The following is a 72,089-nucleotide window of genomic DNA, read 5'->3' on the forward strand; positions in this document are numbered from 1 at the left end:
GAGATACCGTCTTCAATGAACAACTGTTTGAATCACACGCCAACTGGCACGTGAATGCCAGCAAGCGCAGATCTTGGCGTGCTCGCTCGCCACTCACGCGGACAGCAGCATGTGCGCAGAGAGATGCGCGTTGGAAGAGCTTGCAAGTTTTTGAATCCACCAGAATGATGGAGGGTTGGCGACGGCGAGGTGGGGCACTCGAGGCCGTCAAGGCTACACCTGCCTCGAAAATACGGCGGACATTCAGAGCATTAATTGTATTGTCTACGCGAACTAAAACGAAATCATGTGGCAATGACGAATACATTCCTCATGAGACATACTACTCCCCCTGTTGAGCAGCTGATTTTAAAGCATGTCACGTTAAGAGAAAATCAAGGAAACGAGAAAAGAAAAAAAGAAAAAAACCTATAAGATTAGGGGCCAACAAGGAAACGAAAATCGAAAAGAACAGAACAGAATATAACAGAGAAAAGAGATGCCCCCCCCCCATCCGCCACTAGAAACGATAAGAATAAGAATATCTCAATGAATGCGTAGAATTGGCGATATGACGTCCTCAAGTCATGCAAGTGCCGCATGTCGCATTCTACCAGCGAAACATGACACTAAGGAATCCTTGCAGTTCATCTCAGTTTTCTGAGGGTGGCCTTATGCGAAGTATTAAGCAGTCAAACAAACAACACTGGCGACTACATGAAGAATCAGACAACACTAGGATAATATGTCAATTTCAAAGTTTCACACGTCTTGTACGACAAACACGTTATCGGTCGAAATCAAATTCGAATTTAGCTCATAATGTCATAGAATCACATTAACCAATGACTATGATCTGCACACAGATCTGGACCTTTTTTTCCCATTTTTCTTCTTTTTCTGACTGAAAATAATGATAGGAAAACATATAGCCTTGTTATAAAATTAGTTGTAATGGCTAGGCAATAATGGAGACTATCAAGGCGAACAGCTAGGGGCACCGTTTAGGCTGGGTTCACAAGTATACGGTATACAGTATACGATATTCGTTATTCGTTATTCGCTATTCGCTATACGCTATACGGGCATGGCGGGTCACAAGTCATAAGGCAGCACGCGTGTCCTAGTACTTGGCGCCGTCAAGTCGATCCAGCTCAGTACACGTCCATCACCCACACCATCAACTCCCTATCCCATGCAGGGAGGATTTCTTCCTCCTATAACACAACCATCCCAGCAATCTTATTAACAGTTTCTGAACTGATAATACATTGGAATGTCCATTTTTGATACAAGAAAGTTATTACTTGAGTACATGAATTAAAAAAAAAACTGGCAACTCCACTGGGGTTCATTTTGGGTAAATCATTTAAAACGGATTATTTTTAAATTGTTTAATAACATTATTTTTCATCATGATACGCAACAATGCATCAGAATATCAGTCTACATGCTTATTTTTGCTAAAGGGCAAATCCAGACCAAAACATTCATCATTTCATAAACGAGAGATGGTATACGCCGTTCGAAAATCGAACAAGCATTTTTCACTATACTATACTATACCCAGCTATTCGGCTTTTTCCGAATAGTGCCCTCTTATGTGAACCGGTATCAGGAAATCCTATCGTTCGATTCAAGCTATTCGCGTGCCCTCGAAAACGCGCACCGTGTACCCGAATAGTATACTCCTATGTGAGCGCAGCCTAAGGCGTTGCTAAGTCACGAAAATAAAGCATCCTTTTATTGTACACGCATAAACTAAAACTTGTATTCCTGTGTCGTGTGTATACTGATTAGAATTTCAGAGGTTGCTTTTTTGTACGATATATCGACGAAAGTCGCAATGGTCTGATGGTCGCTGCATCTATGATTCGAACTACAGGAAGTTGCGAGATTTTTCTTGTCGAGGTTTTTGTTTTAGATGATGGGATTCAGGATTTTCTTTGCTTTGCTTTGTTTCAATTAACCCTCCTCCCCCTCCCCCGCACCAACTTACTCGCGTACCAACGGCGCATTAATAGATTTTCCATACAGATGTAAATATTAATTATATTTATTAAGTTTATTTATTATATATTACTATCATTTTTTATGATTGTTTTTATCATTTTTTTCTATCATTCTATTTATTGAACTTTTAGATATCTAGATTATTATGATAGATTATATAATATTGAAACATTACCAATATGGTCCAGTCAAGGAAATCTCTAAATGTATACTGATATAAATTCTTTCTGTTGAAATGATAAGTTTTCGTTAAATCTTCAAGAAATTAGTTTCGCCATACCTCCCACGGTCGACGGTTATTAAAGCCAAACGGCCCATTACATTCATTCAACCACCAATCACTTTGCTTGTTTATTGTATATGCGCAATTTATATTCTCTGCTTAATGGGTCCTCGTTCATGGAAACGAAACCACCAAAATATCCCCTCAAAAAAACAACACAACAAACAAACCAAACGGCAAGGATGGCATATAAATATCAACAGCTCGAACTGGTAAAGGACAATTGCTTTTTTCCCATTATTTTCATGAGGGGTAGGCAATATTTTTCTACACAAAATGATCAATCTTGGGCTATTTCTTTTATCCTTGCTAAGGACGATGTCCGGGTAAAGCATACCCATCACATCGTTAGGACTCGTCCTTATAATTCTTCACTGTCATCTGCTTATATATTTTGCTAATATTTTGTTGGCTTAACGTTCCTTCCTTGTATACCCTTGATATTCTAATTACCTTTCGTCCTCTCACAGAAAAACAAAACAAGACAAAACAAAACAGCGAGCTGTCAAAGTTCTCTCCGACCCATTTTGGCATGAAGTACTCATCTCCGAAGAGGGATGACGATGCAATCTCAAAGTGAGTGACCTGGGAATATTTTGATTTTCAAGGATGGGATTTCCCCTTCCCGTTACTCATTCATTACCATTCATTATTCATTCACCTTTACTGGTCTACGATGGGACGATGGGACGTACAAATTTTATTTCCAATGACATTTTGTACAATGATCATACATATCTCACATCATAGTTATTTCAATGAAAATTGCAATGAACACAAACAGCACCCTACAATGTATTACACATTCATACACATACAAAAATCAATTTATTTAACCCTATAAAGCCCAAGCTAGTTTGACCCTTCCCAGCCCCCCCCCAAAAAAAAACAAGGCAAGTGCCAAATTGTGTCTCGCCCATTCGCGTACAAGAAATTAATATTTTTCTAACTCCCAGAAGTTCATTGACCCGCCTATGACCTTTAACCTTGTGGTGACCTTCAACTCTCCAACGGACATTTACCATCCAAGTTTGGTCACAAACAGACAACGGGATCAAAAGTTATGAGCCATAATCGAAACGCGCCAGAAAACTTAACAATGGGCCCTAAAAATTTGTTGACCCTTTTCTGTGACCTTTGACCTTGTGATGACCTTTAATTCCCCAAGGGACATCTACCGTCCAAGTTTGGTCACAAACGGACATAGGGAGCAAGAGTTCTGAACCGCAATCAAAACGCGCCCTTAAAAACTTAACATTGGGCCCTAAAAATTTGACCCCTGCCTGTGACCTTTGACCTTGTGATGACCTTCACCTCCCCAAGGGACATCTACCATCCAAGTTTGGTCACAAAGGGACAAAGGGATCAAAAGTTATGAGCCATAATCAAAATGCGCCATAAAAACTTAACATTGGGCCCTAAAAGTTCGTTGACCCCTGTATGTGCCCTTTGACCTTGTGATGACCTTCACCTCCCCAAGGGACATCTACCATCCAAGTTTGGTCACAAACAGACAAAGGGATCAAAAGTTATGAGCCATAATCAAAACGCGCCATAAAAACTTAACATTGGGCCCTAAAAGTTCGTTGACCCCTGTCTGTAAGTAAACTTTAACGTATGACCTTAAATGACCTTTGACCTTATCATGTGACCTCCTACGGCACCATAACATGAAGGTACCCCCAATGCATCCATCACCCAAGTTTGATTGCCATTGTAGCAACATGTGTCGAGTTACGTGTGTGATAAGAGTCTTGCAAGTAAACTTTAACGTATGACCTCAAATGACCTTTCACCTTATCCTGTGACCTCCAACGGCACCATAGCATGAAGGTACCCCCAGTGCATCTATGGCCCAAGTTAGGTTGTAATCCAAGCAACTTATGTGAAGTTATTTGTCAAAAGAGAGTCTTGCAGGTAAATTTTAACATAGAAAAGAGAGTCTTGCACATACTCTTTAATATATGACCTCAAATGACCTTTGACATCATCACATGACCTCCGACAACACCATAACATGAAGATATCCCTAGTGCTTCTATCACCCAAGTGTGGCTGCCATTGCTGTTACAGTTGCCAAGTTATGCATCATAAGAGAGTCTTGCAGATAAACTTTAACATTTGTGACGGACGACGGACGGACGACGGACGGACGCCATTTGGATCCCTTAGTCTCGCCTTCACCTCCGGTGGGCGAGACAAAAAGGGGGGGCACATTGTCCCCCCATATAACTTAAAAAAAAAAAATTATAATCATCTGACGTATCGTCAGATTTGGCGGCTGGGTAGAGCAACCCAAACTCTGTACATGGACTATCAGTTTTTGTTGTTGTTATTGTTGTTTTCATCAGTCCTTCTATCTATCTATCCACCCAAGGTAACTGTTTATCATTAGATCTGCTTTTCTACAGTGTTCTGTCATCATTATAGTTTACTCATTACAACCAATCTTATTTGTGATGCACTGACATTTTATCACACTTCAGCTTAAACTGATATGCTCGAATACACACTCAACAGATTTACATCGCTCGAGAGATTCGTTGTTGTTGTTGTTGTTTTTGTTGTTGTGAAAATAAAATCATTTATATAGGCATTTTTCCAGCAAGGCATCAAAATTCTGCTGCAGCATCAAAGATGCATGCAGTAATTTGTCTATAATAGCTCAGCTGAGATGCAACATGCAATTAATTTTTATTTTCTCTTGATAGCGATTGCCTTCTTTTTGTTTTACTTCACAATTCTCTGTGACAATTACAAACTCTTTTTTTTTTTAATTCCATAATTTATTAGTTTCCCTGTATCTGGTTATAGAATGATTGTTAATTTCTTTGTGTGGATGCATTGTATATCCATATCAATACACATATGCATGAATTTGTCTGGTAAACTACCCCTTTCTCTATCGTTATTAAGTACATTGCATGTATTAGGTGCTTATTTGTTGATTCTGAAAACTGGTCTTTTCGTTGGAATGTTGATGATCGCCATTTTTGTGAATTATACATTTATATAGTAAATATATTAAATGCGGAAATTTGATTGAAAAATTTTTGCTTATTCGTTGAAATGATATCTTGTGAGGGGCAAAAGCAAAACACACAACACACACACACACACACACACAAACAAACACACAAACACACACACACACACACGTACGTAATAGATTACACATCACCCACAAACAGACATGCGCAGGCGAAATGACTATAAACATGCTATTATTGTAATAGTAATGACAATGTCCACATCATAATCATCATCTATAATCACAATCAAAATCGTTATCATATCACAAGCTAATCTCATTACAAAGGGTCGGCTCTTTCGGAACAAATTTCCGTTATCATAATTGCCTTGTAATTCCAGCTATCGTAACTAGATAGGTTACACGTGAGTGAAGGGGAGTACGTGGGTAAAACACATTGCCCAAAGATTTAGGTCTACATCAGGCAAGAATACAACTCTGGCTGCTTGAACTGCACGTCATCACGGAGCACTGTGGTATCCTACTTCTGGATACGACCAAGGATCTGTAAACATAAAGTCTCGGGTTCGAATCCTGTCCAGTACGCTCCATCCTTGGACGAGATGCTTTGCCAACAATGTTCATCTTGAGCCCAGGTGTATAGCTGGCAATGTTAGAATAATTGATAATTGCAGTGCCCTCGGGTAGAACAGTGCTAAAGGGATGGTACTAGGCCGGATTGGTTGAGGTGAGAATTCAGCTCTTCACTTTTTGCTGTTACCGCTTTATGAGAGATTACTGTTTAAGAGAACACTATTCTGGGAGAAATTCAAAGTTTATTTGATGAAAATCGGTTTTGAAATGACCGAGGTATCCTAAACCAAAGTAAAACAAAGCGATCATTAGGATCACTTTAAGTTGGATATCTCAGCCATTTCACAGCCAATTTTCTGCAAATGAACTTTGCATTCCTCTTGGAGTTATATGCTGTTTCATATTATGATTTTTCCCGTTATTTAAAAAAGAATCATCCTCAAGAACCGTTGGAAACCTCCAAGCCCCATCTCAACCGAAACTGTACCATCCCTTTAACATTGAAGAGGCTAATACCCTGGATAAAGAAGACAGTGTTATTACTAATATAAAAAATGATGACAACACCAAAAAAGAAGAAGAAAGAAACAAAATAAAAATAAAACTAAACCTAATATACAATGCTAACATCACTGGCCTCCGCGTGGGGGGGGGGGGGGGGGGGGAGAGAACTGTTTCTAGAAGTCCTGGCGAACCCTAATTAAAATCGGCAGCGTGACAAGGCACGTGGCACCGAGACTATAATCATGTTATGTAACATCCGCAACCTAATTACTATCATGCTTAAGACAGCATGGCGATTAAAGGGCATAAACAGTTTAGCTTCACCCAAAAGAGTATCCTATATACTGGTAAATTATTACGGGCCTGTATCGCAGCAATCAAACGGTGACCCCTTTTTAACAATATGCGATCATTGATTCGCTGATCGATTGATCGAGGTCCTTTCAATACTTTCATCACCTCCATAAAACACATCACGAAATAGGCAAGATTACAAACAAAGAGAAATTCAACAGGATTCGTAAGAAATTATGATAACAAGGTAACCGGAAGTGGATCATGACGTGACCTTGAGCACATCTATGGCTTCCCATGGAATATTCCCTGCTGAGATGCTATGCAAAGTATTGCATGACTACTTGTTTTTTCATCTTCTACAAACTTTGCAATCAAAGTGCGTGAATGTGATGGCACGCATGAGAAATGTGTACTTGACAGTTTATGCTGTGGTAACGACAGAAGCAATAACAAGGTCCTCTAGAGAAACCAAGATGCGATTGAGAGGCTACCTTGGATAAATAATAATCATTCAAATCATTATTATTACGAAACTAGTACAGAGAGAGAGAGGGAGAGAAAAGGAGAAGAAGTAACTAAAGGTCATTTTAGGTCATAGTGAAACGTGAGCATACCGGTATAGGCCTAGTGTGTCATTACACACAGGAGACGATGTTTGTTTACACAACAAAGTTGTCGATAGGTTCATTCATACATTTTCACGATAAAGTACCAAGGTATTTCGCGAATAATTCGTAATATTATGAATGCATATACACCAAGTAACATACCACGAAATTCATCGCGATATACCGTGGTGAGAGCGGTAATTCAAACTTCGTGCGAAAGTACTGTATATAATTATAATACATATATAACGCATTCGAATTTGTAGCTTGAATCCTGTCACAACGGTGTATGTTTTCTATACGTGGCCTGACACTTCTTCTGCTCTTTTCTTTTTTTTTTTTGTATAGGAACTATGGGCATGCGCAGTGCTTTACAGATGTGACATGGGATAAATTTTGTAAATGAGAACGATACAAAGTGAATCACCGTGATATGACATTGTTATGCCGTGGCACTCCCCCCAATGGAAACAGTGCGACCGTAATTCGTCAAACGTGAATGCACCTATAATCTAAAGGACGGGGCCAGCAAAATTTCGTTTGTTTGCTTTGGTGGTCAATGCCATGAAAGAGGAAGACCATGGCAAGGTTTGTCGTTGCAGTGTTTTGGCAAGCTTGTGTTGAGCCTGCCCGTTTGCTTCAAGAAAGTACACCAGGAAGCGACACTGCTGACTATGTATGCGCAAGGTTACGCCAAGGGGCGGCTTTCACACCAGGCCTGCATGCGTAGAGTTGTCTGTGCTGTTTACAAAATATAGATCAACGTCGAAACGTGCCGCGTACTCATTAATTTTTTTTTTTTTTCACCGAAGAAAACGATCGCAAGAATGAGAAAAAGGAAGTGTTTTGGTAAATCTTTGAATTCAGCTATTTCGGCGCAATTGGTCAAAAATCGTGTCGCTTATGTTTCTTCTCACCTAGGAGAGATAAAAAGCTCTTTCAAAATGCTCCTGTGATTTTATGTGATGCCAAGGGACATATAGACAAAAACTGAAATCATTTCGAAGGCGAGATTGTACCACTAAGCCATTGGTGGAGGATTAAGTTCGGCCAACAGGCTCAAAAGTGCATGTCGCCAACGATGATTTTTTATGTTTTCTCAACTTTGTGGGAAAATATGAGCATAAAGAAGAAGCTTACTCACAGTTTCAGAAAAGTAGCCGAACGTTCTATGAAAACCTAACACAACTTATCATTATCATTCTTATCATTCTTATCATTCTTTAACAACAAAATACCTGATGGAAATGTGTCGCCAGATCTGCTGAAACATACGTTACCATCTTTGTACTGCAAACTTGGTAATGCTATTACAGTGAATACTATACAATTGTATTGTTTTTCTGACCAAAAGGGGTCTAAGTTTATGTTAAAAAATATTTCATCACTCAGCTTCAAAAGACATGCGACTGCTAATCTCGCAAATATAGATATTAAAAAGGTAGATTTAAGAGAAGTAACATACGTTACCATCTTTGTAAAAAGTATGAAGGTGTATGGCTCTGAATGATTGTTCTAGAGTTGAGACTTATGGAGTAGATTGTCCTCATACCCATGGGTGGCAAAAGATTCATTATTATGTTGCTAACTTATACGATTTAATCCACAAGTGTAACATACGTGATGTAACTTACGTTACCACCAAATGACAGAAAGCTTAATTACACCATCAATTACTACCTAAATGTATATTTCTCGAATCTGTGCCGTCGATTTGAGGCCATGGGATAGCTCAGCAACCTCTTTTACTGGCATCTTGAGCATTGGCAGCGCGCAAAATACCTTTACATGATGTGTTGAAAAACTGAGTGAGTATTTGATTGTTGGAAATGTGTTGTTGTTTTTCATAGAATCATGCATTACTTCTGTTTATTGTGTGTTTATTAAGTCAGTATATTCCACCGTAAAAATCCAGTAATTACTTTGCTGTACAGGCTTATTCTTATGAAATAAATCACTCAATTTATTAAGTAACGTATGTTTCAAATTTTGGTAACGTAAGTTTCAAGATGTTGTCATGTTGATAACAGACAATCTACGGAAAAGCCCGTTTAATCTGAGACAATTTAATTGTTGCAGTTATGATGTTGATGAATTTCTGCTTCAAAACATATCAAATTCATTTACAGCTGTATGTTCTTGTTTGTTTGGAGGATGCAGTAAAAGGGGACATAATCATAGTATCTTTTAAAAAAATCGTTTGGTGGGCGTTGATGTTCAACTTGGCTTTAATGATGTCATATTTCAAGTATAAGCAATGAATTTAACATTGTTTTAAGAAAATTCAATGAATAGCTAATAAAATTAGAGATTACACAGATCTCTACTTCAAAACTAGTGGACCAGGTCCCTGCATTAATGTTGTAACGTAAGTTTCTAGTTTTGGTAACGTAAGTTTCATCAATTCATGTCATTGAAAAAGGATATTTTAGAGAATGTGCGTGGATAAAAATAACATTTAATTGTTCTAGAACTATTGTTGAAGGAATTCTGTAGGAAAATACGTCTTTTCAATTATATCTATCTTTGGTTATCATAAACCAATATGGTGACTTACTCCCTGATTATTTTAACGGAGAAAATAAACTCAAATTTCTGTCGTAATGTCGTTGATGATCTCAAAGTGAAGAAAAACACATTTTGAATGAAGAAAAGGCAACAAAAATACAGTGCATTAGAGAAATGTAATTTCAACTATTACTGTTACCGTCATAGATCAGGCCTACATGATAATAATAATGATAATGATAATAGTAATTATAGTAATATGTTTCAGTAAGCTATATGTTTAAGATATTAACATTTTTTGTTCTTCCTTCTCGTTGAAGTTAATACAGTTGCAATGGGGAAGAGCAGTGCTAGGATTATAAAACCCCATATATAGGGAACGTGTTAGCTGTAATCAGAATGGCGAAAAAGCATATCTCTAAGCAAAGATTCAAGAAAAAAAAACTTATGCCCGTCTCATAGTTAACAAAGAAAAGAAGCAAAGTTACACATCTTTTTTTTTTTTTACCCTACCACATCAGGGTAATTATAGGGGAGGGGGTTCAGGCTCCCCCGCCCCTTTGCCAGCAGTCAAAATATAAACAAAAGGAAATAAAAAGAAAAAAATGAATCGCGGACTCACCCTCCCCCGTTTGAAATAAAAACAAATACAAACATGAAATTGGGCTTGTACTGGCAGCATCGAATTGAGCTGAAGCCTTTTTTATATATATTTCTTCAATTTTCTTTTCTTTCTTTCTTTTTTTCTTGCTTGTCAGTCGATGAAACCCGGCAAAAGAAATGAAACCAAAAAAAAAAAATAAATAAAAATAAAAATAAAAAAGGAGCTTTGTATTTTTCTGCCCGTCGGGAGATTAAAACTGGAAGTGGTCGACTTTTTCTAACTCCTGACCCCATCCCCCACCCCATAAAAATCCTACTTACGGGCCTGCATGCCTATAATCATTATCAGTACCTTTGTTGTGCATGTATAGCAACTTGTCCTTTCACTTTTCTTTTTAAAGATTCAAAACATTTTTCCTGGAGACAATTTCAAGATACGGCAAGAATTATTAATGCAAGACTTGTTATTCTTGTTATCCTTGTGGATTATACTGTTTTATGCATACATAACAAAGAAAATCGAGTACATCATTTTACTAATGACAATTTCATTCATCCTACCCAGTATTGTGCTAATGAAACTGTGTAATTTGACGTTATTTCATGGACCTCATTTTGCCATAGTCAACTTAGTAAAGTGGTCATTTACCCAGTATTTAGTTAACAAAGAACATTTCTCGGTTCCTTCTTTCCCTATCTCTTGTTTACCGAGTTCAGACATTTTAAATACAAGCAATACGGCGTTATTGTTCATTATGAAGCACTTTAACAGAGTAATCATGTCGTTTCTGCCGTTTCTTGTTTCATACAAGTGTTAAAAATTTTGTGAATACTATTTTATTGCAACTGCTATTTTCAAACTGTTGCGACAGCTGATGAGTCTGCAAAGTTATGGATTCGAAACATATCTTTCAACAGCATGAAGATAACAAGTTACAAGACATCAATATGAAGATAACAAGTCACAAGACATCAAGCATACGAAAACTTTCATTATGATAAAATTAAAGTGAAACCTACGTTACCCACCACTCGTTTTATATTACACGTACATCATGACAATATTTTCAGCCGTTAAGGCACGAAACAGCATGTTCCCAACTCTTATCATTTCAGTGCCATAAATCAATAAGTATGAAGCCAATTGTCTTCAAAATATCAACAGTTGCGGATTACTGTTCTACTGAAGAGTTTAAACGAGGACATGTTATAAAGTCTTGCAGTTTTACAACTATTTTAATTCTTATTTTTGAGAATTGTATCGCCATAATATTGCGACATCGTGTTATAATATTCGTTCACTTAGAGTTGAAGAGAAATTAGTGTAAGAATATATACAAAAACCAAAAAGAAAATGTTCCAAAATTTGCTGCACATGTAGTAGTATTGTCTTTGTAACTTACGTTACATTAACGTGAAACATACGTTACGTGGAATCTAACGACTATATTTTTGCGCACATAGTTTCACATATTTCATCGATGATACTCAAGAATTAGCTGGCAATTTGGGACTGATAAATGTTGAAAATATTTTCTTAAGAAAGTCTGACGTCAAATTATCGAGAAAACAAATTAACATTACCTGTCTAAGGTTTTACACAATAGGACATGCTGTGTTCAGTATAGCATACAGGTCATTTGCCATCCTTCCCATCTGCAGGCAGCATTTACAAACATGGCAGCCGATGGTAACCTTCACATCTGACGCATAATTATCTCAATCATAGAATGTAGTCACCAATCTTAATGCATTTGAAATAGAATGACATGGTAACGTATGTTACATGATGAAATTTACGCCCCATGAAAGAAATTATCACACCTTTAAAATAAAGCAAAACTATGTGTTCATATTTTTCAACTACAAACTTGAATATTTGTCTCGTGGATTGGTATAAAAATGAAACCTATTCTAACAACTTTAATTTTCCCGTTTTGTGATTGTCCAATTGTGCCGAAATAGTGGTTTTGGGCCATAAACATGTTTAATTTTGTAGAGTGGAGTAGGCATTGCGTGGGGTATAGTGAATACATACTGCGCGTCATGCAATAGGGCCACAAGGAGATACCTTAACTCATGAGATATGAGATGACTTGTAGGTTTCTTATTCAGGCCTCGTCCTAAAGACATGTTACTTAGAGATATCGTGTCCATGTGATCGTCACTCAAAATCAACTAACTTGTGAAGAGTTCCGTAGTGTTACCCGCCGACTACGCCGAAATAGACCGCGGACGCCTGAACAGATAGTTGGCGGAAGCAAGCGATCGAAAAAATGAGAGAAAGAAGTTAAGCGTTTGTAGACCCTGCCTCGAGGAATTTTTAGTCGAACTGGAGTTGGGTAGGGTACTACATGTATGGGCTTTCAAAACGGGCTTGCGTATTAAGGTTGCGTACTTTAGTGTTAAGTAGCGACTACGCCGAAATTGGCCGCGTAGGGCTTACTATCGGAGGTCATTATGACAGAAACAAGCTTGTGTCCGCAAGAATGAGGAAAAAAAGGTGTTTTGGTAAGAAAAAAAGAAAGAAAAAAAAAATGGATCGAGCCTCAAAGGATTTATCGTCAGACTGGCGTAGAGTACGTATTATAGCGTAGGCCTACTACTGCGTAGGCATAAAGTAGCGTACCAGGTAGGACCTACTGTTGCACACTTAGTGCGTGGGCATGTCGTACAGTAGCGTATAATTGCGTAGATCTGCGTAATTTTATAAACTGATTATGTTTGCGCGCTGTGACGTACACCAAAAGCGCACGAAAAAAAAGTCTAATTCATTGTGTGTACCCCTTTACGTCACTCGGGGTATTGGCCTGCGGCAGCCACAGCGTAGTACAGGATAGTTTAAACAGGGGTTTTCACACAGTGCTTGCGTTGCATATAGCACGTAGCGTATTGTGGCATAGACTTGCGTATAAACGGTGTAATTTTACGTCATGTGGTCGACGTCAAAAGCGAGAAAAAAAAATCAAACATGTTGAACTTTTCACGTACCCCGCCAATAGGCCTACCTCTTGCTTCGCTTGGCTTATTGTTACGTATGCCAGCGTAACACAGCGTAAGGAAGCGTAAGTTTGACGTAGTGGCTACGCAACACTACACAACTCTGCGCAAGCCCGGTGTGATTAAAGCGTAGTTAGCTGACCCTTTAGTGGTCGTCTGCTATTAAGCTCGGCAAGTCCTACAAAGCAACATTAGGAACGTTCATGCCGAGATTCATCATCGATGCTAACTATCCTAATCCTACAGTATTATGATATGAGGTTATATCTTATAACCTGCACGACGAGCTTTGCATCTGGATATCCCATCTTTGAGATTAAACTTTCCAGCGTTACTGTATTCCTATTCGATGATCGAACCACAGAACCGGAAGAAATACATAGACCCTACAACTGCGCTAGCGATGAACCCGATGGCGACGATACAGCAGTGTACTGCACGCACTGAAGGATGACCCGGACAAAGAAGAAGGGGAATGGGATTCACAGACAGGTCAAGCTAACTTTCGAACTGTAGGTGTGGACTCTCGTTTCTTGTGGATAGAGCGTAAACCACAGCAAGCCATACTATGGTTTGCACAAAAATCATAAATCATAATCAAATTTGCCTAACTTGAAACAGCCACCTGGATAGCAATCTTGAGTCTCATCCTGAGTCACTACACGTTATAAATTCATTATAAGAACTATATCATAGTTCTTATCATCGACTACTTATATAGTCGATGTATAAACTTACGGGTGCGTCTTCATGGGGTTTAACCATAAGCAAAATCATAGAGGTTTGAAAATTACCATTTAAGATTAACAATATAGTTTGGATCTATAACTATGGTTATGGATAACAGTAATGTATATTTTGCTGTTTCTGTTACTCTCTAAAAAAAAATCGAGTGAAAATTTTCACTCTAAAAAGAGTGAATACAAAAAAGAATGAATTTCGAGTGAAATTGGAGTGAATTTTGAGTGAAAATGCTCATTTTCACTCATTTTGGAGTGACGTACAGGTCAGGGATCACTCCAAAATCTTCGAGTGATCCCTGACGTCACTCCAAAATGAGTGAAAATGAGCATTTTCACTCAAAATTCACTCCAATTTCACTCGAAAATCACTCTTTTTTGTATTCACTCTTTTTAGAGTGAAAATTTTCACTCGATTTTTTTTTAGAGAGTACAACGTTTATCATTTGTTGTAAATTCATATTGTGGAATGAGAACTGCTTTTTAACTATAAGTTTACACTGAATTGCACATAAACTTCATATTCCTTGATTAATCTACAGTATTTGTATATATGTATATATATCATGTATGATAATGCAAGATATTTTTTTCAAACCATAATCTACAGCATGAAACAATCATTGACATGATAATATAGGCTACACAGAAATTCAAAACGTGTAGTGGCTCAGGATGAGATTCAAGATTAAGATCCATGGTGCTGTTTCAAGTTAAGCAACTTTGATTATAATTTCTGTTGTTATTTTTTTTTTGTTTTTTGCAGATCTGATCAACATGACATGTTCCATGGAATCCTTCTTAGTGTAGAATATGCAGTAGACTTTAGAGTTGGCAGTGTAATGTGGACGAGATAATGATACTTGCAGGAGCAAAAAAGAAGAAAAAAAAAAGAAGGATATCTTACGACTTCATGTCACATTGACGTCTGTATCCATTGACCCGCATTTCCTCCTTTATAGTATTACAATGGCCAGCTTGTTGTGTAACATCGTTAAAGGGAAACTCCAGACCAGTAAGTCTGAAAACAAAGATTAAAGTTGTACCATCAAAACAGGGAAACTTTGATAAAAATTCGATTAAGATTTTAATTCGTAAAGTTATAAATTTGTGAAGTTTCACATTTTTAAGGAAAGAGTTCTTGAACATTAAGAATGCGACTATATATGCACAAATAGTGAGTTGACGTTGTTATTACCTCACAGTTTGCCGCGGAGTTTGTACATTAAATCTTAGAATTATTTAGTTGGTTGTTTTGTTTGTTTTTTTTTTTTGGGGGGGTGGTTGTTTGTTTGTTTTTAGGGGGTTTTTTTGGGGGGGTTTTGGAGGGGGGTTCAACATTTTGAAGATAGCTGGGAATACACTTTTATGGCAGAATATTTGAATTTTCGTCTCCTGTTTTTACAAAAGAACAATGAAAAATTGTAAGGTGATGACATCTATAAGCTCACTTATTTGCATATATTTATATTCAGATATCAAAATTTAGAAAACTGTTTTGCAAAGATCAGCGAATCTCTGAAATATGACTGTGTTCTACTCTAAGGGAAAATCCAGTCCAAATATAAGTAAATCTGATAAGACAGAGTAAAATAATACGAGTTCAACGGTTAAGTTTTGATCAAAATCGGGTGAAAAATAAGTAAGTTGTGACATTTTGAAATTTCGGTAACTTTTCAGGAATCAGTTCTTGAACGGTCAATATGAATATGCTAATAGCAAAGTGGGCATATCATACCCTCACAAGATGGCATATACTTTGTATATAAATTTTGAAATTTCCAGTTTTTCATTCAAACGGAATTATGCCTGAGGATCGAATCCTAGTATATCCATCTGATCACTATTCTGAAGTTATTAAATCAGAAATAACATCATGTTTCAGACTTCTATGACAGAAACAAGGCATTTTCGTCATCTTTTTGTACAGGCTCAATCGAAAATTGTGAGGCTATGACATAAATATCGCACCCATTTGCATTTTCATTTTCACTGAATATACAAGAACTGTTGTGCAGAAATTAGCAAAACTTTGAAATGTCATAACTTCCTTATCTTTCATCCGATTTCAGCCAGATTTTTCCCGTTGATCTCTTTTTTATCACACCAATTTATACTTGGACAAGATTTCCCCTTTAATCCCATTTTGTTCAAGTTGTCACAGTTATTCCTGTAACATTTTACTCTTTCTTTTTGACTAACTTGTAACTGGACTGGAATTCTCCATTAAGAGTAACTCCATTATTGAAATGTGGTCAGAACTGTAATGTGATTGTCTTTGACAGGTGCAAAATGACAAATTGTTTTGAAGGTACATACATTACGACATCTCATGTTAGCGCATGCTAGCACACGGGTATGACGAACACAGCAAATGAAGACAAGGTAAGCGACACGACTGTTACACTGGAAATTATCAATCATATTATAGGACCCTACCAAACCAAGCTCTTGTTACCTAAAACGGCGGTCTCTTGTATACTTTTTTTTCTCCCTTGTCACCGTAGGATTATAACATTATGAGAGGCAATGTCATAGTTTCCTTGAGTGACATTATTTTTAACATATTGCTTGATGTTTTATTATTGATTTGTATCTTTTAATTGCTGTCTTTTTTTTCTGATGCATACTTTCTATCCATTTGTTTATGCATTTGGAGGAAAAAATGCATAAGATCAAACCACCTTTAAAAGGAAAACAAACCTAGTATTCATCGCGCATTTGTTTTTGTCCTCAGTACCAAGAACCTTGAGCTGACGATCCCGTGCAAGGACCGAGTCATGTCCATAACAACACGGTATCACTGTGATAGAGTACTAGTAATTTTTTGTTAGATAATTCATACAATAGTGAAATTTCAACGAAGGTCACAAAATCGGGGGAGAGGAATGGAAAACTACTTTCTCCCTTACGTTTTGTCTTACCTTTATTATCGTAATAAGAGGATCTCGAACGACCTCAATATCGACAATAATATTTCCCTCGCCCTCATAAAAATGAGGATGATCAACCATTCATTATTGCTCCTTGACTGCGGAAGACTACTGTATATACCAGTACATATCACTACGCTGAAAACCATTCGCACCATCAAGGAGTTATCACCACCTTGACACAATGAAACTTGAAAGTGTTTACTGTTTACTGGTGTTTACGGTCCGATAGTTGTTACAGCATATTTTCCCAGAGTAGCTCACTTCCAGTAAGCGAGAACTTTTCTCTTATGTAAGTCTCTTCTTCTTTTTCTTCTTTCTTTCTTTCTTCCTTCCTTTCTTTCTGCGTTCCTTACATTCCTCTTCCTTCTTCTATGATCCACGTTTGTAGCCTTGATGCAAGACCACTGTTAGCTAGATTCGACACCTCCTGCTCAGTAAACAAGTCAGTGCATTTATGTCTTCTATTGTATCAGTCAGAGTAAGAATCATTAATCAAAATCAAATTAATCAAAATCAAATGGAACTTGCGTGAAAAGACTTCATGTGACTTAGAATTCAATGAATGCTAAATCGTTCCTCTGCCAATGCAAGAAGTTCCTGAGAAGTTCGACCTTGTTAAAGGCATATTAACCATAATAATGTAGATGGAACAAAAAAAAACCAGGTTTAGTGCTTCAAAATAGTTCTGGAATTCGAGTTAGGGATAGAAACAACCAATGTTAAAATGTTAATCAGTATAATCATTGTTAAGTACTTTTAAATATAGACCTACAAAATGTGAACCTTATAGTGATATCTCCCTATATTTTAGGCTATTTTGCAAAACTAGTGTTATATGGTAGGATGTTTTGTGATACAACTGACCTGCACATAATTATGCATCAAATGTGATAACTCGAACATTACACTGCTCCCAATGGAAGACAATACCTCTAAAGTGTTTTTTTTTTTCTGAAACCAAAATTCATCTGCAAACAAGGTTTCGTTGGAACTAACCGTTTGAATACATATGGAAACTTGTGTCGTATTATTGTTGTATTGTGTTCTGCAGCTGGTAAAAAAGTTATATTTTCTGATGAATTGCTCAGTCAATTGATTTTTTTTTCTTTTCTTTTAAGCCCTATGTGCCATCTGATTATTAATTCATTTCCTTTTCTTTCATCATTTTGGATTTGTTCGTTCATCAATATCTCTATCTTGTACACGACATGATCGACAAGGATAACCTACATATCGATGGTAATATACTGTATATGTGAAATGCGAAAAACAAAAGTAGCTACAAACCCCTTGCAAACCCGGGATTTTTCCAGGGGATTTCCCGTCCCCTCAGTCTGTTTTTTTTTTCTCCCCTCAACCCCCCTTCACCTGAAACCCCCCCCCCGATAGTTACCATAGAATACGACGTTTGTCAGAACTCCCTTTCTCTCTCTCTCTCTATCTCTCTCTCTCTCTCTTACGCACATACACATCACGCACGTGCCACACACATAAAGCAAGAGCTACCGAATTCTAGACACTAACGATACACAGCATATTACACCTGATTAATACCAAACTCTATGCAACAAAATCACATTTATCATGAATTATCACATCATACGCTGACAATTATGCTGTCATGGCATTTTTCGATTATTTGCAGAAAATTTCTGTCAGTCGAAACCGCACTAGTGAAAACATCATAGTTTCATATCGTTGCCGGTGAATTCCTTCTCGCCTTAATTCTTCCAGGAATTTAACTTTGCGTGAGAACTTCCGGGAACCTGGGAATAGGAGAGCTAAAAATTCCTGCCTGTCATTTGTGGATAAATTCAGTGCCATGACATTTGAAACGTACGTAAATAGATATTCATTGGATTCAGACTTGAATCTGCTATTGCACTTTGTCATATAGTCGCCCCTGTTGTTTTAAAAAGTGCTTTAAATTTTCGCTTTGACTTTTTTGACAATATTGTTTTCGGAAGAATATTTTGGACTTTATGTGTAAGTAATCCTGATACTTAGGGACAAAATGTGGTCAAATTCTCTTCAACAAAATCACGTATAGAATTAACAGTTTTCCTTCTAAAGGAGATAAGTCATGGACTCATTCATTATGCTACATAAACAAGTAAAAAAAAGTGTGTGGAATTCCCTTTACATATTCTTTATATTGTTTTCCCGTGGTAAACACAAACTTTTTACACTTTTTCTCTGTGTGGTCAGGTATAACAATCGTTCAAGCATTTCGATGAATTACAAGGAGCTGTTTACATTGGAAAGAAGTTGTTCATTGGCCACAATATAAAATGCAATTTGATTCAGGTCTCCTTCGCTACAAGCCATTGGAATAAAGAATGCCACATTCACATCTCAATCGGGATTCTTTTATGCCAGAACAGGGGCAATGACCCGACTCGTCCACGCTATTTTTTCAACCCTTGCGCAGATTAATAAATCGTGGCGATACCGACTGAAATATGGATAGATGACATTTCTATACAGCTGATATATATCTCGCCCACTAAAAAGTACAAAATGATATCATCCAAACGATCAAGGAGGAGGTTTCAAGGGTTCGTGACGAGTCATAGCTCGCCAGTATCAAAGCTAGCTCCATTAAATCACCAAAATGCCATATTTGATATGGATGGAAGACATTTCTACAGTTGATCATGTCGATATGAAGAGGCGTTTGGATAAAAGATCAAGCAGAGTTAGGTCCCAAAGGCACTTAAAGTTAGCTTGAAGACCCGATACATCTCTTTTTCATTTAAAACTGGAATTCGTTTGAGAAAAAACTGGTAGGATGTTTGGTCACCCACATGTTCAACTTATGTGTAAAAGTACAAGACGTTGTTGTTTTGTGACCCATAGGCAAGACCTCCATATATACAGAAGCCTTTCTCCATCGATACTTTTAGTTAGGACTACTGGCTTGCGAGAAGAGCTATTCATTCGTTCATCGCTGGAGTGTTTTTCTTTCTTCCTTTTGCTCTTAAACCTCAGTTTCTAGAAATGGTATTTTACAATAATTTAACGTCTTTATGGTAATATACTGACCACGCATGATTAATCCCAGGGATATTGAAATAACTGATATCTGAAAGAATGACTGAAAAATACGATAATATAAGTATTGATTTTGTTGATTGCCTTGATTGCTCGCTTGCTTACTTGTTCTGCGGAAGGAATTACTTTGATGAGTAAATGGATATATCCGCCTTCAAACCCAGTCCTGTAAAATACCCATTATGCAAATTCCAAAACTATAGGTACTGTGAATGCTACAGAGCAAGTCTAGCAAGTCTAGCAAGGGGGCATCCAAGTCTATTCCAAACGTTATACTCTTACTTTTTTTTCAGTTATGAGGGGGATGACATAATTTATTTGTACATACTTGTATATCATATTTTATCATGATTTTCAATATTTATGTACATTGGACCCCATGGAAGAACGGAATCATTCTAATAATGAATCTGAAATGGGAAATCCATCCATTTTGTAATCTTTGATTATCTATGTATGATTTAAGTTTCCTGTGTATTTTTTAATGTGAAATGGAAAATAAACAAACAAACTCTCATTGGTGAAGAAGGCTTCAGTAAGAGTAGAGTGATTTGAGTTTGGAGCGTGGTAAGATCAATCTTGTTACGTACTTAAACACGCACACACATAAATGCATACATACACACACACACACACACAAACACACAAATGGCAACTGCAGATATAAAATTCACCGACAACTGATCCCGGATGTTGACTAGGCCAATTTTCAAGGCCGATCTAGAACCCTTTTCTTCACCTCTTTTTTTTTTTCATCATCTTTTATTACAGTTAAGTTGGTCAAGTTATTTTACCACAAGACGGTGCAAGGGAACTTCCGTCAACGTGAACTCGGGTAGAAAAAGACCTCACAGGAGCTCCCTTGCGGAGTATAAAATGCGGTTCATTTTCACGATGAATGTCATATTTGTATTATTTCATTTTCATGGTTGTATTTCCTGGTGAGGCGTATGAAGATACGGGGGGGGGGGGGGGGGGGGAGGAGCTCTTTATCGACTGTAGGGTTAAAGAACCCGAGCTGTCAGTGTGATGTTCGAAGACCATTTAGTATCTTGTATGCAAATTACCATGAGTCACAAGAGGATTTGATTTCTCTTCGACTCAGAAAAGCCCTTTGTCAATACATGTACCTCCTAAATAGTCATTTTCAGAAACAATTGCATGTATACCCTGTATAAATTTGATTATCTCTCACTTGTTTTAATTGTCGATATAGAGTGGACTCATGGCACATCACAATGCATTTGGTACCATAAACAAAGGAAGATTTAGAGCTTGCGCTACTAACGTGTGAACACCTAAAAGATCAACCAAGTTGTGGGATGTGATACCTAATATATGCATTATACAATTTCTGGTATAATGCTTAAAGGACAAGTTCACCTTCATAAACATAAGGATTGAGAGAATGCAGCAATATTAGTAGAACACATCAGTGAAAGTTTGAGGAAAATTGGACAATCGATGCAAAAGTTATGAATTTTTCAACTTTTTGTGTTTGAACCGCTGTTTGAAGAGACTACTAAAGCTTATGAGTCATATGCGTACAACAGTATAAAGAAAATGTAAAGAAAATTTAACATATTTTCACTTTTTTTCGCATAACAAAAGAGCACTTGACTTGCCTCTTTCTAAGGGCAGGGGGAATAATATTACCCATAACATATGTCGGTGACGAGTCAAGGGAATGTGTACTTTTTTCAAAAGATGAAATTTTGTGAAAATCTCTTTATATTTTCCTTATATTGTTGTACGCATGTGACATCTAAGTTATTCATACACTGCCGTAGTCTTCTCATCCAGCGGTTACTGCACAAAAACCTCAAAAATTCATAACTTTTGAACGGATTGTCCGATTTTCCTCAAACTTTCAATGATGTGTTCTACTAATATTGCTACATTCTCTCAATCCTTATGTTTATGAAGGTGGACTTGTCCTTTAAGTACATAGAAGTATATAGTGCATGCAAGGACGTCCCAGTCAAGCTTTGAAAATACAGTATGACCATCCACTCCTAAATGTACACATAACCTAATATTCCATGAACACACACACACACTATATAAATATATAATTATATATATATATATATATATATATATATATATATATATATGAGAAGACAGCCCCAGTGTCTTCTTTGTTTATGTGAAGAAATAAACCGTTGGTGAATACAGCATGAACTTTGTTGCAGCTTTGTTACTTATATATATATATATATACATATACATACATAGTATTTAAATTGTGTGTGTGCATGCGTTTAGTGTATGCATTTTTTACATAAATCGGATCAAATCAAATCAAATCAAATAGATGGATAGATGGATGATTGAATTATAGACTGACTCTAAAATGGATTGATTATAGAAGAATGAATATGGGAATTATCAAACAAGTCTCTAAATGAATCACATGTACATTATGAAAGAAGACGATCTAGTCAAACGCGCTTATATAATTTGGAAACTAATTAGATTATTTCGAAGAAAAGACGAACATATGAAATCAAATCTATGAATTCATTCTCCTTCCATGAAAAATATATCTGAAACCCCAGACAAGGAAAAACTAAATGAATCAAAACAAACGAATTTGACAAATCGCAGGATGACAAGAGAGCACGGTATTTCAAATTCCTAATTGACGTCCCAAAAATGGATCGATGGGTTTGAAAATAGGGGCAAGTGAGAAATGGGACTGGACGGAATGCTCTATTACGGCGCTAATCCTTCTGACACGGCTCAGCTGGTAAGGAACCCCTCCCGTTCCTGTTTTTTGTTTCTTTTTTTTTTAATTGTACTGTTTAGGTGTAGTGAATGCTCCCTTTGATATCTGCGTGGTTTCAATGAATGCAGAAAGTCGATTAGAGACACACCTCAGTGAAAGTCATAAGTATGGAGAAAATCGGATAACCCATTCGAAACATGAATCTGAAAGTCAATGGAGCCCACACACTGGGGCTGTCTTCTTCTACTATTATGTGACCCTGCATCACAAAACCAACAAAAAGTCCCCAGATACGGATTTTTAGTTATTCTGAAAGAACAGACTCTAAGCTTTAAAGTGATATACAACTCAAATAAAATGGACTCTGCTAACCTATCTACATATTGGCAAGAAAGCGAACACTCACAAAGTGTGAACTAAGAAAAGAGGCTCTGAAGTACAGGGTCTATATGCAAGCGCATAATCTTAACCAGACCATGCTCTCTGTGCGATGAATGGGATTAAAAAAAACACGATATAAACCAACGGAGTATATAACAACAATGAAAGGATTATCAGATTAAGGTGAAATTAAGAATGCTATATCAACACAATGTCATTCTGTCCATGATTACTGTCACCTTTCAAAACAGTAGCATCATCCTTTCTAAAGTTATCAGGGTTGAAAGTGAAGAGTGTGTACAGAGTTTTTAAGAAATGAAAAGGGGACTCTATTAGACAACTAATTACACTATTCTAAAAAAAAAATTGTGCGAGATAAGCTGCTAAAGAACATACTTTCCTGTTCGTTTTATGAGCCCAAATTTTGACATAATGTGGAAGAAGACCTGCTCTTTGAGAAAATATGAAAGAGTCAACATTGGCTAGAGGTTGACCCATTTCACCTATTTTCAGTCCTCACACAAAATCAGTGCGTGCGACTTTTTGTTCGTTTTGTGATGCACGGTCACTACTCTTCTTCTTTTCTTCTTCTTCTTCTTGTTCTCCTCTTCTGCCTCCTCCTCCTCCTCATCCTTCTTCTTCTTCATCATCATCATCTCCCTTTTGTTTTCTTTTTTTGCTATTCATGCCTGTCCATAAACGTGTTATTATCATTTACATAAACTGTATATGAATATAATAATATGATAATATAACTGATATAAACTGCTTTTTTTTATGCCATGCATGAACATACCTCCTTTGATGTACAAGATTTTTTTTTCATTGTGTATAAATTTTCATTGTTTTGACTTGGCATTGAAGGATAACATAGAATTGTTATAATTATAATAACAATGTCTTATTTATCCAGGGTAGCCTCTTCAGTGTTGCCACTGCTCTACCAGAGGGCCCTGCCATTATTATTACCCCAGCGTTGCCAGGTACCCATTTATACACCTGGGTCGAGAGGGACATTGTGGGTAAAAACATCTTGTCCAAGGACGTAAGCACTGGTCGGGAATCGAACTCGGGTCCTCCGATCGGGAGTCGGGAGTCTTATCCACTATGCCACAGCGCCCCCACGGATGAATGAATATAAGAACGACCGAATGATTGAATGAATGAATGCATGAACGAATGTTTTTGCTTTTGTTTTTGTCAGTACAACATGCCTCCCTCTCTAGAACCCTAAAACTGTGTGTGATCTGTTTTTATTTGCTTTATTTCTGCATTTCACACCAAAAATTATGGACAAAAATATCCCATATAATAATATAAGGATAGCTACTCACTTCTCATTTCTCCCTAAATGGCTAAATTACTTCCGATTTTTCCACACACATTTTTTTTTTTTTTTTTTTTGGTTGGGGGGGGGGGATGGATCCCTGCAAAAACTTCACCCTTCACACTCTACTATTCTAGTGTGTGAACAATTGTTTTAGTAAATTATTGACGTGGTAAAAGGTTACAGTTTGTTAATCAAAAGTTCGTTATTCCGAAAGTTCTTTATCCGAAAATGAGATAGAGTTCCTTATTCCGAAGGTTCTTTATCCGAAAATGAGATAAGGTTTGCTCATAAGGGTTCATTAATCGGAAAATGAAATATCATGTGTTATTCCAAAGACTTGTTAATCCAAAGAGGAAGTAAGGTTCGTAATGCCGGAGGACCATCCCCGTGTCTGTACCTTTAGGCCTATGTTGCGCTTATCTTTTATGAGCAGGGATAACGAAAAGTAATCATAAAGACCATCACACACAAAAAAACAACAACAACAACATGTGACTGGTCATTATGCAATGAGGCATCACCATACATTTTCTTCATATCCAGTTTAAATGTCGCATAGGCCACTGACATATTTTTGAGTGGAGGCATAGAAAACACGGGTTCAAAAGGAAAATATGACCGTTGTGAATCCATCTCTTGAACCTCCTTGATATACCACCATTCATGGAGCTATTAAAGCTGTTGCTACATGATACAACCAAGGAGGTCGGCCTCGATATTGTATAGGCGAGATCGCCTTTACAGTGTGTCCCAGAAAAAAACAACAACCAACGAAACCCGAGTTTCACTGCAACTTTTTGCAATCAAAATCATAAATTTGCTTTATGACATGTACAGGACCAGTGGAAAGATATGTTTTTGTTCTTTCATTTGATGCACAACTCAATGTTCATAATTTATCCATGACTGAGTTAGAAAATGGACAGTGGCGCTATACTTTTTAAAATGCATATCTCAACCCAAATAGATAAAAATCGGAGTGACAAAAAAAAAAATCTTATATGTAGGGAGAACATGTCTCAAGCATATTCTACACATATAGCAAACATAATAGGTTAAGGATTTCACATTTTCAAATTTTGGCAAACGTGCCGTTGTCCATGTTATAAACGCATGGGTTTCTGCATGGGCGAGTGTGTGCGCATCTATATACGTGAGTTTAAACGTGCATGGGTTTGTACACGTGAGTCCGCGAAAGAGTCTCTGTTTGTATGAGGGGATAGGAGGAAGGTGTAGGATGTTTTCAAACAGAAATGGGCGAAGTGTATCTTTGGTTCAATGACACTTCGATCCAAATTCCACCAAACCCTAGTCTTTTCAAAACATTAACAATGATTAATGGAAAAGGTGTGTTAAAGAAGAAACTCCAGTTCATATTCAATTCCATTCAATTCAATCTTTTATTTCATTTTTCGATAAGAACATATAAAAATCACTTTTTTGTAACAAAAGGTGTGTAAAACTATAATGAAGGATGAAAAGAATGTACAAAGATTGTAGCACCTTACGATAATCATTCATTATCATAAAACTCAAGTGATTAGAAGTAAGTAAACAATATGGATAATTCGAAAAATGAAGGGACCCACTAAAAAGAAAAAGCTTGTAGGATCTGGGCCCCTCAGAAGAGAAACATCAGTTGAAAGCAAAGAAAAAGTCACAACTCACAAACAGGACAAAAAAAATCGATAAAGTAAAACTAATATACAAGAGTGGTCCATCTATACATTGATACAGTTTTGAATAATGGCATCGGTCACAATTTCATATTTTCACATGCCACATGAATGTGACAAAAACAAAACGAACATACACAGTTTCGGAGCACAATCGGTAAACGGTTATCCACGGAATCGCGATACACTTGAAACTTGTTACAAAGTGTAATAATATGGGCGGATGTACGTAGCTCTTTGCTAGGGAGGGGAGGAGAGTTTGCTCTCTCGGCAAATCGGCTGACAACCAAACAAATAGAAAAGATGTCTTCTCATGTTTTGCTGCCACTTCTCTCCCATGTAGCATAATATTGGCTGATAAGCAAAAAAAACAAACAAACAATTATAAAATGAATGAATAAATAAATGTCCTACCTTTTGCTCCCTCCCCACAAATCACCTGACAATCAAAGCCCCCCCCCCCCCCCCGCCCTTGGTATAGGCATACCCCCTAACCCTAACCCTCCCTATACTTTAGATCCGCTATAATATAGATTAGACATGTTCTATGATATCGAAGAGGTTCCCCTAATTACAAGCACGCCCTATTCAAGTTGAAAAAACCTTCTACTTCAAATAAGTCCTGTTGTATAATTCCACTGTTATTATGGCTCCACTATGATTGATTTTGTGCTTGTTCATTTTCATTTTCATCGTGTATGATTTCGAGAAGAAATATACGATAATTGTTGTTGTCATGATCCATATTATAGTGATGATATGACTTAGAAAGTAAACAACGGCAGAGCGAGAGAAAACAAAAGTCACAGATGTCCCTTACACCTTTCTTGATATCATTGAGGTGATTGTAAACGTGAATGATACGACTAAGCGAGGCGACACCAGTTTTATAGGATAGACGCGTCCACTTTCAGTCACCAGGGACTGTATTTGTTTCGAAGTAGATAAGACACGTGTAAATGGTAGAATCGCTATAATCTGAGCTGAGTTTAAGCGTTATAATCCTGATCCCCTCACAAATTCCTGCAAATTTCATGACTGAGTGACACAAGTTGATTCATTAGGATAACAAACACGGAGATATAATTCTAGAATATCACGTTTAAGTTAAAGAATTTTTATACTGTTTATAGCTGTGAGACCCAAAGCGCACAATCAAAAAAAGTCAAATCAAAATCTTTGTATTGTTCCCCATATAACAGCCATAGTACGTCTCTTCTTCTTTCACATTCTCTCTTCTATGCGCACGCACATAATACCCCTGAAATGCCAGTGTACTCGGTCTGGACGTAACGCAACTCACCAACCAGTGAGAGTGCAGCTGTAGTTCAGAGTTGCTGGGTGGCTATCGAAACGGACCAATGAGAGCGTCTGTCTATCCTGTATGAGCGACAAGAGTCAAATCCGCATTCCCCAAAACTATCGCAGTGTGAAGGAAAGATCACTTTTTAATCGGGAAGCACCATTGCGTTTCCACCAGTCTGTGAAATGCACTACGCATAACGAGAGCGCTCGTGGAACTCATGTATTGCAAGTGTTCGATATACGATCGGGTTCATCGCTGCAGTTCGGATTCTATCGCTCAGCTTTGATGCGCAACGGGGTACTCAGCTTTGTTCCCGCTGTCCTAACTCACACTTCGGCGCAGGCTGTCAATAACTTGCTTGCTTGGACAGAGAAAGAAGAGTTGTTAGTCGTTTTCCAAAAACTCATCGTTTACTCATACTTAATACTTACATTGATTGCTGATTGTCACAGTTATTGAAGATGGAAAGCGGCAAAACGTCCAAGATCTCAAACTTGATTACGTCGGCCTCAAATCGCTTCTTCAGAAAGAAGAAAAGTGAAACAACTCCAGCATCATCCGGGAAATACGAGGTACGTTTCACTTCACGGTGGTTTGTTTGTGTGTGTGCGTGTGTGTGTGTGTTTTTATATCATGCTGGTCATCATTTCTAAATTTACTCTTTAGCTATGGGTACTGTTTACCTTTGGGAGCAGTGATTGATACAAAAAAAAAAATGTGGGAGTGCTATGCATTGTGTAGGTCAGTTGTATCACACACACACACACACAAAAATCGTACCATATAAAAATTTTGCAATAAAGCCTGAAACATAAAAAGATGTCATTATTTTTCTAAATCAACTATGTGTATAACTGTATAGACGGTTTATTCTAGAAACGACTGTATCATCAATTTTGTTCACATTTTGTTTGTCTAAAAAGTACTTAGCAATGGTTATCCTGATTAACATCTTTACAGTAGCTGCTACCACCCCCAACTCACATTTTAGAACTATTTTTATGCACTAAAGCTGGATTCTTTACTTCATCTGCAAATGGTATATAATGGCCTTTTAAGAGTGAGGAGTCTTTCTTCCAGAAATTATAGCCGGTTTTACGTCCCATAACCGTTTCATATTTTGTAGTGTTCGATCTGTTCCGTTTCCTTTATTTCTTTTTTTTTTTGAGGAGTTGGGGTGGGGGAAAAGGAGACACATGTTTCCGCATAGCGCGCAGAGTGCAGTCATACAAACAAAACATACGTGAGGTTACTGGTCTAGGGATTTACTTGATCTTTCAACTTGATGTTCCCTACAATGTCATGAGAACAAGAAGAATGTACGCCAGTGTATCTTATTCAACGAATCGACAACATAATACACTCCGTTGGATAATCCGTGAAATAGATGCGTTTCCGACGAAATTCGAGCGAAAGTTGGTAGGTATCAGCGCTGAGGAAGGTTTAAGTTTAGAGGTCCACTACATTTTGTGGCAGGAAAATACTTGTACATGTCAATAAAAATTACTGTACCCCTCAAAGCGTCTGTCAGAAGTTATGGTACTGAATCCTTCCCATTATTCTATCTAACTCATCGAGATTACATCAAAACAAAGGACAAAACAACGACGAGTAATTACGTCACTATGTCATTTTGTTCTTTGTTGAGCCGAGGGTACAGAAAGAATATCTTAAAAGCTGTATTAGCATGGAAGGTTAAAACATACGAAGTATTTTGTTGGGTGATCCCGCTTAAAATTTCCACGCTCTGTTGCTTTATACGACTTGCACGGCTGTGAGATTTGGCAACCTTTCCCGCTTGCACTGTTTATTTTCTCACAAACCGGGGGATGGTGAAGCTTCGGGTGGGAGTGAGAGCGGTATGAAAGCTCTGCTGTTGTTCTCAAGCCCCATTCTTGGAAGCCAATTGGTTCCATGATTGGCCATGAGCAAATGATGAGAGAAGCGTCCTTGCACATTCCTTAAACCATTCACTAATACGGGACAATGAAATCCCAAATGAGACCACCAAACAATGGACTGATAAATCTATACCACCCCCGTCTCTGCATTAATGTGATGTGTTAAATGTGAGTGTCTGTATGGTTAAAGATGCGGTTCCGTGGGGAAACCATGCAATGGGAAGGCTGTCCGACTCGGATGTATTCGGCAATCCTCGTAACAAATTGTGTACAGCTTTATCACTGAGCTCTATGCAAGTACACACACACAACGCGAAGAATCTCGACCGGAGTCGAACGTTACCGATAAGCGTTTTCTTCGATGCACATAAATTTGTTAGACGGCAATTTACGATCTTACCCCACTGGTAAGCGAATGAAGATGGCCTCTTTGGTGTCAATCGAGCCAACCGGGGGGGGGGGGGGGGGGGGTTGCAAACAAGCCTGTCACCCCATTCTAATTTCTATTGGGTCTTTTCAGGGGGCAAGACACCTTGACCCGATACTAGCCCCCCCCCCCTTCTTTTTACGTAAGCGGTTGAATGCTATAGGCATTGCCGCCCCTGGATAAATAATTTTCCCTATTGTCTATTTCTGACCGAGAGTGCTTTATGTAATATTATATAACTTATCTGTAAGTCTGTGCATCACTAGCATTGAGCATGAATGACCTGTAAATCCCATGAGAGCCGAAACAGGACATTAGTCAGGGAGGAAAATACTCTGTCAAAGAGATTTAAAAAAAGTGAGTATTTACCTAGCGGTAAGAGCAAAGACAAGGCATAAAACATGAAGTTGACATGTTTTACCCAGTCCATAAAGGTAGAAATTAGTCATACGTGTGGGAAGTGAGATAGAGGCCCTATGACCCCAATCATAAGAGAATCAATAGGGCATTAGAAATGATGTCAAAGGTTCTGTTTACCTTTGTGAGCAGTGATATGAAAAAAAAATGTTCAAGATATCACTTTTGATGCATATGTGTAGGTCAGTTGTATCACAAAACATCCTACCATATAACATTTTTGCAATAAAGCCTGAAATATAAGGAGACATCACTATTTTTTGTTATTAAACCATAACTGTAGACGGTGTAGTCTTGAAACATTTTATTCTAACTATTGTTCACATTTTGCATATTTAACAATTCTTAACTTCGATTTTACTGGTTCAAATTTTTACATTGGTTGTTTCTATCCCTAGCTCACAGTTTAGAACTATTTTGAAACGCTAATGTTGGGTTTTGTTTCATCTGCAAATGGTAAATTATACCTTTGAGGTGTTTGGTCCGGTCTGTGAGAGGAAGAGGAGTATTAACGGTGGAGTTAAGCAAATATCGGGTACTAGCTGCGAGTTCAGATACTTTGCCCAGCACAGAAGAGCAGGAATGCACGAATAATAGGGGAGTGTTGATAATAAGTATTGCCTTGGATTTACACCTTGACCAGGGTGACAGTGTTAATTGCTTCACTAGGATGACATAATGTTTATGTACCCCCAACCTTCACTTCTGTCATGACGATTTTTATTTACATAAATATTTGTTTTAACACTTCCATGTGCTAATCTATATAATCAAAATGTGCTTGCTTCTATTGTTTGCAGCTCCGTATACGTATTCAACTTTGCAACAATTTAAAGTAACTTAAATCCAACAGAAATATTTTCTCACTGAATTCAGTAAACAATTAAACAAGGAAGTTTGTTTGTTTGTAGTTAGCACTGCTGATTACAGTTTATCTACAGTATTCTCTCTCTCTTTTTACATATCGGCAAAACTTATAACGATATCTAGTTAGTTCTGTTATCTGTTGGATTTCTTTGATTTGATTTGTTTCCGCATTCAATCTAATACAAATTGAATATAAATATCAAAAGCACTAAACACAAAATAACAAGTGCAGTGATTTAAGTTATAACATTACACAAATAGATAATCATAAACAATTGTATTGAGCAGTAAAAACATAATAATGCAATAAGGTGTATAGTATTTTCTAGTGAATAGCAGAGATAATTGCATGCAGCTTGAAATGGATGGAACCTCATTAGGCGTTTTCACATCAGCCCGATAAAAATCCAAGCTCGAGATATTTTTTAATTTCCCAAGTCAGAAAATAGCGCGCTATTTCGAAACATCGGGCTGATGTAAAAACGCCTATTCTGTCCTGTTATTAATAATTCATAGTGCCTTGGTTGTCGCGCAGGTGCTAAGATATGTTTGTTTGTTTGTTTGTTTGTTTGTTTGTTTGTTTTTTAGTTATTCTCATGTCTTTTGGGGAATACCAACCAAGAAAACCATGTTTAATTCCCAGAAAATTATGTTTAATTAAAAGAAAATGCGGAAGTTGATTAAAAACTTTCGCGAAAAAATAGCAATACGATATCGGTATGAACGTAATGTAGTTTAGAACTTGTTTTAAAGTTTTAACTTTAAAACAAGTTTTAAAGTCAAAGTATATATGATTGGCATATAGACTATACAGATCATGCTTGCCCTTCGTAAAACTTCAATCATTACAAATGGGAAATTGGTAAAAATTACGTTTCCTTGCATTCCAGATTGGAGCCTTTGATGCGAATGACATGATTACCTTGTCTAATTTTCATGTAATAATTTTCAGTAATTTTGCTGTTTTGTGAAATGTTATGGCTAGTTTGGAAAATTTCTAAGATATTTCAGGTAAATTTTAATGGAACTGTTAGCGGTTTATTTGGCTTGCCACAATTCTACGTATGAATTTTTTTTTTTAATTTAATGTTTCTACGAGATATTACCGCCATACTTTCAGAAATCATATTGTTACCAATGAAGTATTGTGGAGATGTCCCTTTTATTCATTCATTTTTTTTTTTCATTTTGTTGTCTGGGGCCCGATGTAAGATGTTGCCATTTTCGTGACATAGACAGGTGGTATGGTGCGCTGCAGAACAAAAACAACAGACTCAGCAAGGCGTATAAACAAAGTACTAAGGATTGCCACAACGATCAATACATAGCAAAAGGGAATGCAGACTGTACATTATACTTCTTTGCTGAATTGTTTCCTTTATTTCGTTTGTCTTTCTTCGATCGGTTCTCTTTAAAGTTGGACTACAGGTCGTACAGAAAAACAAAAGAAAAAATCCTTTGTTTAGCAGCGCGTAGCTTTTTACTAGTAAACGCTTCGACAGGTAGCGACGTGGGGTGTAAAAAAGCGGATTCGGTTGATAGATCAATTGATTTCATATTGCCCACGTGATGATAATGGTTACTTACCATACGAGCTGGTGTTGATCCTTACGTAGGACGAAAAAAAAAGTGGTTTGACTCGGGTTTTGTTGAGGATTTTCCTAATTTCATTCAGTCGCTCCCCGACACAAATTCATGCACAAGCTATGAATGAGTGGAAACTCGCAAGCCTGATGGGCGTTTCAGGTTAGATTTCCCTCAGGTATTACTAATCTTGACACGCTGAATTACATGATTTTGCCAAAGAGAGCATAGTGAACGGAATGTCATCCAGGGTCCAATAAATGGCACATGCACGGACTTTCCCCAGCTCAAATCTTACAGCGAATGTCGAAAACAGGAGGAACGAAAACAAACGAAGAGCTGCACAATACCTTTAGACTATATATTTTAATTGGTCACTAGGATTATAAAAAGGGGGAGCATGCACTATTTATGATACTGGAAGTATAAACATAATGATATTACGATGTATTTATCGCGTCTTCAAAATTAATGCTACTAAAAAATATTTATTTTTTCTGGAGGTGGGGGGGGGAGGGATAGGTGCCATTGGAAAGAAATCTGCCTTCAAAACACATATACTGTTGGAGCTATGGTAGTTCCATGCGCAAACCAAGAATTTGTTGTCTTCTGTCACTTGCAATCAGAGTGACGTCATAAAGGTTCACAGTTTGCGCAGGGCCTTAGGGTGGCATCGTGGATAAACACTGCCTTTGCTATAGATTCGAACCTACGACCCACACTATGTGTAACCAGGGAGGTTTCTTCTCACCTCCCTGGTGTAACCACTACAAGCTTTGACATCTTCATCCGCACCGCGGGCGAAGCATACGGAGGCATGCAATGAACGCTTTCATAATTTTGAAGAATACCATGAAACTGATCGGGCATTGCTTGCAATAAGAAATAAAAAAGAAATCTGGACAGTATATCAAACCCGCACGTGTGATCGAAATCACGTGCACCCCTTAAACACAGCTCTCATTCACTCTGTAAAGAGCTTTACTAAAATACAAAAACTTTACTCGAGCGTTTCGATTTTACAGGCCGTAACGGATTGGACCGCATTACTGGCGAGAAGAGATTATAGGTTGAGACCTTGCGGTTATAAACCCACAATCAATAAATCGATATTTCGTATGGCCCAACGTCGGTATTGTCAGATTTCGCGCTAATAGAATGCATTATGTTGTTCTTTGCCGTCGGTTTCATGTATAAACTAATCATTTGCACGCTTTATTGACGAAATAACGGAGAGATAGTAAGAAAAAGATCGTTAAGACGAGATTAACTTGCAACTGATCTTATCCTTAAAAAAAGTTCTTTTCCAATGTCTTTCTCTTCCCTTTTCTCAGAGCAAAGACTATAAATCCTCTGATTTTTTAAAGTGTTGATTTATATTAGTACATGTGTAAATGTCGATGTTTGATGTTTTATTGTAACTATCACATCTACGTTTCTCTGTAGCCAACATTTTTCTGTACCTCATTAAAATTGCTTTGAGGGGAATGCGTATAACAAGCCTTGCTTTTTAGCTTCACCTCAATTTTCAACATTAATTGAATATTATCCATCTTTCCTTGGCAACTTATAATTGTGATTATATTATATTTTGATACATTTAGAATATATACATTCTTTTATTTTCCAGGAGCATATGTTTTGCAAATTCATATTTTCTGTTTAAAGTGAAAATGAATAAATGAATAATGCCAGAAAAGTGTTTGATAGTGCAAATTCAACGAGTTTCCATGTTGTGTGTTGTTTATACAGTATACAACAGAAACATGCGTGTATACATTTACAGGGCCTAGGTACCCCTCAAGCTATATATAAAAAGAAAGCTTTATGTTATGTAGAACCGACGTAGGAATAATTATTTTCCCAACCTGTGCATCACGCCATTAGTCATCTTCATTCTTTTAAAAGACGAACGTTAACAAAAGAAAAAGCATGATCAATCACCATAATTATGCTTTGTCGGATTGGTGTGCTATCAAAGGTACAGGTTCTATTATATGTGACAACGTTAGAGAAACCGAACTAGCACGGGAATTTTTTGTATCGTCTGACATTTTTTTTTTTCATTGTTGTTTGCTACCATCCCTCGTTGGAATTAAGGTATTTCGAGCAGAAGAAAAGAATAAGGCAAGCAAAAAACGTGAAATCTCTGTGGCGCTTTGGAATCAAGAACTTTGTTAACGGTCTCAGTAATTATCGATCGTTAGGCGTAGCTAACGCGGGGTCATTCGCAGGGTACGTGATTTTCTACATTCCTTTTGGAAGCACGCTGACCCAGATAATGCTAGAGGTTCATGTGGCTCCCGACAGCAAGTGAAAGTTGATTTATTCAAAGTATCATATGCATGCAATATCAAGAAATCATATTGAAATATGAAGACAATAAAGACCAAATATCTGCGTTGCGATATTGTGGTAAGGAATACATTGCTACATAGATATATTTAAAAGGACTGATTCTAATCATACATAATTATGTATACATGTCGCAAAAATGATATTAGAACGACACCACTAATCATCGCTGTCACTCGTTAGCGTCAGATTGCATGTTGCTTCATAACCAAGTGACCATTTCTGTAGTTTATAATGATTTATTATGTTTTCCTAAAGCCTGTAGTAACAACATGTTTCTTTCACATGTTCCCTCCTGTCCAACCAATATCATGTTCCATAACAAGACATTCACCTAAACGTGGCTAGGTCGGGCAATTCTTCGGCGGCAAGCTCTATAGTTGTTAAGTACAACTTTTGTGAACAAAGTATGTATAAAGTCTGAATACATTACAGAACCGGCCTATCACAAGTCCCTGCACCATAATAAGCTCGTCGCCTGCCTATTGAACACAGAAATCAATAATTATTTTTCCCTGCATTAACTTTTTCCATTGGGACCAATACAAAGCTGCGTGCGCCGTGAAAGTAACAATGAATGAAATTGATGATGTCGATGGGTGGTTAATGAACTCTTCTTACTTCGGGGAGTTGGATCAGGAAGAAGAGGGAGAAATAAAGGAAAAGAAATTGGAAAGAGAAGCCAGAAAAGAACGGTAAGGAGACGTAAGCACAGCAGGTGAGACTATAATTAACTATTATCCTGAGGTCCTTGGGTTCAAGTCCGGGGGGGCTATTACTCCCGGCGGCGATACCCTATATCCTCATCGTCATGTCCTTCGGAGGGCCATAATCCTTCGTTTCCCTGGTTGCATTGCTTACAAGCATTCACTGCATGATAACTAAATGCCGACACATTCCATAAGAATAGGATAATGATTAGACCTTCTTCTATAAACAGACCACAAGTCACACGTATACAAAGCACTTGTCGAATGACTTATGCAGTATTGAAGAATATGTTTCTGGTGTTAAATTACCAAACGGTAAGACCCCAACAAAATATGAGTAGAAATATAGATAATGCAGCCTCAGCACATTATTTTACTCTTGAAACGACGCTTTGTTTGTCATTGACATATATCAAGGCGAAAATTAATTCTAATGACGAAAATATTCCACAAACTATGGAGAGAGATACTCTGTTCTTTTTTTATTCCTCTGACACAAACAAGATAGTACATTCCATCTTGTAGAACGCCCATCAAAGGAATTTGAATACACAATAGGTAATAAACAGTCCCATTTCTTGTTAGTTCCTATGAGTATCACGTTGGTTTCCTGCATGGCATTTTCCAGCTTAGCTTTCTGATAAAGACTGGTCAACAAGAAAATGAGTATAACACGGATGATAGATTTTCACAGGGATGGGAACATAAAGAATGTTCCACTCGAGGCGTTTGTGAACAGCGTGGAACCTTACCTTCGGCGTATAATATAATGCCCTGATATCAAAAGTTGATCGTCTGTTTTATTACATGGTTAAGTCAGTGTACCCATGGACCTACTGCAGTTTTTGTTTTTGCTTGTTTTTATACTAGGTTCAAGGTGCACCACACGGTTATAGCTGTAGCTTTATCTCATCTCTAACACAAAAACACTGCTAAATCCAGTCGTCTAGTGCTAGCTTTGCATAGAACATGGTATCTATTCACTCTGTTGCGCGTGAAATAACATTTCATTGCTTATACTGTTGTCTGTTATTTTATTTAATGGGAGGACGCACTGTTCCCATACACTCTTACGTGATCATGGGGATTGTCTAGCCCAACATTGTCCGCCATTTGAATCGAGCCATGAAGTCATATTGGGAAGTAAATCAACATCGACTAGATCGAGTAATGTGGTGTGAGGTTACATCTAATTTTCCTCGATGACCTGTTACAGTTTCCACCTACAACATTCATTGATTATATATATATATATATATATATATATATCATATATATATATATACTCTCTAAAAAAATCGAGTGAAAATTTTCACTCTTGAAGTAGTGAATACAAAAAATAGTGAATTTAGAGTGAAATTGAAGTGAATTTTGAGTGAAAATGTTCATTTTCACTCGTTTTAGAGTGACGTCAGGGATCACTCCAAAGTCTTCGAGTGATCCCTGACGTCACTCCAGAATGAGTGAAAATGAACATTTTCACTCGAAATTCACTCCTATTTCACTCTAAATTCACTATTTTTTTGTATTCACTCCTTCAAGAGTGAATATTTTCACTCGATTTTTTTAAGAGAGTATATATATATATTATATATAATATCAATGATTATAGATCTTCATGCGTATTTTCAGATATCAATTCACGTAATCTCATTGTGGTTTTGTGACATGTGCTTCGGAATTCTTAGACTACATAATGTTATAAAATGAATGTTTAAAAGCTCGTATCGATAACCGCCAGATTGTGTGGCTAACCCGTTTAAGTGATTGAAAAGGTTTGTTGGGAAGTTAAACCCAAACCATATCGAGAATTTTCTCACGCATATCCTTTGATTCATTTCCTTCTAAAATCGAACAGCAGTTGTGTAAACTGCAAGTTAAGGTCGGACGGCACTGTGAACTAACTCTGCCATGGTACTCACTATGATTAACTTTGTATGAGGTCTAGTGTATTCTTTCATTCAGGTAGTTTATTGAAGGGTTTGAAGCAGGGAATGTAGGAAGGCTAGGTCGAGTTGTCGAGAGTCGAGGTAGACTTGTACCTTTGAAGCATAGTTTATAGCAAGGGCTTCGGAGCGTATAGAGTTCTAAGTGAATTTCAGTCAAAGAAAGGGGAAAGACGCCCATGGAGAAATTTCTAAACTTTAAATAGGTTCAGTCGATTGCAACTAGTCTCACCACATAAGATTAAGTAGGCCAAAAAAAGGGGGGGGGGGGGTTGGGGTAAAGCGACGCCGGAAATAGGGGGCCTACAGCATTGACATTGCACAGAGCTAGTGAGGTTCTCAAGCCTTTTGGAAGCTTAGAGTGTTCTTTTCATCCTTCCCATAAACCAAACATTTATAGACAGGGCAGACGGTTTTGGGGTAAAAGCTGACTGATGTTAATGTAGTGAGGCGTACTCTTTGACGCCATAAAGCCAGTATCTAGTGACAAGTCTGCTTCCGCATGGAGCATCTGTACAAAATGTATATTATACTGGTAGTTTCTTTTCGTGTCGGTCTTCTTATTTGCGCAGAATGACTTGGACAGCTTTATCAATTAATTAACGCAAACAAGTCGGAAGAGAGTTTAACCCTTCCTGTGCGAAGGATTTTTGGCATTGTGCGAAAACCTTGTGGAGTTTTCTGCGCTTATCTGCATCAAAAGCACACAAATTCAGGGTTAAAAAATGTAGGTCAACTTCTCAAGCTGTCCACACGTGCGAACAAATCACATGCCTTTACAGCTATGTGGCCAAATTTCCCTTTGCAGGAGAAAGAACGAAATGAGCTCACTAACAAGCCTATTGGGATATAGCAGAAATCGGGAAAATGTGTACTAAATAGTGATCTCTTAGAGCTACGATGCTTGACTGATTTTGTAATTATATTGGTATGTACTCGATTGGCTGCAGCGCTGCTGTGTTTTGTTGTTGCGTCGTGTCTTCCCGCCTGCTTTCTTGGGCCATTAAAGTTTTACGCCAAAGGTTTAACTTGCTGAACCTCAAAGAAAATTACGGATAAGCCTCTCTTAAATAGCTCAAAAGCGACCAGGAACCAAACACTTTCGTCTCAACTTCTGTTCTTTAGTGTCTGATGTGCCCCCACCCCCCCCCCCCCCCGCCATTGGTAAGCTCCTTTCTGTCCTATAGCAGATGGGCTAAATACACCAACCAAACTGTCTCATTTTACACTGTTATGTGCTTATCATCCATGCAATCTTATTTTGGTCGACGCAACAGTTTCAGCTATAACTTTTTTTTTTTAATGTGACCTCCTGTTTCTTGCTATACGTTGTCGTAAGCCTATTTTGTCTTTATGCTCATGTACCCACATAATACGAGGTAAAACGCATTCAGCCATTTTAGTTGTTCTCGTTATACAATCTACGGTACTATAACATGATTTTCAGATGGGTAATCTATTTGGCTGCGTGTCACATAGAAGATTATTTTTACTTACCGATTGATAGTGCTCACGTGCCTTTTACATTTATTGTTATCCTGAAATTCCTTACGTGTGATCCCCTCGATCGTCTGTAAACAAAGGTTGATTTTTGAATACTTACACTCAGGTCTTATATACTGGCATCTTCCCTGCCTCGATCTGCTCTTGGGATCCTGCACGAGACAACGTGTGCACGTGTTCGGAAAGTATTCCACGTCGAGAAATTCATCATGGTTCCATGGTTTAGACCACCGAACTCTCGACTGTGAGGTTCTTGGTTCGATCCAGTCCGCTGGTACCAATTAGGCCAGCGCTGTGCCAAGACAGTAATTACCAATGCATACTGTCCTTCACTGGAGACTCGGGGCCGTCATCACCGTGGTAGCTTGCTCGTTAGAGCCTTCCTAACATTAATTAAATCCACCTCCTGCCGGCTAAAATCCAAGGAAATTTAGACATTTAAGTCGGAGACTGAGTTTTATGGCTACAAGGCATCGCGATATGTTCATAAACGAATGATTATGGACAGCAAAAATTATACATCAGCAGTCATAAAATCAACAATGGAAAACACGTAAAAGACATCCATGAACCTGGCAGTCAAGGCAGCACTTTCGGGTTGGGAGAGACAATAAAAAAACAACAACAACAAAGAAACAAACAAACAAAGTGCGTACATATCGCTTGATGATTATTCATGACATCGCGAAAGAAATCAGCCACGCCTAAGAAGGTGTAGAATTTTTTGAACAGCTGCTCCACTTTTGTTTACGCGCATTCCGCGAAGAACTCACACCTGTGATCACAATAGATCAACTCATCTTTGTGAATTCTCAACGAAAGTGCTAGACAACACATAGCAAGAGGCATAAGGAGAGTGAGGGGTAAATGGAAACACTACAGTTGCCAGGGACCATTTTTATTTTCTTCGCGAAAGCCATTCACCTGATATTGAAGGCTGAGGATGCTTGATTATTGGAGAGACTCTTTGTGTGTGTGTGTGTGTGTGTGTGTGTCTGTTTGTGTCTGGAGCAGATGCTCAAAACATGAACAACTTTTAAGTGAAAAAAACCCTCCCCCGATATATAGAAAATAAATGTGTAGGCTGCTGTTTGAGGCTGCTTTGAGGATTAGAATGGGATTTAACTAGACAATATGCTGGAATTTTTTAGAACCGGAACAAAATACGTGGGCCCATGATGTATACTTTGAAAACAGATATGAAATACCTTAACTCATTAGCTTTTTTACGCAGTTCTTCTAAAGGGACTGTGTAAAGCAATTGCATGTTAACCTGAGTTAATTTTTATTCATAATAATCTTATCATCACCAGTAGACGGTGCGACTATATTGATTTGGAATAGTGATTTTGATGGCTTTATTTCATAGGACATCCCCGATAATTGTGTTGCTGCAAATTTCTTTTGAGCTTCTTTCTTTCTTTCTTTCTTTCTTTCTTTCTTTTTCTTTTTTTTTTTTTTGGTCGTCGGAAACGGATGATTCTATGATTAACAATAGCCTGATTCATCAATGATAGTCACATTATGAAGGCCAAGTGAGTTTAGCCGTACTGATGTTAGACGAACTGGGAAGTAGACCACCTGATATTAGACCAAGTTGCAACAAACTAATCGGTCTATTGTATATATGCCATAATTTGCCAAATCAGAACACGGGGGTGAATGTAACCAGAAGAGAAATCATTTCCGCGTTTTAAGCTATATACATGCCTTTTGTTTCAACTTCAATCATGTACCACAGTGAGTGCAAGACTTGGGTTTTGTATAGCAACGAAAAAGGAGTAAAAAATAACAGGTAGCATGTTCGGTATAGATGTACTTGTAAGGGGGACTATGATAATTATGCATTTGCTATGCAATGAAAGTTACAAACAGCGCATTCCGGAAGTCTCCCATGAGTCAAAGACCATTCATAACGTGCTTAAAGGTTCTTGCATGACGTAATCACACAATAGTAATCCCTGCATGGGTAAATAGCGCTCTTCACAAGTAGTAAGAAAAGGTTTTGCATAGTTTGAGGAAAAGAACGAAATTCTCGTTCAACCGCACGGCGTTTCGTTCAATAGCATTCGGGTTTAACGCTTTAATTGGCGCCACAAAAGAGATGACGAAATACCATTTCCTCCAAAGGAATGTTTAGCTTTCCTTGTTTCGACAGGCATACACCTGTACACAGGCAGTGAAACAGTTCCAGCTCAGGGAACATTCGAAAGGAATGAGCATCTGCAGCAGTATTTGACTATTTGCATGTCAAAATATCGACCGATTATAGGGTGTTATATTATGGACATCTTTAACCACCAAAGTCTTCCTTAAAAGTGATTTTGCTAGTAAATGATCATCTTATTTTCCTCATATCAAGGTCATTATCTTATTTTTCATTCTTTTTAACTTCACGTCTTAACTCGTTGTTTTTTTATTCTATTCAGATAGAAAGTACTCAGTAAAAGATTGAAGAATGTTCCCGTAAACACATAATTACCTCTTACAGAAGCCTTTAATGATTACGATTCACTCTTTTTTCTTCTCTTTGCAGGCAGCCAAAAAGGAGCGGAAAATGACGAGATACCTCATACGGCAGGGTCATGCTGGAGACTGTCCTCAAATTTCCGTCCTCATGAAGAAGTTGGCAGCCAGCGAAGATTACGGAGATCGGGTGGAAGTCACGGCGGAAGGTATGTCGTACTCTACAGTAATTTTTCACTCGCAAAATGTCACGTGATCTATAGGGGACACTCGTAAGCTCTGTTATCTGATTTGCCATGAAATGACGGAAGTAACCAGGATGTGGACTTATTCCTTGACTGTATTCGCGATGACCAAATCCAAAGCCATACAAAATAATCAGTTTGGTAATTTTTCAGCTTTGTTTTTGTAGCATGCCGCATATTTTGCTTCGCGTGCAATATACACCAGAAAATTGCACACTGCCAATTCTCAACATGGATTAGTCTGCGCTAAGTCTTCAAAGCCGAGCCCATGACGTTTATATGACAAACCAATACAATCTGGTCATCAGAGGTAGACGGGACCACTGAAATGGAGTTCATATATGGACACATGATGTAATTCCATCACTATGTGTCTGATATCATTATAACAATGTAATCAGTGCTTACAAAGGCATAATGCCATAATTATACTGCACAGTCTGTATGTAATTATGGAAACATAATTCATACAAGCATTTCAATATTCTGATATGAACAGCATAATCAACAAAAAATTTTACATATTCCGTCGTGTATAAGTATACTCAGAGTGCATTTTACATTAATTTTATTGTTGGAATATGCCGACTTGTTTGGTAAAATATGAGGAGTGAGGGAAATTGTACATTTTTATCTCAAAACTGCAAAACGACTATGTTAATCCACGCCTAAACAGTAATAAGTGCTGTAAATTGAAATTGAAACATTTTCAGGTTGATGGATTCTGCCACGTTGTGCATTAATATAGCCAGCTTGTTTCTTTATCAGTAATGTCTCGCCAATAAATACTCTTTAGTTTTGATACACGCTGACGTGTCTACCATTTTGTGAGGGTGTGATGTGAGAGGGATCATGTTATTAAATATATGGGTATTTACAGGTGTCAGACCTGTAACAGTACAAATTGCCTTCTTTTTCCTTGCTACAGATCTCCGTCGAGATGGCTTCGGTGAGAACCCCGTGTTCGAGTGCATCGTTCTCGAAGACAAGGAGGCGAACGAAGAGTCCTCCATCTTGGGTTACGCCCTCTACTTCATGGGGTACTGCTCATGGAAAGGGCGCCTCCTCTATCTGGAAGACGTTTACATCAATGCAGACTATAGAGGTTTGTCTCAATGTTTGTATTCCCTATAATACACAGTGCTTATGGTAGGCCATCGACTGGGAATCCCGTAGCATTTCGGGAAAAAAAGTCTACACACTTTGCTATCGGAGCCGAATATCGAGCCGCTAGTTTCTGTCGGCCAAATTTCCAGAGTCTAAGATATTGGTAGGGTTCATTCTGTAATTCACGTCTATGCACACTCAACTAAAACAGAGCTGATGGGCAGTCCTATTCTTACAGGGTTCCTTTCGTCGGATATCTGAATGGGCAGTAAATGAAGGTCGAGTCACATGAAGAGTCTCTGTCAATAGTATAGGCCTATCTGTCAATCGCCCATAACGCACACATGCTTTCTTATGGACACTTTCCTCCCTACCCCCCCCCCCCATCTTTCTCTCTTATTCTGCCAATTATTGTGTCCTTTCGTTTGAGTCTCATATAGTCAGACTGAATGTATCCGCTATTGACATGCGACGGCGGAACCGGAAGTGATGGTCTGCTCTCTCATGAGGGCGTTCCAGGTTTATATTCCTGGTTTCACACTTGTAAAAAAGTTTAACACAGGCAAGATTATAAATACTAAGAAAAATATATCAGTAAAACACAATGAGGTATAAGATTGTGCGTAGACGTGTAATTTTATAGATAATTATTGTCAGTTATCAATTAATTTGTTTTTCGTACAGACGAAAGAGAAAACCTACTTTTGATCTGTTTTGTTCACAGGAACTGGCCTTGGACTCGCACTTCTTCACACAATAGCCAGGGTAAGTCACATTTGTATTCATGAACCTTTTGCTGCTTTCAACAAAACACATGCATATAAGAACACACACATTATGTATAATATCTACATATATATCATTTACTTTCTATTCGAAACTAACATTTCAGCGGGTCTTAGTCTCGATTTCTTATGATACAGTCAGTGGAATAGCTTTCTTCGTCACTCATTTCCATGTTTATGAGAATGATCAGTCACACAAGCTGGTGATGTGACGTAATCATTGTCCTCCCGCACCTTGAATAGTCTCTTCTTGGTATCATTGATTAGTTTATTCTATTGCACCGTGAATCGGAGCGCCACCAGCTTTTTTCAAGGGGGTGCGTTTATACTAACGCACCATCCCCCCCCCCCCCCCCCGCCCCGTGACGCCCAAGGTGACTGTAGCTTTGTGACTGAGGCGAATATGGGAAATGGGGCGAGTTTCAGAGAATGTCAAAATGGACATTGCCTTGAAAAACTTCTCCCACGCTCCCTTGTCCCTCTCTCCCCTGTCCCTCTCTCCCCTTTCTCATTTCTTTTCCTGAATATCTCTTTTTCTATTTCCCCCCCCCTCTCTCTCTCTTTTCTGTCTCTTCCTCTCTTTTATTCTCTTTTTTCTGCATCTATCTCTCTCATTGTCTGTCTGCGCGGTATTCATTATGCAATACGGTGCTTCATTCTGCCCTTTAAACCTAATCCACTCACATAATACGTCATTTTCAGCGATTTCCATACCAATTATTCTGAAGAGGTATGAGAAGGACAGCATATCCTTCACCGCCTGCTCACCACCATTATGTTCTCTCTGTGGTTTTTAGGTCTTTTGTCAAACTTCGAGAAATGCCTACTCTATTTGCCTCTAACTGACATTTCTTCTGCATTATCATTAATGTAGTCCGTCTCATTGGTGTTGAGGTCACCACCTTGTATACCGTCAATAACTCTCATTGGTTTCTTTATCATTCCGTAGAAGCAGTACATAATAGACGTTATATAGGCCCTACTTTTACACACATGGCGAGTGCAAGAAATAATAGTTATAGAAACAAATTGAGCAAAACAATCGATTTCAGTATCGGATCACCTTTTATTTGCAGTCCTTTGGTTTCCGTCCTTGAATACAAAATAAATACCTTTCTCAAGTTGAAATAAGGTGCATGACTGACGTTTAAAAAGAACCGAAATCGATTCATGTATGGTAATGAGTCTCCATGTACCTTAGATATGACTGTATAACTTTTTAAAGACAGCGCTGTGATAAATTTGTATGTATCAGAGATATGCGAGATTTTTGGACAGTTTGGTCACTTGCAACATAATGCGCAAAAGATGGCGACCCCGTGTGGTTCGCCCTCCGTGGGTCTAGGTGCTTTCACGGAAGCACGTGATCATGTAATCTTCCATCTTCTTTCTTTTCACTTTCTGCTCTCATCTCCTCTTTCTATTCTAATGCCAGACATCTCCGAACTTTTACCTCGTTTCCCGCTTATCTATCACAAATCCTCTCCATTCAGTTGATTCATTCCCCGGTCACTGTCTTTCTCTGTCCGTGACACTTGTTACAGCCCATACTATTTTCCCTGCTTAGATTAAAAAAAAAAAAAAAGTTCAATTGAGACACGAAAACGAAAGCTGAACATGGATAATGATAATTTGTGCATGGAACTTCACATTCATAAAAGAACTATAGCTGCTTCTAAACCTGTACACGTTTGTTAATGTGTGTGTGGGGGGGGGGGGGCTGTAGCATTGTAGATATGATTTCGGACTCGCAAACAGGACAAATTGCAGTCCCGATTCATTTCTATTGAAAAGTTATTCAGATATGTATAAATCTATACCCGGTACCTAGCAGTGGTTGGGTAAGGATAATAAAATGCCTCCAGGTAGAGCAGCGAAATTAATGCCCTTACATTAGAAAGCCGAATACCATTCCGTCTTCATCGCTATTTTTGGTTCTCACATACGTAGTCTTGCTCTGTAGAAATAATTTCTCAGTGGTTTCGTTCTCTGTGTTTCGTGATCTTTAGATATCAGAAGAGAGAGGCTGTAAGGCCATTCAAGGCACTGTGGTGGAGTGGAACACCGACGTGATGAAGCTCTACAAGAGGATAGGAGCGCGAGACATGACCGAGAACGACAAGTACCATCTCGTAGCCATCAGCCGCGGGGAAGTCTCCCGGTTCTCCAAAGCAAAGTTACCCGTCTTCCACAACGGCTCGCAAATTGTCACGTGCGACCTGTGAACCCTTGGATTTGAACATTTCAAACGCACAGCAAGTTTCTGTCGACGAGAACTTCGCGGTGGTATTAATGCGCGCAGTTTGGGAATGTCAGAGAATGTTGTTACGACATCGAGTGACAAGCTTCGTCGTGACCTCAGCTCAGATGTGAACGTTTGTCATGGGAGTGGTTTAACTCCTCAACCAGCCAATAGAGTGGGGGGATTCAGCAAGCTCCCCGGGATTTGATGGTAGGCCTACACCTGAGCTTTTAAAGGTTCAAGAAAGAGGTGCAAACTTGCTGCAACCTCAAAGCAGAGCGTTGGCAACAACGAACTTCAGCGATGAGGAAAATGACGGGAAGAGTAAAGCCTGTGAGATGGGCAATGAAGTGATGTAAAAAAATAATAATAAAAAAGGATCCGAGAAGGGACTCCGGAAGCAGGGATTATGTCATGATATAGGACAAGTACGAAGAGACAACGAATGATCATTGTTGTTTGTTGTCCAAGCAACCTATAGCTAGACTTTCGTTTTCAACATATATTATCATGCTATCACGGTGAATTGAATGTGGACAAAAGGGATGACAAAATCCGAACTCCCAAATTATCTCTTTGCGGTGTACACAGGACCGACCCGTCTGAATAGCAGGTAACAACTACAGATAATCATTCTGTTTCCAAGGTTACTGACCCCGGGAATCATCCAAGGGTGAATGTCTACGATTTTTATGTTGAGTATCTGTATGACTGGAAAAGTAGAATGTGACTGTGGCGATGATAAGATTATGACGGCCGTCACGTTTTGTTCCACAAGCACGATAAACGGTGCAATCAGTAATTACTATCGCCGTGTGGACTTTCATCTGCCAACTGTTTCCGCCCGGCACACTGCGGTACCAGTGGCGCAAAGTTGGTCAGGCGATCATCACGTGTTTACGGAAGATGTGTTTGTGTAGACAGTTCGATAATCATTACATTCGCTTAATTCAACTTACATACTGGTTGTGATGCCGGTCTCTCTGATCGAAGAAGAGAGAGAATGTTTGCACGCTACTTGGCATTTTGTGTTATCTTACCATATTATGCAGCAAACTGTGCAGTTACGCAGTATATATTCCCGCTTCAGTTTACATTCACAGTGTAGTTGTTTTAATTAGCGTGTGTCCTTTACGTTAAAAGCTATGAGAGCTGGGGAAAAACCCAGAAAATACTAGATATCATGCCACTTCCACTCAATAGTTTATTGGTTATTTAACCAATCAATATATATTTGTAAATATTTTACTATGTGTATATAACATATTTACGCACACAGAAATTAATGTACGATGAAAACCAATGTTTGTAACATTACAAAGACATTAAGTTGTCATGATTTACTGAGATGTTGAAAACTATGACAAAAGTTTTGATGGTTTGTTTTTGTAAATACAACAACAATCTAAGTATGTTCAAACTTACATGAGTGTCTTTCGCTCGTTTTTTGCTATTTTTAATTCGATGTAAAATTTATCGGAATTATTTTGGCCATGCTTTATAAAGTATTTCAAAGAGATTGAATCGTTTCTGTGGTTAAGTACTAGGTCTTTTGGCCATATGGCGAAGAAAGGATAATTATGAGTGTTTTATCGTATGTGCATATGATGGAAGTATGTGTATTATAATGTTTATTATATACATACATATGTATTTTTTCTAAAGACATGTCTGCATACTGGTGCATTTAGAAAACAATCCTAACATTTTAAGTATAGGCGAATGGCTATCACGTTAGCGAAGATATTGTCAATGGCCCAAGGTTTAAGTTTAAAGAGACACTAATCATATGATGCCATAACGTTGCTGGTTTTTTTCTTTCTTTTTTTTTCTTTTCTTTTTTTTACATTCAGTTATCCTATAGTTTTGGTACACTAGTTGTACTCAAAACAGTTCTTTTTCAGGGTAGGCCTACTTTCTTTATATTCTTCACACCAAAAGATTGAAAGGCATGTCGTAAGCCCTGGGAAAATGCTTGACGCTTGTAAACGCGCAAAGCTTCCTGCGAAATGATTATATTTTGAATTTTTGCATTCATCATAAAAGAAATGTTTTGAATCCATATTGAACCAAAACATTTTTTCTTTTTAGTTGTATGCTGCTGTACGCTTGCTATGTACATGTATGCAATAAAGAATGTAATAATTGTACAAACGCAACTGTGAATACTATACATAATCCTTTATCTTCCAATAAAGTGCTATTTATTTTTCAGATGATACACTGTGTGCAACTTCCATACATTCGAACATTTTTTTTTCGCTTTTCACTGTCTAGACGTAGAATTTTGTGTATTCGTATAATTCGTATAAATGTCTGTGTATATGTGTATGCGTGTGCGTTTCTTTTTTTATGTGTGCATGTGTGTGTGTGTGTGTTTGTGCTTTCATAATCTTGACATGTTTGACGAATGCTGGCTATTTTGTGTTGGCGCAATATTATATATAAGGATGTGCAGAGAGACACAATTTGTGAGTGGAATATCCTTGTATTTGTGTTTAAGACGTAAAAGCATTTTGTGACAAAAAAGTCAGAAAACGAGTATATGTCACTCTCTGTCAACCATCCTTTTGTCTTTGATTAAACTCGAACACTGGTCCTGGAAATGGGTGCTGTTCTTTATTCCGAAGGTTCGCTATTCCGAAGGGTCGTTATTCCGAAGGGTCGTTAATCCGAAACACACAAATTCCCTATACCTAGAGGTTCGTTAATGCGAAAATGAAAAGGGGTTCGTTAGTCCGAGCATTGGTGGTGTTATTCCGAAGGTTCGTTATTCCGGAGATTTGTTAATCCGAAAATGAAATTCGGAATAATGAACCTTCGGAATAAGGAATCTTCGAACTAAAGAGCCTTCGGAAAAACGAACCTTCGGAATAACGAGCTGTAACCCCTGGAAATATCTGGCATAAATGTTAAAGGTCCTTTTTGCCTTTAGGAGCAGTGATTTAAATATTTTTTAGGATATGACATTATTTTTAATGCATATGTGTAGGTCTGTTGTACCACAAAACATCCTATCATATAAAATTTTCGCAATAAAGCCTAAAATATAAGGAGATATCTGTATTTTTCTCAATAAACCGTTACTGCACACGGTTTAGTCTGGAAACATTTTATCATAACTATTGTTCACATTTTGTATTATTAACAATACTTAGCATCGATTTCACCAATTCAATTTTTTTACAGTGGTTGTTTCTATCACTAACTCACGTTTCAGAACTCTTTTAAAGCACTAATGCTGGGTTTTTGTTTCATCTGCAAATGGTAGATTATGCCTTTAAGTCTTTCAAGGTTTCTGATATATATAGCAGGTTGGGGAAAGTGCGTGGATAAAGCCTATCTGCTTTAGTTGATATGTCAATGTGCATGTAGACTTTGATAAACGGAGTTGAAACAGATAAACAAGCAGGATGTTTATGTGCTGGTGTATGGTTGGAGTAGTTACGCTATCGTCATTTCGTGAAAAAAACACGTGTGAAACTCCAAAATTCCGGAGTACTTACTGTACTTCACGTTGAATTCACTACACAGTGAATGAAAAGCCAAAGTGGGTTAATGGGTAAAACCATTAAGGCATTTAAATCCTTTAAGGTCCCTTGCTTAAAGGGATTGTAGTGTTTCCGTTGAAATCGGGGTTTGAGGTTTCCAACATTTTTTACAATTTTTTTAAAGATAATGAGAAACCTCTTATGAAACATGAAATATGAAAGAGCATGTAATTCTATGAGGAATTCAAAGTTTATTTGATGAAAATCGGTTTTGAAGTGGCTGAGATGTCCAAAACAAAGCGATTCTAATAAAAGGTGGGATCCACCTTTCATTAGATCGTTTGCTTTACTTTGTTTTTGGATATTTCAGTCCTTTCAAATCCGATTTTCAGCAAATAAACTCTGAATTCCTGTTTTTTGATATTTCAGTCCTTTCAAAACCGATTTTCAGCAAATAAACTTTAAATTCCTCTGAGAATTGCATGATTTTTAAAATTTCATATAATGGTTCCTAAGTATTACACAAAAAGTTAAAAGCTGATATTTTCACCTCAACCAATACTACATCATCACTTTAAGTCCGCAGGCGTCCTCATAGGCAATTAATCCCCATTGACCACTGTTGACTATACGTGTATAGTTCTTTGAAGACTTAGCCCACTTTAATAGCATTGCGTAGAGCCGCTCATAGTACTTACGTATCAAAGTATTCGCATTCCTTTTGGGTGGGCCCTAACCATCCCCAACAATACACCAGCAAACGCGAATAATTCTTTGTTGATCATGTGTGTGGCTATCATATCACACAAGAAAGAAAGTAGTTATATTGTGGCATAATGGACAAGACTCCACCCTAGGATATTATAGATGTCCCTCTCGACCTAGTGTATAAATGAGTATCTGGCAATGCTAAGGGTGATGATTATGGCAGGGCGTTCTGATAAAACATTGGCAAAGGCTAAACCATATCGTTATCTTTGTAATCATAATCATTTTCATTATCACTGTTTTGCCATTATCATTATTGATATTATTACTATTCTTATCATCTTATTACCATAGACACAATCTCGATTATTATATTCGCAATCAGTCTGCCATGTATCTCTATTTGACACACACAAACATACAAGAACACACATACACATACACATACACATACACACAAAGACATACACCCACATACACATACACATACACATACACTTACACATACACATACACACACATACACATACACACACATACACATACACATACACACACACACACATACACTTACACATACACATACACACACACATACACACACATACACATACACATACACACACACATACACATACATATACACATACGTAAGGAAGAACTTTTTTCGTGTCTATGGATTTGGAACTATAAGTTGTAGTTGAACTCGTTTTGCACACAATCCGTATAAACGAATCCGTGAAAATAATTTTTCTTGGTTCTTACAGGCATTTCAATATGCATTTAATTACATCAATCTTGTCGTGTGGTGTGTTCGATTAAGTGGCATGCTATCTAAATGCGATATGCACTTTAAATCTAAATATTAAAACGTTCCAACATAATAATAATGATAATGATAATAATGATGATAATAATAATAATAATAATAATAATAATAATAATAGTGGCCTCTTATAGTGCGCTGAAGTCCATCAAGAATGATGCTCATGGCGCTCTTACATAACCAGCATGAACAGTATGGTAGGTGTCCAACCTACCGACCGGGTCCATAACGACCGGCCGCGCATTATAATGGCATTGCGCGTACAGAAAGAAAATGTACGCATGGGACTACGCGCAACGGTGTTCGATTATTCACTTGGCTACGCTACCGAGTAAAATGTGGCGAAAACAACTAAGTATTCCCTCTAAATTACCGAAATTTAGCAAAATCGAATAAGGTTTATCGTGTAACTAACGTTACATATATTATAACTAGGCCTACCTTTGCTGACTCGTTGTTAGATGTAGAGTATCCTTCCGTAATAAATTTGACGATTTTGACCGCAAAATTGTCACCGCCGCTTGTACGATCGAGCACACACGTTACACATACACATGACATAAACATTTTGTCGCCCGCTACGACCGTACGAGTTGATGCAGAAACGAGAAATGAATGTGAAAAAACAAACCGACTCATCTAATTTATTTCAATTACGATGAAAAGTTTCCTTATGAAAATCAATTCAAATTCATCAAACGGTCCTTCAAAAGTAATATCGAAGGATTCAAAATATATTCAAATATTATTGGGAAAAAATGACGGCTAGAAAAAAACAGCGGCCTGTCGAAAAAACGCATTTAAGTGCCCTTTATACGTATTCTCAGGGTGGTCGGTGGAAATGAGCAGGGCAACTGAGTGCGGAAAAAATGACACCCCACGCGTTCGAAGCCGCCATCTAAAAGCGCGTACCTCAGATCGCATTTTCAGTGCGCGCTTGTGAATCCGGAGTATTTTCTCCACACGTGAGTAAAATTTCAGTCAAATTGTGAGATTTTTCACGTTTCTATTGATAGAAAAACGTTAGGTGTCCGGTATTATGAACACGCAACCATACATAATACAACCATACAATATTCAAATACGATAACTTATCAGAGCAAATGAAATACCCAACAAAAACAAAATGCAACATTGTGTTCCTTAAGATTGATCGTAAAATGGACATTCTCAGGACGTGTTTCTTTATTTCTATCACTATTTCTTTGGCTACTCGACAAAAGTCCCAGCAGGATTCGTTGAACGTATTCCCACTGCATGTGATCAGATTTGAACGAGCGAAAACAGCAGAAGTAGGCAAATAATCAACGTTGGTGAGGGTGATGGGACAAACTATCACTTCCGAGGCGATCTGGATGTAGCTATCTTTCCGAAGTGCAGCTGAGGAAAGATAGTGGACACATTCAGATCGCCGAGGAAGTGATATTTTGTCTCATTGCCTGAAACTAAAAGTTGATTATTTGCTTTATATTCCACATCTAGGGTCCTAGATATTCCCATTTTATTTCACATCTGAAACCGTTTTAGCTGTCTTAGGGTATCCTCAGGGCTTAGGCTACGTCTACGTAGTTTACTTTAGGCGTATGCGCGTAGATGACAAAACAACGAATTTGCTCCGCGCCCCACGCGTGGCACCGAAATAAAAGTGCGACGACTGTGGTCTATCACTTGACCCCGGTCAAATGCTAGCTAGACCACAGTGCAACGCACTTTTATTTCGCGCGTACTCAAAATTGTAAGTTATATCACGCGTTAGGACTGTGTGGAGTAAGAGATCAGCAAAACAAAATGACTGTCATCATAGAGTGTAACGAACTTTTCTTCTCAGGTGATGTGATGGGCAAAACTACGCTTTATCACGTGATCAGCTCTTGACCAATCCTATAGCAAGATTCCTAGTATGTGGAATAATATGATTCATAGTTTAATGGACCTGGGGTGGTATTCTGAGACCGTTTTATCTCTGTTGTAAGTCTGTTGTAACAAATCGGTATTCTGAACACCGTTTTATCTCTGTTGTAACTTCTGTTGTAACTTCTGTTGTAACTTGTGTTTTATCTTGCGCACTCTTTGCCTGCGCATACCATTGTCTTAGGGTATGCGCACGCGCGTAACAGTGGGCGCAAACCTGAAAACCCATTAGATTACACGGTATTCTGAAAACTGTTTTATCTTCTGTTGTAAGTCACGCCCCGTGCAAATTTATGCTTCTGAGATAAAACAGGGTGGAAGGTGTTTTAACTCCGTTGTAACTGTCGTTTTAACTTAGGTTAGATAGTGAGATAATTCATCAAGTCAATATTGTGGTATGCGAGTTCAAAATAAAAAGATATACAAAAAAATAAAAGCAATGTATGTACAGAAAGGCAAAAGATATAGCAGTTTGACAAAATGTAAACTCATTCCACAATACAAAATTTGGTAACAGTAACACTGCAAGTATACATACGCGTTGTATAAATGAACACAAAGGTTACCGGCACCGTCGGCAATTTATTTTAAGCACTATTCATTTCAAAAATGTGTTTCCAAATATTAAACATTTTTTTATATGATTTCACTATCTTCACCAATTAGAATTCATTATCAGTACCTTTGGGTGTTTCAAAAATATTTATTGCTGGGAATGGCGCGAATCCTGAGAAAAGTATTAGAAGTCCAAGGTTCCATGATGGAACTTGACGTGATATTGATCTCCAAGAGATATCTTGTGAAGACAGTGACAACAACAACAACAACAACAATGATGATAATGATAATAATAACATGGCATTGCAAGGGCTTAACTTAATTTAGAAGCGTCTAGTTCCCCATAAACCATGAAATTTGGGTTCCTCTTATGAACGCCAGATATCTTTTTATTTTTTTAGACAAAATTTCAAATAAAAAGACTCAATCTGAGATAGCTTTGCGAATCCCCTTCCGCACCAACTATACGTCAAAACCGGTAAGAAGGCATAAATGATCAAGCTTCTGTTGTAACTTTATTCTATCTCTGGCTCTCTTTACCTGCGCATGCCATTGTCCTATTTGTGCGCACGCCAGAGAATGAGCGCTTGTTAAAACGCGCAGAGTTAAGCAAGGCGCATTTGCCCAAGGGAGCAATCTTATTGGTTGAAATGTCTTAGATGCTACTTCTAACAATATTTCCTATTGGATATGATTATTGCGATGGGCGGGGTTATCATGACTTACAACACCGTTAAAACAGTTTTCAGAATACCGATTTACAACTGTTTTAGCGGTGTTGTAACTCACAGACTTACAACACAAGTTACAACACAAGTTACAACAGAGATAAAACGGTGTTCAGAATACCACCCCAGTTCATCAGGGTTCAGACTGCGGTATTACCATGCACTGTTGGCCAAGAGGCCCTACCGTTATTGTCACCCTAGCATTATCCAGCATTACCATCCTCCTAGTCCAGGTCAACTTATCTGCTTATTTAATATGAAGGTGGTCCCCTGCATTTCCGACATTGTAATATGATACCATATATATATATGTATATATATATATATATATATATATTGTGGCGGCCCCCTCTTGCTTCTGCTCTGTCATCAACGTCGTTGTTCTCCTCGTTCATCATTATTGGAGGTTCGGAAGTGTAGCTTATACCATCTTTGGCTAGTGTTGTATCATATTCTATCTTGTGTTGTCGTTTGTCAGGATTCATCATGTGATCAGGCCGAGTGTAAGATTATTAAGTCCCGAGCGGAAAGACTTTAACTAATCTTTGAAGCTAATTCACGCAATATGACAGGGGGCACTATCCACCAAATGAATAAGTTCGTTTCGATCAAAGTATATGATCTTGATGCATAGAGGTACTTCGCTACTCAGTACTTATAAATTGGACTGTGTTATCTAAGTGTATACTTCAACGAAAGTGATTTATACTAGTTCGAATTGAATTAGTATAAATCCAATAACAAACTTGAGTATGGGACACAAAAATAATCATTCAAGGTTTGTGACTAAGATTTCAGTTTCAACACAAAAACAAAAATGTACACTTTATTCACAGAATATACAACGTATGTAATGCGCCACTGTTACAAATCAAACTTATAGCTTCATATAAGCCCGGAAGTTTATAATTGATATAATATTAGCCCAGAGGAATTATTGAGTAAACTTGATAGAGTTTCTAAGAGAAGCCGAACTTAGCCAAGAAAATGGATACACGAAATGGCGAAATCTTTATAAGTGTCTATTGGGGGAAAGTTCTGGCATCTAATATTTATGGAGTGGACTTCAGAGTTTTATCCGGCGTCTCGTGTAGCATTCCGGCGTCTATTCATCGGAGCATTCCGGCGTCTAATATCTGCAAGTTCCTATAGTACCACGTCTTCTTGGATTTTTCCGACGTCTAAGTCCGAGGAGTTATAACATCTTCTATTAGGGACCATTCATCTGGCAAAGTATGGGGGGGGGGGGGGTTAACTCTTAGCTATTTTCATAGTTTCCCATCTTAGTCATCTTAGTCATCTAAAAGCGTACATTGGTATTGGTCTTCCACGTCTCTAGAGAGTTCTTCTAGTTCCGGCGTCTCTCCCCCGCTCTGCTGAGCTGCCTAAAATTTTACGGTATTTATACACCTTATGCGGACGTTGGAGAGAGCACTCCTACGCGGACGCGGAGTCCGTACGTACTACGCGTAGAATTGGCAGTGTGAACTAAAATGTGTTTCTTTGACTACCAAAACTTCTTAATATTAAAAACCGGAATAGCCTATGCTGCTTACACATACATCAAAGGGAAGAGAAAAACATTCTTTCTCAGCTTATTACTATAATTATTCCGAAAAATTTTCAAATTCAAACTGTAAGGCCAATAACGAGGAAATTTCCCCGAACCTCACTACCGTACAATGCGCGTCAATACATGCCTCTAATACATAGCTATACACGGGCTTACAACCGATCCGTCATAACATGTCTTAATTCATAGAATTGAAATAACTGTGCGTTAATCCAATCAAAGACTTCCATGGAATTATCATTTATGTCGGTAACCAGATACTTCCCTCAGTGTATAAGATTAGATTTAAACAATAATATGAGTTTTAATATTCTAGGTTTTGGATACGGCAGGTCAACCTCTGCTTTCATGCATAAAACTTCGCACTGTACAGTCTACGCGCACTGTCCGCTATAGGACGCGCGTAATGTGTAATGCGTAAACGACTACTACGTAAACTCTGTCATTTCAAGGTTACTTCCGAAGGAGAAACACGTACTTTTCTAGCGGCTCCGTTATTCTAAGGAAATGTCAAACCGTTAAACACATGGATCTATCATGAAGGGAATTTCCTGATAATACCTCACAACGAAGTTTCCACCTCTATAACAATAATTATCAAAGTTATCGACGTGAAATCTAATGGAGCCTATAAAAGTCTATTCATCAACAATGACAACAACTGGATACATTGACTATAGTGTCAACACTGGTAAGTGATACCTAACGATAATCGCTAAGTTTCAGAGAATATTTCAAGTAAGACATAATAATGATAAATCGATCAATGTCATCTATTGTTGTAATAATAGATGCCACTATACCTTGTCTGAAGTAGTGTTATGCTTCCTGGATCGCCAAGGCAAATTGAAGTTCTTTGACACTGACGTTCATACACTCTAGTAGCTAAACGTAGTAAGGTTGGAGATAAGTATAAGTATGAGCAGTTAAGCAGACGATAAGGAAATGTAAGGAGGTAAAATTTACGTCATAATAGATTCCAAGAGAAGCTAGTCTCCCTCCCTAACCTATTGTACCATAGGGTGGTTACACAGCCTCCTTCCCCACGAAATGCGTCCTCGCATTTTACAATAAATGTTAACGGATCCCATGAAATAAAAATACATCTTGGGAATGCTCAATTTGAAATGCTCAATCCAGCATGCTTGACCGGAACTTGAAAAACGTATCATTAACCGAAAGATTCTGGCAATTAGAAAATTCTACCGTTGTCTCATTTCACTGTATCCATCCAAAAAACGTATGTATATGTAATTAGTCTTCATCATCATGAACAAGTCAACACCGTCAATCATCTCGTAATCATCACAATCACCTTATATTTACATTTGCATCGTGAAATGTGACAACTATATCATCTTCTAATAAGCCAAATGCCCAATCACTGGAGGCCATATTTTATTGAAATCATTTAAACTTTAGAAGATGAGCGATTCCACAAGATTCCCACTAATCCCCTGTACAAGTACAATCCCTATATACATATTTACATCAGTGGCGTTACAATTCTCAAAGATGAAGATCAGAAAGAGAAAGAGGAGAAAGAGGAGAAGGAGAAAACATGTCATAATATCATATCATTCGCGCAGATTCTACTGCTCACTGTGGTGATACGTGTGTCTCGTGTAAACGACACCCTTCTCCGGCAAGTGGACCGTCTCCACGACGTATGTACCGGCACGACCATGGGTAGACCCTAGGGCAAAAGACTGGGTAGAAGATGAGTGGGAATGAAGCGCTTCGTGGCATTCATCAAAGAGGAGCCTGGTCTCGTTGTCTGTCTGAGTCTCTGCCTCCGTTGTGTTGAATTCTGTTTGTGTTGACTCATCGACATCATCTTCTAGTTCAGTCCAGTCGTCCTCGTGGAGGCTTATGGACGTGGCTGTCTCTTCTTCAGGCGGGACATCTCGGTTGGTCGTAGGGGTAGAGACTGCCTCTTCCGAGGGGTTGTTTTCCGGTGAAGGCACGGGTGTGGGTGATGCAAGCCTCCTGGCCTTGCAGGACGGCACTAGTGGCCTTGTGGGCTTCCTTGCCGTCAGATCCGGTGTAGACATCTTCCTCTTGATTTCAGATGGTCGCCTTGTTACTACTTCCAAGCGTCTCCGAGGGGGAATGACCTTAGTCAGAGGTGCCCTCTCTTGCTTGTGACTAGAACTCTCGTGTGCTTTCACCATTTCGATGATCGTCGATACATAATTGCAGTAACGACATCGGTAGGCAGGGGGCCTCCGGCTGATTGTCATTAGTTTGCGCTCGAAGCGGCCCATCTGACAAAAAAAAGCAAAACATTAAACATATACTTCTTTTAATGAAATATCCAAACTTATTCCACTATTTCCTCCTAAGAATCATTCCCCGATTCTCCAGAAATAGTTGGGAGGGTTCCTTTTTCTCTTAGGGTAGCGCCCTGAACCAGAATCTGTAAGAACCCCTTGTTCTTTTTCTTTAGTTTGTACTTCTGTTTCTGATGAACTTGGTTGATCTGGCGCTTCCCTCGACAGAGCTGTGTTTGCCACTTCATCATTCTGGGTTACATTGGACCATTCATCCGGTGTAGCTCCTTCGTATGGCTTCAGTCTGTCAAAATGTACAATCTTCGGTTTAGATCGTGGTGTAGCTTGAATCCTGTATGTGACGTCTGACAGTTTGTTCATAATTCTGAAAGGTCCGTCCCATCCAAAGGATAACTTCGGACTTACTCCTTTCCTCCTAAGATCATTTTTCAACCACACGAAACATTCTGGTTCATATGACAACCCAGCTGTCTTTTTGTCGTAATTCCGCTTCTGTCGTCTGAGATTTCGTGTGCTGTGTGCCATCACTCTTGAGTAGATATTCTCCATTCTATATCTTAGTCCTTTGACGTAATCTGTCTCCTCATCGTAGTTAGGCGATTCAAGAAAGAGATCCGGGGGATGAACTACTTCTCTGCCGAACATCATCATGTTTGGGCTTTCTTTCGTTGTCTCGTGCTCCGTACTTCGATAGGCTGCTGTTGCAAAGGGGATATGCCTGTCCCAGTCGCGCTGGTGCTTTTCAGGCTCCAGCATTGTGACTAACATGTTCAACAAGGTTCTGTTGAATCTTTCGACCATTCCATCAGACTTGGGATTAAATGGCGTGGTTCTTGTCTTCCTTATTCCTAACAACTTGCAAACTTCCTTGAACAACTTGGATTCGAACTGCCTTCCTTGGTCAGTGTGTATCTCCTTTGGAATTCCGTATCGACAGATGAACTCTTCGACTAGTATCCGTGCAACTGTTTTCGCAGTTTCATCAGGCATTGCATATGCTTCGACAAATTTGGTGTAGTAGTCTCCTATGACTAACACGTATCTATTTCCTTCATCAGTTTCTGGAAGCGGTCCGAGAATATCAAGCGCGATTCGCTCCATTGCGCTTCCACTAAGCCTTTGCTGAAGGGGTGCTCTTCTCTTCTTACTTGGGCCTTTGCGTCGGGCACATGCCGAGCATTTCCGTATGAACGACCTCACGTCGGCCTTCATCCCTACCCAGTAGTATCTCCGCTGAACACTTTTCAACGTCTTCGTTGTTCCTAAGTGAGCAGCTAAGGAACCTGCGTGCAATTCAGTCAGGACTCCTTCTATTTTCTCTTTCGGCAACACCAGTCGCCACCGCACTTCCCTTCCATCTTCGGACTCCCATTTCCGATAGAGAATTCCTTGTCGAATCTCCAATTGCTCCCAATGTTCAAGTAACACTTTACTCTTGAAGGACCATGAGGAGGCTTCTTCCTTAGTTGGTCGAGTATTCTTCTCTACAGCTTCAAGTACCGGTCTAATGTTCGGATCTTCTAGTTGGGCTCGTCTCACTTCAATCTTCTCGGTGTCATTTGTCATCTGAATGACACGAGTGTGACTTGTGTGTCCTTCATCTAACACACATTCAGATTCTCTTCCACATTGGCGACAGGGCTTCCTTGACAGGGCATCTGCGTTCCCATGACTCCTGCCAGCGCGGTGGACTATCTCAATGTCGTATGCAGCGATTACCTCGAGCCATCGTGCAAGTTGACCTTCTGGTTGTTTGAAATTTGTGAGCCAACGTAATGCTCCGTGATCTGTTCGAACTCTGACATGTCTTCCATAGAGATACTGCTTGAAGTATTTGAGGTATGTGACTACAGCGAGAAGTTCTCTTCGAGTTACACAGTAATTTCGTTCTGCCTTGCTCAGAACTTTGCTACCGTACGCAATGACTCTTTCTTTTCCGTCTTGTACTTGGGAAAGAACTCCACCTATTCCTTCCTTGCTGGCATCCGTATCCAGGATGAACTCTCCTTCGGGACTAGGGTATGCCAAGATGGGTGCAGTTATCAATCTTCGTTTAAGTTCATCAAAAGCGGCCTGGCAGACAGGACTCCATACGAACTGTCCGGCACGACCCTTCTCTGTCAGTTGATGAAGAGGCTTGGCGATACTTGCAAAGCCTTCTACGAAGCGTCTATAGTAAGATGCAAGACCTAAGAAACTTCTAACTTCTGTCACAGTCTTTGGTGTTGGCCAAGATCTAACAGCTTCAATCTTCTCTTCTTGGGTTGAAACTCCTTCGTTTGACACTACATGCCCTAGGTAGGCTACTTGAGTCTTGAAAAGGTGGCATTTCCTTGGTTTCAACTTCAAGTTTGCTTGTCGTAGTCGGTGAAATACTTGTCGCAGTCGGTTGATTTCTTCTGGTACAGACTTTCCAAATATAATCAAATCGTCTAAGTAAACTAGCAGTGTTTCCCAATGAAGTCCAGCGAGTACTTTGTCCATGAGTCTTTCAAAAGTCGCTGGGGCATTGCAAAGACCAAAAGGCATTACATTCCAAGCGTACAATCCACCATCTGCTAAGAATGCTGACTTTGCCTTCGCATCTTCGTCTAGTCCTACTTGCCAATATCCACTAGCCAAGTCTAGTGTTGAAAACCACTTTGCTCCAGAAAGTGCATCTAGAGTTTCATCAATTCGAGGCAGGGGGTAGGCATCTTTAACTGTAGCTGCGTTGAGCTGTCTGTAATCGACACAGAATCTCTGAGTTCCATCTTTCTTCTTCACGAGTACAATGTTCGCAGCCCATGGACTGTCAGTTGGTTCTATGAGACCCTTCTGAAGAAGTTCGTTGACTTGATTCTTGATTTCTTCCCTTTGCCCGAAAGGGTGTTTGCGTGGTCGTTGCTTGATTGGTCGTTGTGTTCCTGTGTCAATCTTGTGTTGTACCAGATTAGTTCTTCCAATATCGTCGTCTGTACTGGAGAACACATCTTGAAACTCTGCGAGTAGTTTCGCTACGTCATGGTGATACTGGTCTGGTATGTCTTCTGTACTCCTTTTCAGTAAGTCCATCAAGTGGCTGGGAACTTCTATGTTTTTGAGTATCGTGTACTTCGGATCCTCGTTTACATCTTCTTTGTGTACGATTGTCATTGAAGCGATCTTAGTATCCTTCTGAACAACTTTGTTTGAGCTTGACGGATTAAATACCCTTACAGGTACTACTTCCCCTGTTTTGATGAGTGTTCTGGCCACTAGTAGACCCTTCTTCTCAAGTTGTGTCCCTGACTCTATCAATCCTAATGCGTTGGGCTTGGTTCCTTCATTCACTGTTCCAAGTATGATGGCTTCATGACCAGCTGGGATCGTGGTAGTTTCTGAGGCACTAACGCGGCAGACTAACTTTTCTCCTTCTTCCGTTTTACATTCTACTTTACCCCATTTCGTGGTGAGTTCAAAGGTTTCTAAGTCTATTTTTGCTCCCATTTTCGTTAAGGTTTCTAGGCCAAGGATTCCATCTCCACTGACGTCAGCTACTATCACAGTGGTAAACCCTTTATTTGGTCCAATTGTCATCTCGAGTGTCACATCTCCATCAAAATGTAAGGATGATCCATCAGCTAAGTGTGCTCTTCCTTCTCTGTGCCTAAGTTGAGGTCTTACTTCTTTATCAATCTCATAATAAACTCTTCTTGTTATGTAAGAATCGGAGGCACCAGTATCTACTAAGAACTTGTATTCCTTCCCATGAATTCTAACTGGTACGTAGAGGCCTTCTACACTTAGATTTATACTTGGAGTACATGTTCTCTCAGGGTATTTAGGGGACTTTCTTGGTTGGGTCTTCTGTAATTTTGGGCGCTTGGCCGCACCATGACCCGTTGGGGCGACCACTGGTCGTTTGACCGGTAGTTGCGTCTTCTCTCATCTTCCTGCTTCTTCCGACAATTTCTCGCAAAGTGGCCTGGTTGGTCGCAGTAGAAACATCTCTGTGTTCTGTCATCTTCCCTCTTCCTACTTCTTCTCTCATACTCTGTCATGTCTGGAGGTTGTGCCGAAGACTTGGAGGAGCATGGTCTTTTCACTTCTGAGTTCTTCTCTATGAAACTTTCCATGGCACGTCCTACGGCCTTCTGAACCTCGTCTCTGATAGTCTTCTCTACATCCGAGTCGGAATTTATTACTCTGTTATACGAAGTTTTCTTCCAGCCACTTCGTTCGGTTTCCGTCTGTATGAATGTCTCAGTTGTGATTGCTGCTTGAATCATCTCGTCAAGACTTGTAGGTTTGGCATGAAATATGCCCATACGGATTTCGGGACTTCGGATGGCATCTGTGAAATGAATTCTAGACAATCTATCGAGTCCTTCAGAATCAAAGTTTGAGTAGGCCTTAGTTGTGAGCTCTCTGATATGTCGTCCCAATTCTTGGAGTGATTCATTTGGTCGTCGCTTGCGATTTCTAAGTTCCAGTAGGTAACTTTCCGCCTGCTTTGCTGAGGAGAAACGGAAGGACAACTTCTTCTTCATTTCTTCAAAGTCCCATCTAGTTCCTCTCTGTTCTTCTAGAAGTCGGAGAGCTGGTCCTCTCAGACTTGCTGCCAGATATTTTGCTGCTTCTTCGTCTTTCCATTTGTTGATTTCGCAACAAGATTCGAAGTGTGAAGAGTAGTCTTTCCAATCGGTGCTGCCATCATATTTGTCCGGCATTATTGATGGACGAATGTTGCTTTCTCTCATCTTCATCTGATGGGCGAATCTAAGATCAACTTCTGTCAGTGGTTGTCTTATTTCCTGATGATTCGGTAGATTGGTTGTTGGGGCGTGAACTTCATGATCGTCTTCCTTTATCTCTTCTTCTTCCTCCAAGCGTTGTTCTTCATTCTTCACTATTGTTCCTCTGTGAAAGTTGAGTTCCACTTCGCTATCTCCCGAAGAATTTGACATCTCTTCAGTGATTGAGTCTGAACCGGCTCGTCTTTTGGACTTGCGTCTTCTAGACTTCTTCGTTAGGGTCATCGCCATTTGTTCCATGAGCTGGGCTAGTTGAGCCAAAATGCGTGTTTGCAAGCCATGTTTCTTCTTTTTCTTCTTTGAATCTTGGGATTTCAATGTTTCTTCTGAGGAGGAGTCATTTAAGTCACTTTCGTCTGTAGCCTCTTCTACCTCTGATGACATCATCCCACTCCTGACACCAAACTTGTGGCGGCCCCCTCTTGCTTCTGCTCTGTCATCAACGTCGTTGTTCTCCTCGTTCATCATTATTGGAGGTTCGGAAGTGTAGCTTATACCATCTTTGGCTAGTGTTGTATCATATTCTATCTTGTGTTGTCGTTTGTCAGGATTCATCATGTGATCAGGCCGAGTGTAAGATTATTAAGTCCCGAGCGGAAAGACTTTAACTAATCTTTGAAGCTAATTCACGCAATATGACAGGGGGCACTATCCACCAAATGAATAAGTTCGTTTCGATCAAAGTATATGATCTTGATGCATAGAGGTACTTCGCTACTCAGTACTTATAAATTGGACTGTGTTATCTAAGTGTATACTTCAACGAAAGTGATTTATACTAGTTCGAATTGAATTAGTATAAATCCAATAACAAACTTGAGTATGGGACACAAAAATAATCATTCAAGGTTTGTGACTAAGATTTCAGTTTCAACACAAAAACAAAAATGTACACTTTATTCACAGAATATACAACGTATGTAATGCGCCACTGTTACAAATCAAACTTATAGCTTCATATAAGCCCGGAAGTTTATAATTGATATAATATTAGCCCAGAGGAATTATTGAGTAAACTTGATAGAGTTTCTAAGAGAAGCCGAACTTAGCCAAGAAAATGGATACACGAAATGGCGAAATCTTTATAAGTGTCTATTGGGGGAAAGTTCTGGCATCTAATATTTATGGAGTGGACTTCAGAGTTTTATCCGGCGTCTCGTGTAGCATTCCGGCGTCTATTCATCGGAGCATTCCGGCGTCTAATATCTGCAAGTTCCTATAGTACCACGTCTTCTTGGATTTTTCCGACGTCTAAGTCCGAGGAGTTATAACATCTTCTATTAGGGACCATTCATCTGGCAAAGTATGGGGGGGGGGGGGTTAACTCTTAGCTATTTTCATAGTTTCCCATCTTAGTCATCTTAGTCATCTAAAAGCGTACATTGGTATTGGTCTTCCACGTCTCTAGAGAGTTCTTCTAGTTCCGGCGTCTCTCCCCCGCTCTGCTGAGCTGCCTAAAATTTTACGGTATTTATACACCTTATGCGGACGTTGGAGAGAGCACTCCTACGCGGACGCGGAGTCCGTACGTACTACGCGTAGAATTGGCAGTGTGAACTAAAATGTGTTTCTTTGACTACCAAAACTTCTTAATATTAAAAACCGGAATAGCCTATGCTGCTTACACATACATCAAAGGGAAGAGAAAAACATTCTTTCTCAGCTTATTACTATAATTATTCCGAAAAATTTTCAAATTCAAACTGTAAGGCCAATAACGAGGAAATTTCCCCGAACCTCACTACCGTACAATGCGCGTCAATACATGCCTCTAATACATAGCTATACACGGGCTTACAACCGATCCGTCATAACATGTCTTAATTCATAGAATTGAAATAACTGTGCGTTAATCCAATCAAAGACTTCCATGGAATTATCATTTATGTCGGTAACCAGATACTTCCCTCAGTGTATAAGATTAGATTTAAACAATAATATGAGTTTTAATATTCTAGGTTTTGGATACGGCAGGTCAACCTCTGCTTTCATGCATAAAACTTCGCACTGTACAGTCTACGCGCACTGTCCGCTATAGGACGCGCGTAATGTGTAATGCGTAAACGACTACTACGTAAACTCTGTCATTTCAAGGTTACTTCCGAAGGAGAAACACGTACTTTTCTAGCGGCTCCGTTATTCTAAGGAAATGTCAAACCGTTAAACACATGGATCTATCATGAAGGGAATTTCCTGATAATACCTCACAACGAAGTTTCCACCTCTATAACAATAATTATCAAAGTTATCGACGTGAAATCTAATGGAGCCTATAAAAGTCTATTCATCAACAATGACAACAACTGGATACATTGACTATAGTGTCAACACTGGTAAGTGATACCTAACGATAATCGCTAAGTTTCAGAGAATATTTCAAGTAAGACATAATAATGATAAATCGATCAATGTCATCTATTGTTGTAATAATAGATGCCACTATACCTTGTCTGAAGTAGTGTTATGCTTCCTGGATCGCCAAGGCAAATTGAAGTTCTTTGACACTGACGTTCATACACTCTAGTAGCTAAACGTAGTAAGGTTGGAGATAAGTATAAGTATGAGCAGTTAAGCAGACGATAAGGAAATGTAAGGAGGTAAAATTTACGTCATAATAGATTCCAAGAGAAGCTAGTCTCCCTCCCTAACCTATTGTACCATAGGGTGGTTACACAATATATATATATATATTATCTATATATCTATATATATAATTGCATATATATATATATATATATAGATATATCATATATATATGCGTGTGTGTGTGTATATATATATATATATACATATATATATATATATACATATATATATATATATATATATTGTGGCGGCCCCCTCTTGCTTCTACTCTGTCATCAACGTCGTTGTTCTCCTCGTTCATCATTATTGGAGGTTCGGAAGTGTAGCTTATACCATCTTTGGCTAGTGTTATATCATGTTCTATCTTGTGTTGTCGTTTGTCAGGATTCATCATGTGATCAGGCCGAGTGTAAGATTATTAAGTCCCGAGCGGAAAGACTTTAACTAATCTTTGAAGCTAATTCACGCAATATGACAGGGGGCACTATCCACCAAATGAATAAGTTCGTTTCGATCAAAGTATATGATCTTGATGCATAGAGGTACTTCGCTACTCAGTGCTTATAAATTGGACTGTGTTATCTATGTGTATACTTCAACGAAAGTGATTTATACTAGTTCGAATTGAATTAGTATAAATCCAATAACAAACTTGAGTATGGGACACAAAAATAATCATTCAAGGTTTGTGACTAAGATTTCAGTTTCAACACAAAAACAAAAATGTACACTTTATTCACAGAATATACAACATATGTAATGCGCCACTGTTACAAATCAAACTTATAGCTTTATATAAGCCCGGAAGTTTATAATTGATATAATATTAGCCCAGAGGAATTATTGAGTAAACTTGATAGAGTTTCTAAGAGAAGCCGAACTTAGCCAAGAAAATGGATACACTAAATAGCGAAATCTTTATAAGTGTTTTTTGGGGAAAGTTCTGGCATCTAATATTTATGGAGTGGACTTCAGAGTTTTATCCGGCGTCTCGTGTAGCATTCCGGCGTCTATTCATCGGAGCATTCCGGCGTCTAATATCTGTAAGTTCCTATAGTACCACGTCTTCTTGGATTTTTCCGACGTCTAAGTCCGAGGAGTTATAACATCTTCTATTAGGGACCATTCATCTGGCAAAGTATGGGGGGGGGGGGGTTAACTCTTAGCTATTTTCATAGTTTCCCATCTTAGTCATCTTAGTCATCTAAGAGCGTACATTGGTATTGGTCTTCCACGTCTCTAGAGAGTTCTTCTAGTTCCGGCGTCTCTCCCCCGCTCTCCTGAGCTGCCTAAAATTTGACGGTATTTATACACCTTATGCGGACGTTGGAGAGAGCACTCCTACGCGGACGCGGAGTCCGTACGTACTACGCGTAGAATTGGCAGTGCGAACTAAAATGTGTTTCTTTGACTACCAAAACTTCCTTAATATTAAAAACCGGAATAGCCTATAATGCTACACATACATCAAAGGGAAGAGAAAAACATTCTTTCTCAGATTATTACTATAATTATTCCAAAAAATCTTCAAATTCAAACTTGTAAGGCCAAAAACGAGGAAATTTCCCCGAACCTCACTACCGTACAATGCACGTCAATACATGCCTCCAATACATAGCTATACACGGGCTTACAACCGATCCGTCATAACATGTCTTAATTCATAAAATTAAAATATCTGTACATTAATCCAATCAAAAACTTCCGTGGAATTATCATTTATGTCGGTAACCAGATACTTCCCTCAGTGTATAAGATTAAATTTGAACAATAATATGAGTTTTAATATACTAGGTTTTGGATACGGAGTCAACCTCTGCTTTCATGCATAAAACTCCGCACTGTACAGTCTACGCGTACTGTCCGCTATAGGACGCGCGTAATGTGTAATGCGTAAACGACTACTACGTAAACTCTGTCATTTCAAGGTTACTTCCGAAGGAGAAACACGTACTTTTCTAGCGGCTCCGTTATTCTAAGGAAATGTCAAACCGTTAAACACATGGATCTATCATGAAGGGAATTTCCTGATAATACCTCACAACGAAGTTTCCAACTCTATAACAATAATTATCAAAGTTATCGACGTGAAATCTAATGGAGCCTATAAAAGTCTATTCATCAACAATGACAACAACTGGATACAGTGACTATAGTTGTCTATAGTGTCAACACTGGTAAGTGATACCTAACAATAATCGCTAAGTTTCAGAGAATATTTCAAGTAAGACACAATAATGATAAATCGATCAATGTCATCTATTGTTGTAATAATAGATGCCACTATACCTTGTCTGAAGTAGTGTTATGCTTCCTGGATCGCCAAGGCAAATTGAAGTTCTTTGACACTGACGTATACACTCTAGTAGCTAAACGTAGTAAGGTTGAAGATAAGTATAAGTATGAGCAGTTAAGCAGACGATAAGGAAATATAAGGAGGTAAAATTTACGTCATAATAGATTCCAAGAGAAGCTAGTCTCCCTCCCTAACCTATTGTACCATAGGGTGGTTACACAGCCTCCCTCCCCACGAAATGCGTCCTCGCATTTTACAATAAATGTTAGCGGATCCCATGAAATAAAAATACATCTTGGGAATGCTCAATTTGAAATGCTCAATCCAGCATGCTTGACCGGAACTTGAAAAACGTATCATTAACCGAAAGATTCTGGCAATTAGAAAATTCTACCGTTGTCTCATTTCACTGTAGCCATCCAAAGAACGTATGTATATATAATTAGTCTTCATCATCATGAACAAGTCAACACCGTCAATCATCTCGTAATCATCACAATCACCTTATATTTACATTTGCATCGTGAAATGTGACAACTAAATCATCTTCTAATAAGCCAAATGCCCAATCACTGGAGGACATATTTTATTGAAATCATTTAAACTTTAGAAGATGAGCGATTCCACAAAATTCCCACTAATCCCCTGTACAAGTACAATCCCTATATACATATTTACATCAGTGGCGTTACAATTCTCAAAGATGAAGATCAGAAAGAGAAAGAGGAGAAAGAGGAGAAGGAGAAAACATGTCATAATATCATATCATTCGCGCAGATTCTACTGCTCACTGTGGTGATACGTGTGTCTCGTGTAAACGACACCCTTCTCCGGCAAGTGGACCGTCTCCACGACGTATGTACCGGCACGACCATGGGTAGACCCTAGGGCAAAAGACTGGGTAGAAGATGAGTGGGAATGAAGCGCTTCGTGGCATTCATCAAAGAGGAGCCTGGTCTCGTTGTCTGTCTGAGTCTCTGCCTCCGTTGTGTTGAATTCTGTTTGTGTTGACTCATCGACATCATCTTCTAGTTCAGTCCAGTCGTCCTCGTGGAGGCTTATGGACGTGGCTGTCTCTTCTTCAGGCGGGACATCTCGGTTGGTCGTAGGGGTAGAGACTGCCTCTTCCGAGGGGTTGTTTTCCGGTGAAGGCACGGGTGTGGGTGATGCAAGCCTCCTGGCCTTGCAGGACGGCACTAGTGGCCTTGTGGGCTTCCTTGCCGTCAGATCCGGTGTAGACATCTTCCTCTTGATTTCAGATGGTCGCCTTGTTACTACTTCCAAGCGTCTCCGAGGGGGAATGACCTTAGTCAGAGGTGCCCTCTCTTGCTTGTGACTAGAACTCTCGTGTGCTTTCACCATTTCGATGATCGTCGATACATAATTGCAGTAACGACATCGGTAGGCAGGGGGCCTCCGGCTGATTGTCATTAGTTTGCGCTCGAAGCGGCCCATCTGACAAAAAAAGCAAAACATTAAACATATACTTCTTTTAATGAAATATCCAAACTTATTCCACTATTTCCTCCTAAGAATCATTCCCCGATTCTCCAGAAATAGTTGGGAGGGTTCCTTTTTCTCTTAGGGTAGCGCCCTGAATCAGAATCTGTAAGAACCCCTTGTTCTTTTTCTTTAGTTTGTACTTCTGTTTCTGATGAACTTGGTTGATCTGGCGCTTCCCTCGACAGAGCTGTGTTTGCCACTTCATCATTCTGGGTTACATTGGACCATTCATCCGGTGTAGCTCCTTCGTATGGCTTCAGTCTGTCAAAATGTACAATCTTCGGTTTAGATCGTGGTGTAGCTTGAATCCTGTATGTGACGTCTGACAGTTTGTTCATAATTCTGAAAGGTCCGTCCCATCCAAAGGATAACTTCGGACTTGCTCCTTTCCTCCTAAGATCATTTTTCAACCACACGAAACATTCTGGTTCATATGACAACCCAGCTGTCTTTTTGTCGTAATTCCGCTTCTGTCGTCTGAGATTTCGTGTGCTGTGTGCCATCACTCTTGAGTAGATATTCTCCATTCTATATCTTAGTCCTTTGACGTAATCTGTCTCCTCATCGTAGTTAGGCGATTCAAGAAAGAGATCCGGGGGATGAACTACTTCTCTGCCGAACATCATCATGTTTGGGCTTTCTTTCGTTGTCTCGTGCTCCGTACTTCGATAGGCTGCTGTTGCAAAGGGGATATGCCTGTCCCAGTCGCGCTGGTGCTTTTCAGGCTCCAGCATTGTGACTAACATGTTCAACAAGGTTCTGTTGAATCTTTCGACCATTCCATCAGACTTGGGATTAAATGGCGTGGTTCTTGTCTTCCTTATTCCTAACAACTTGCAAACTTCCTTGAACAACTTGGATTCGAACTGCCTTCCCTGGTCAGTGTGTATCTCCTTTGGGATTCCGTATCGACAGATGAACTCTTCGACTAGTATCCGTGCAACTGTTCTTGCAGTTTCATCAGGCATTGCATATGCTTCGACAAATTTGGTGTAGTAGTCTCCTATGACTAACACGTATCTATTTCCTTCATCAGTTTCTGGAAGCGGTCCGAGAATATCAAGCGCGATTCGCTCCATTGCGCTTCCACTAAGCCTTTGCTGAAGGGGTGCTCTTCTCTTCTTACTTGGGCCTTTGCGTCGGGCACAAGCCGAGCATTTCCGTATGAACGACCTCACGTCGGCCTTCATCCCTACCCAGTAGTATCTCCGCTGAACACTTTTCAACGTCTTCGTTGTTCCTAAGTGAGCAGCTAAGGAACCTGCGTGCAATTCAGTCAGGACTCCTTCTATTTTCTCTTTCGGCAACACCAGTCGCCACCGCACTTCCCTTCCATCTTCGGACTCCCATTTCCGATAGAGAATTCCTTGTCGAATCTCCAATTGCTCCCAATGTTCAAGTAACACTTTACTCTTGAAGGACCATGAGGAGGCTTCTTCCTTAGTTGGTCGAGTATTCTTCTCTACAGCTTCAAGTACCGGTCTAATGTTCGGATCTTCTAGTTGGGCTCGTCTCACTTCAATCTTCTCGGTGTCATTTGTCATCTGAATGACACGAGTGTGACTTGTGTGTCCTTCATCTAACACACATTCAGATTCTCTTCCACATTGGCGACAGGGCTTCCTTGACAGGGCATCTGCGTTCCCATGACTCCTGCCAGCGCGGTGGACTATCTCAATGTCGTATGCAGCGATTACCTCGAGCCATCGTGCAAGTTGACCTTCTGGTTGTTTGAAATTTGTGAGCCAACGTAATGCTCCGTGATCTGTTCGAACTCTGACATGTCTTCCATAGAGATACTGCTTGAAGTATTTGAGGTATGTGACTACAGCGAGAAGTTCTCTTCGAGTTACACAGTAATTTCGTTCTGCCTTGCTCAGAACTTTGCTACCGTACGCAATGACTCTTTCTTTTCCGTCTTGTACTTGGGAAAGAACTCCACCTATTCCTTCCTTGCTGGCATCCGTATCCAGGATGAACTCTCCTTCGGGACTAGGGTATGCCAAGATGGGTGCAGTTATCAATCTTCGTTTAAGTTCATCAAAAGCGGCCTGGCAGACAGGACTCCATACGAACTGTCCGGCACGACCCTTCTCTGTCAGTTGATGAAGAGGCTTGGCGATACTTGCAAAGCCTTCTACGAAGCGTCTATAGTAAGATGCAAGACCTAAGAAACTTCTAACTTCTGTCACAGTCTTTGGTGTTGGCCAAGATCTAACAGCTTCAATCTTCTCTTCTTGAGTTGAAACTCCTTCGTTTGACACTACATGCCCTAGGTAGGCTACTTGAGTCTTGAAAAGGTGGCATTTCCTTGGTTTCAACTTCAAGTTTGCTTGTCGTAGCCGGTGAAATACTTGTCGCAGTCGGTTGATTTCTTCTGGTACAGACTTTCCAAAGATAATCAAATCGTCTAAGTACACTAGCAGTGTTTCCCAATGAAGTCCAGCGAGTACTTTGTCCATGAGTCTCTCAAAAGTTGCTGGGGCATTGCAGAGACCAAAGGGCATTACATTCCAAGCGTACAATCCACCATCTGCTAAGAATGCTGACTTTGCCTTTGCATCTTCGTCTAGTCCTACTTGCCAGTATCCACTAGCCAAGTCTAGTGTTGAAAACCACTTTGCTCCAGAAAGTGCATCTAGAGTTTCGTCAATTCGAGGCAGGGGATAGGCATCCTTAACTGTAGTTGCGTTGAGCTGTCTGTAATCGACACAGAATCTCTGAGTTCCATCTTTCTTCTTCACGAGTACAATGTTCGCAGCCCATGGACT

General features: G+C 38.9%; 1 protein-coding gene across 1 annotated transcript; it reads left to right on the forward strand.

Annotated features, from left to right (window-relative positions):
• Positions 1-27,674: 27,674 nt before the first annotated feature.
• LOC139741988 (thialysine N-epsilon-acetyltransferase-like) lies at positions 27,675-46,570 on the forward strand. Its single transcript, XM_071652553.1, has 5 exons — positions 27,675-28,086; positions 41,761-41,899; positions 42,864-43,040; positions 43,767-43,807; positions 45,837-46,570. Exons 1-5 carry the CDS (start codon positions 27,976-27,978, stop codon positions 46,050-46,052), a joined length of 684 nt encoding a protein of 227 aa, XP_071508654.1. The 5' UTR covers positions 27,675-27,975; the 3' UTR covers positions 46,053-46,570.
• Positions 46,571-72,089: the final 25,519 nt, after the last annotated feature.

The sequence above is a fragment of the Diadema antillarum genome, unplaced genomic scaffold, assembly GCF_040938485.1.
Source record: "Diadema antillarum isolate AM-2024a unplaced genomic scaffold, OU_Dant_1.0 seq00000971_RagTag, whole genome shotgun sequence".
Classification (NCBI taxonomy): Eukaryota; Metazoa; Echinodermata; class Echinoidea; order Diadematoida; family Diadematidae; genus Diadema; species Diadema antillarum.

Coding starts and splice junctions, on each gene's coding strand:
- LOC139741988 (XM_071652553.1), top strand. CDS start 27,976: ATGGAAAGCGGCAAAACGTCCAAGATCTCAAACTTGATTACGTCGGCC. Junction 28,087..41,760: donor CATCATCCGGGAAATACGAG/GTACGTTTCACT, acceptor TTCTCTTTGCAG/GCAGCCAAAAAGGAGCGGAA. Junction 41,900..42,863: donor GGTGGAAGTCACGGCGGAAG/GTATGTCGTACT, acceptor TCCTTGCTACAG/ATCTCCGTCGAGATGGCTTC.